This window comes from Scleropages formosus, chromosome 20 (assembly GCF_900964775.1).
Source record: "Scleropages formosus chromosome 20, fSclFor1.1, whole genome shotgun sequence".
NCBI classification, from domain to species: Eukaryota; Metazoa; Chordata; class Actinopteri; order Osteoglossiformes; family Osteoglossidae; genus Scleropages; species Scleropages formosus.
This window is the reverse complement of record NC_041825.1, coordinates 22,888,304-22,946,303: the sequence shown is the minus strand read 5'-3', so window position 1 is coordinate 22,946,303 and position 58,000 is coordinate 22,888,304. Positions and strand designations below refer to the sequence as shown.

General features: G+C 43.5%; 4 protein-coding genes and 1 non-coding gene across 8 annotated transcripts; 4 read left to right on the top strand and 1 right to left on the bottom strand.

The window, feature by feature from the left end:
- The first annotated feature begins 6,350 nt into the window (after window positions 1-6,350).
- LOC108939822 (TRIO and F-actin-binding protein-like) lies at window positions 6,351-18,603 on the top strand. Of its 2 annotated transcripts, XM_018761453.2 has the most exons (12): window positions 6,351-6,935; window positions 9,072-9,128; window positions 9,616-9,684; window positions 10,045-10,134; window positions 10,957-11,066; window positions 11,913-12,384; window positions 12,513-12,726; window positions 12,905-13,010; window positions 15,790-15,949; window positions 16,217-16,330; window positions 17,038-17,124; window positions 17,350-18,603. In XM_018761453.2, exons 1-12 carry the CDS (start codon window positions 6,930-6,932, stop codon window positions 17,509-17,511), a joined length of 1,647 nt encoding a protein of 548 aa, XP_018616969.2. In that variant the 5' UTR covers window positions 6,351-6,929; the 3' UTR covers window positions 17,512-18,603. The 2 variants fall into 2 exon arrangements, with proteins under 2 accessions (XP_018616969.2, XP_018616970.2); XM_018761454.2 differs by lacking the exon at window positions 17,350-18,603 and having other exon boundaries at window positions 16,217-16,372; window positions 17,038-17,110.
- Window positions 18,604-28,604: 10,001 nt separating this feature from the next.
- LOC108939752 (putative RNA-binding protein Luc7-like 2) lies at window positions 28,605-36,624 on the top strand. 2 transcript variants are annotated; one of them, XM_018761343.2, is made up of 10 exons: window positions 28,948-29,110; window positions 29,997-30,091; window positions 30,265-30,363; window positions 30,730-30,840; window positions 31,362-31,505; window positions 31,744-31,920; window positions 32,437-32,597; window positions 33,605-33,634; window positions 33,715-33,867; window positions 35,300-36,624. In XM_018761343.2, exons 1-10 carry the CDS (start codon window positions 29,050-29,052, stop codon window positions 35,541-35,543), a joined length of 1,275 nt encoding a protein of 424 aa, XP_018616859.2. In that variant the 5' UTR covers window positions 28,948-29,049; the 3' UTR covers window positions 35,544-36,624. The 2 variants fall into 2 exon arrangements, with proteins under 2 accessions (XP_018616858.2, XP_018616859.2); XM_018761342.2 differs by lacking the exon at window positions 33,605-33,634 and having other exon boundaries at window positions 28,605-29,110; window positions 35,300-36,621.
- Window positions 36,625-37,037: 413 nt separating this feature from the next.
- LOC114909243 (U12 minor spliceosomal RNA) lies at window positions 37,038-37,193 on the bottom strand. Its single transcript, XR_003797184.1, has one exon. It is a non-coding gene; the product is annotated as a U12 minor spliceosomal RNA (small nuclear RNA).
- Window positions 37,194-37,604: 411 nt separating this feature from the next.
- Window positions 37,605-45,491, top strand: LOC108939789 (polymerase delta-interacting protein 3-like). The gene is made up of 10 exons (XM_018761393.2): window positions 37,605-37,734; window positions 38,531-38,631; window positions 40,425-40,783; window positions 41,684-41,743; window positions 42,066-42,143; window positions 42,349-42,588; window positions 43,005-43,082; window positions 43,217-43,346; window positions 43,945-44,011; window positions 44,285-45,491. Exons 1-10 carry the CDS (start codon window positions 37,667-37,669, stop codon window positions 44,478-44,480), a joined length of 1,377 nt encoding a protein of 458 aa, XP_018616909.1. The 5' UTR covers window positions 37,605-37,666; the 3' UTR covers window positions 44,481-45,491.
- Window positions 45,492-46,357: 866 nt separating this feature from the next.
- On the top strand, window positions 46,358-51,882 carry pane1 (proliferation associated nuclear element). 2 transcript variants are annotated; one of them, XM_018761659.2, is made up of 6 exons: window positions 46,358-46,599; window positions 46,794-46,873; window positions 46,984-47,082; window positions 47,301-47,380; window positions 48,000-48,091; window positions 51,083-51,882. In XM_018761659.2, exons 1-6 carry the CDS (start codon window positions 46,543-46,545, stop codon window positions 51,083-51,085), a joined length of 411 nt encoding a protein of 136 aa, XP_018617175.1. In that variant the 5' UTR covers window positions 46,358-46,542; the 3' UTR covers window positions 51,086-51,882. The 2 variants fall into 2 exon arrangements, with proteins under 2 accessions (XP_018617175.1, XP_018617174.1); XM_018761658.2 differs by lacking the exon at window positions 51,083-51,882 and adding an exon at window positions 48,755-49,101.
- The last annotated feature ends 6,118 nt before the right edge of the window (window positions 51,883-58,000 follow it).

The following is a 58,000-nucleotide window of genomic DNA, read 5'->3' as shown; positions in this document are numbered from 1 at the left end:
AGTATAAATCACCACATACATGCAATCCAACGCTCAGATGGATTTTTGTTGTGATAATAAAACTGTCATTAGAGCAGGGCTAGTATAAATCACTTTAAATATTGCTGTTTGTGCCCTTTCTGTATTAGGAAAGCATGAAACTGCCTTCGTTCAGCATTTAGACACTAGTTTTCAGTAAAACAAGGGAAAAAGAACAAGGGAAGACTTCTGGATGAGGTAAGGGCAAAAAATTACAGGAGCATTAAGATAAAGCTGATGAAAGGTTAATAATGCTTCAGTGTTTAATAGTAAGGGAACAGAGTGCTAAATTAACAATGAGCTGAGCCACAATCTGGGTTAAGTTACAGCAGGTAACCCTAATCCAGGACAGACCAGAAGAAGGAGAAGGAGCCAGAGCGAGAGGCGCTGACAACGAGAGACCAGGTGAGCTTCGGCACAGCAGAGCTGTCAGGCTCAGTAACGGATTTACCGCGCAAAATTACGGATTCTACCACACCAGCTAGTCTGGGGTATGTCTGCTCTCATGGATGTGGTAGTGTGTTTAACTGTACAGGACAAAATGTAAATTTACATTTCAGGGTACAATGTAGTTGTCAACATACAGTTGCAAAGATATCATTTGCACATTGTATCAGGACTTATTAAGATACGTGTTTCTCAGTTACATTTGCACATTTGATTTTGTACACTGTTTGTTATATCATTCATAAAAGCTTTTTTCTACCGTTTTTTGCTTTTTAGTGTTTGCTGCAATCCTTTTTTTCTGAAACAGGCACAACACTGAAGGTATACACATAGGGACATTACCAAAAACTGCCGTTGGCCAGATTATTTGCCCGCATTATTGATGAATGAAGACTTTAGAAAATTCTGACAGACTGCAGATAGTAATATGAGACTGTGATGTCATCAAGCACAGGTTGGGCTTGTGGGATCCGCTCATTCATAGGAGATGAGCAAGGCAACAGCACAAATGGTTAAAACTCATTTTGACAATGCAAGTGTTTGAAAAGTTGTAACAGGGACCACTTGCTTGTATGAGGACTACGCCTTTGGTAACAGGAGTATCTAGTGCTCTCTGCAACATCTCTCTCTCTCTCCACACAATGTGTCAACAACTACCCACTCAATGTTTTCTCTCTTCTCTTTGAACATCCACTTACTATCTCATTCCACTAGCTCCATGTTCACCTCTGCATTTATACAAGTACCACAATATCTCTCCACTTATGCTCCCCTCCCACGAGGTCTCAGTCATGGAACTGTCTCACCTCCTCCTGCACCACCCATCTGATCTCGCTTTTTTAGCAGGGTGTCATCCCCAACCTAAGTGACCTTACGAGCCCAGGTGAGGGCTGCTGTCCTTCATTACCCCAGGCAGTGAACGTCACCATGACTCGTTTGGATCCATCTCCCCGTAGACTGTACCCACAGAACTGGATGGAAGATGGCAGGAGAAGAGACAGTTCTGGCAGAAACACAGGTTAAAACACTAGTTGAGTTTTGCTGCCAAATTTCTTATTATGGTACTTTTATCAATGCTTCTTTTTAATTTTGTAAAAGCAATTAACATTAGCATGTCTCCTAAATAACTGTATATTACACACTGAACCAGGGGAAATTATTCAATGCAATGAATGTGTCTATGTAATGTGTTGTCATAATAAAAAAATATGTTTCCGGTGACAAGGTTCTGGAAGAAGAAATCAGCTTTTCTGTGAGTTGCGCTTAGTGCCCCCTGTGGAGTCTGCAGTAAAACAGATGTCACTTGTTATTATGTATGAAACAGAAGTCCTTTGTGGCAATAAATGGGGGAAAAAAGCAAGTTTGGAAGCAGCATAGAATTACAGGAATAGTAATGGGGGGGGAAGGGGGTGCGGTGGCACAGTGGGTTGGACCGCAGTCCTGCTCTCCGGTGGGTCTGGGGTTCAAGTCCCGCTTGGGGTGCCTTGTGACGGACTGGCATCCCGTCCTGGGTGTGTCCCCTCTCCCTCCGGCCTTACGCCCTGAGTTACCGGGTAGGCTCCGGTTTCCCGTGACCCTGTGAGGGACAAGCGGTTCTGAAAATGTGTGTGTGTGTGTGTGTGTGTGTGTGTGTGTGTGTGTGTGTGTGTGTGTTTCCATATGTCAGTTACGCTTTCATACCCATTCTGATTTTGCTTATTTTGTTGTGATAGTGCTTGCAGTTTGCTTCCCTTTTCTCCACTGCAGGCATGGTGGGAGAGAAGGTTTGTGAAAGTGGCATCAATTCCCTCAATAGGGCAAGAAGTAGCCACTCCCTGCGCAGTGACAGTCCCCCACCCCCATTCCGCCACTTGGAAGTGGGCCGTCCTCTTCCTAGCACTCGCATTCCGGAGCCCAAAGCCTCTATTCCCTTCCGGAACCCAGACCTGGGTATTCCCTCCAAAATGCGGGGCCCAGATGCTGGCACGCGGGGGAGAAGCCCCTCTCCACCCAAATACTCACAGCACTCCAATTTCAGGCGGAGTTCTCAGGGGCGAGGGAGCCCCCGCTCGCCAAGCCCTCGCCACACCTTAATCCCCACTCCTTTTAAGCAGGCGGAGCTGAACGCTCTACGGCAGGTGCGTGGCAACTCCCTCTCAAAAAGCCGTTGCTCATCATCTGGGATGTTCAGATCCCCTAGACGCGGTTCCATCTTTTCTCCTTCCTCCTCCCCTTCACGGAGCCCCTCTCCATTCAAACAAAATGAATCCCCGTGCTCAAGTTACGATGCTGTACAGTTTTCTGAAAGACAAAAAGAAGAATTCAGAAGTCCATCCCAGAGCTCCAGCGGGCCAGTACTAGATGCGGAATACTTATATGAAAATCTGAATCTCATTGCTAGGACTGTGGGCTCGGACGCATTCGGTTGCAAAACTGGGGTGGACAGTTCTTCCCATGTCCACAGCCCAGATGGGCGAAGCTGTTCCCACATTCGCAGGAACCACCCACCCAGTCATGCACCCACCCAGTCCCAGCGCAACCCTGGAAGGGGCTTCGACTCCAGATCACTAAGCCAGTCACCGCAGTTCTGCTGTGATGCTTTGGAAACAAACGGTAGACCCATGAGTCGAAGCAGCGCTGAAAGAGACCTGGCAGGATGGAGCCTGTCTCCAGGGTACACAGTGTCTCCTCACCAGACCAGGAGCCCTTCCCCTCGGAGGCGAAGGGACAGCTCTTCTCTGAGTTCCTCAGAATCCGAAAGCAGCCGAATCTCTGGAGGATCGGACAGTGGGGAAATGAACATGAAGGAGTATGTTGTGATGGCTGATCTCCCCAAAGCCAAAATCATATACCCAAGGGAGGGCCTTTGGCAGAGGGGGCGGGGTCAAAACCACAGCCCATTGAGGGAGGAGCTGCGCAGGCTATCAGAGTAAGATGGGATTTCAAGCAGTCTGTTACTTGAGCAACATACATGTAAATGACCAACACCAAAAATTAAACTAATACCTAAAATTCGTATGAAATGTTTCAATGTGAGATTACTTATTAGTAAACTTTTTCACCAGGCAGGCATGCATTTTAATACCTCAAGGCCAAGATAATGTAAGGATGCCTACTTTTATTAATAACAAATTGCTAAAAACCATTTGTTGGCTTATTTAACCAAAGAGGTAAATAATTCATATTTAAATTAATTTTTAACTGTATATGAAATACCTGGGGGTGCGGTGGCGCAATGGGTTGGACCAAGTCCTCCTCTCTGGTGGGTCTGGGGTTCGAGTCCCGCTTGGGGTGCCTTGCGACGGACTGGCGTCCCGTCCTGGGTGTGTCCCCTCCCCTTCCAGCCTTGTGCCCTGAGTTGCCGGGTAGGTTCCGGTTCCCCGCGACCCCGTGTGGGACAAGCGGTTCTGAAAATGTGTGTGTGTAGATGAAATTATTTTAAAAGGTGGGATAAATACTGTGTTTAAAATCAGCTAGTGATTAAAATCAAATAGCATTTATATAATACTTCCTTAATGATATAAATTACAAAATGCCATGTTTTAGCTCCCTAGGCTGAAATTTTTACTGATACATGATAATATAATTGCTAATATATTAACTGCTTATTTGCATAGTGTTTTTCCATGTAACATGTAGGAGGTTTGAGAGCAAGGTCCATTTCTATGCATACTGCTCTGTCCAGTATGTACAACTCTGCTGCCACTCCTCTTTCCCTGTGTCACTCCCCTTCATTTGCCAGGCAAACTCAAGTGGCTGAAGAGCATCAGGAATGGGGTGACTCAGTGGAGCGAGGAAGACAGAAGGAAAGAGGAAGAAAGCGGCACAAGCGCTTGAAGTCCGGGAGGGATAGGACGCCATGTGCTCAGAGCACCACTTCACTCCACTCTCCTCTGGTATGGTACATACACACACACACACACACACACTTTCCGAACCGTTTGTCCCATACGGGGTTGCGGGGAACCGGAGCCTAACCCGGCAACACAGGGCGTAAGGCCGGAGGGGACACACCCAGGACAGGATGCCAGTCCATCGCAAGGCACCCCAAGCAGGACTCGAACCCCAGACCCACTGGAGAGCAGGACCCGGTCCAACCCACTGCACCACCGCGCCCCCATGCTACATACAGTATTACTAAAATTACGAGGTCAAAGGACAAAACTACTTTTAGCAGTGTGCTTGCCCCTCGTATCATCAACACTCAAGTTACAAATAGTCTTCCGGTTTGTTTTTTTTTTTTTTTGCATAATTTACATTTATTTATTTAGCAGACACTTTTCTCTAAAGTGACTTCCAATGAACTCTATGTAGTATTACCAGCCCCTACACCTTATTCACCAAGGTGACTTACACTGCTAGATACACTACTTACACTGGGTCACTCATCCATACATCAGTGGAACACACTCTCTCTGTCACTCACACACTATGGGTGAACCTGAACAGCATGTCTTTGGACTGTGGGAGGAAACCAGAGCACTTGGAGGAAACCCATTCAGACATGGGGAGAACATGCAAACTCCACACAGACTGAGCAGGGATCAAACCCATATCCTCTCACACCACCCAGGCGCTGTGAGACAGCAGTGCTACTTCCTGTGCCACCGTGGCAGCATTATACATAATACATACACATAATCCATAATATTATCATCTCTTTACAAATGTGAACTGTATTTACAAAGTCAGCAGAGGGGTGCCAGTAAATCACACTGCAACAGAACAGAAGCTTGGATTTGGCTTAATTCACCTCACCACCTCATTGTTTACAGCTCATTCTTGGTGTTCCTCAGTGCCAGTGATGAAGAACCATATCATGGTTGCTTATGAGATGAATAGGGTATCTGTATTTAACAGGTGTTTATGGAGACAAAATATTTTATTTTCCATAATTTAAAATTAATATTAGTTACTAATAGTACACTTTAGTACTAATATTAGTATTTCAGATAAGTCATTCTAATGTTAGTGGATGTTTGCATTACTAAGCTTTTGTCAGCTTAGTGATAAAAGTGACTTTGAATTACAAACAAAAGGAATTATGAACAGATGTCCTGAATATATCCCACATCAGTTCTCATTCACATATCCAGCTACTGATATATAACCGGAGGCTTTAAATGACACAGCTTTGAAGACTGAAATAGCCAGTACTGTACACCAAATCGAATGTATGTAACTCTTAGCACGAGGTTCTGATCTCTACATCATTACAGTACACATTCCTGAATCCTGTATTAAGCGCAGGTAGAAATTTCCCATGGAAACACCCCAAACACCTCACTGACTGTATATTTCTGCCTCGTGCATCTTCTCACAAATTATAAAGCGTGTGTTTCTTGTTCAAGACGCCAACTGTTTCTTGCTGTGGTCTCTTGCAGGATGATAGCAAGGATGAGAATCCAGCTGAGATTGGTCAAGAGGAAGGCACACCTGTGGAAAAGGCATGTTTCGCCTTGGCTTCCCTGTGTACTCCACGATTGTGCCACACTGTTCATGACTCCATCTCTTTGCTGAATTTCATTCAGCTTCTCTCAGCTCTTCATGAAACTGCCTGTTTGTCAGTTTGCCAACTGTTACTTCCATAACTCATCTGCAATCATTTTACCTGTTTACCTACGGTAGCAGCAGGGTATGGACTTGAAACCTAGAGTTTGCTAGAACAAGGCCTACTCGCAGCTACTGCTGTAGTGTCCTTGAACAAAGTAATTACCCATTCTGTCTGCTTATCCTCATTGCGCTTTGTCTAAGGGAAAGTAACTTAAAATTGTACATCAAATACTGATGAAAATAGGGAAGAATGGGGAAGAGGCTGCGTGGGCGTGGTTGAACGTAGCCCCGCCCCCTGAACGCGCCTCCATCCCCTGCGGTTGTGTTTGTGCGCATGCGCCGTCAAGGCGCCAGGTATGAGTGTCGGGGCTTGTGGTCGCAATTTGAGGAACCCGTTTAGCTCCGAAAAAACGTGATTTGACAAGATAAGCATAAAAGAAAATTTTGGGGCGGCGTGTGTGAGGGATTTGTTGATCACGGGATCGAATGTTTAGCTCCTTAAACTGAAGCGTGAAGGTCGTGTCACTCACTTTTCTGAGCTGTCATCTTCCCTCAGCGTGTTGCCTCAGTCTCAGTGTCTTCGGCGCTTTTATCAGGCGAGAGTGAAACGCGCGCGCGGTTTAGCTCGTGGAACCCCGTCCACGAGCGGCGCTTTAACTACCGCTCACGGGCAGCGCGGGGCGCCGAGGGCCAAGCGGCGGCTATCTGATCTCGACACATGTGTTCTGTCAGCTAACACCTCGCTCTCAGCGGGAGAATAATAGTGGTTTACAATTAAACACAGCCGAGGTTTTCGAGAGCAGCTCGCTGGAACTTCTCTGTTAGTCAGTCGTTCACCCTGGAGCCTTGGATCATTGATCTGTTTTCGAGAGATATTAATTATTTTCCTTTCAATTGCGTCTTCCATTGGGCCCCGGGGTTCCAGAGCGGACATGCCGGTGAGTTTTTACCGTTTCGGTACTGTGTTTACCTAACTCACTGTTACTCTGATTGATCATGTGCACTGAATCATCAGTCGGTTTTCACCAACACGTAGGTCTTGTAGTTTTACTGCTCATTTATTACAGTTTTTTTTTTATTATAGTTTAATAATGACATGCCAGTTTTATTTTGATTATCTGATGTTAAATTAGCTGTCATGTTTACGTTCCATCGGGTGCCCTAAACTGATGCTTCTTTACGTTATTACAACATTATTAGTAAATTGGGGCTAAATCTCGAGAAGGTTCATTTCCGTGAGCTTCCTGCAAGCGGAGATGAGGGTGAACCTTTTTTGATGGTCACATTAATTGCTGCCACTTCGTGTTATCTTCTCCTAAATGCGTTTGACTGTGAAAATAAATCTTATATGAGATTTAAAAAAATCTAAACAGTTTAATCTACCTCTGTGGTCCATTTCAGTTGCATTATTTAGGTGTGTTTTCTATAAGACCTGATCTCCTTTCTCTCATTGATACCTCATTGAATGACCTCTCAGTCACTTTTCAGCTATAACCTTTCTTTCCTCTTTTTCCTTCACCGAAGTCTCTTTCCATATCTATTGGCACACATGTTAATTCTTTATATTCCGTCCTCTCCATGGATAAGAAATCTGCTTTGCTTATTACCATGAGAGTTAGAAAACTAGAAATACAGTATGAGATCCAAATATTTTTAGATATTTTACAAAATTATTGGACTGGGGATTTGTTTGCAGTTCTAGTGAAATTGACAGCTTGTTTCCAGCAGCTGGCAATGTGCTTAAACTGTCACAGAAAAGTACTTAATACTTGTTGGTCCCAGCAATACAGTGCGGTGGTGTTTAGATCCACCAGCATGAATCTGTGTAACGTTTTCAGCTTTTGTTATATGCAGCTGTACTACTGTTCTGTGCTACTGACCCCTTTAAAGAACATTATAGTTTACAATGAAAAGCTTGGAGATGAAGGAGACTTGATGTGATGGCTGATTTTCACATTTTTTTCACTGGAGAATGGGTCATCTGAGTGTTTTGCGTGAAGTACGGACAATGCAGGTCAACCAGAAACATGAGATCTCTTAATTTCTGGATTTTTTTTTTTTTAAAATTTAAAAACCATGTCTTTAAATGTTTTACCCAACAACCTTTTACATTCCTACTGAATTCGTACTCAGTTTTCAAAGTGACCAGATTGCTTTAGAGCGCAGTTATCGAATGAGCACAAGAGATGGAAAATAGAAAAAAATGCCTAAAGTAACAGAATTCTTGTGATTCTTTACAATCATGGTTTCATCTCTTCTGTCAGGGTGTTTCCTTGTCTCGTCAGCTTTACATTTCTGTTCAGTCAGCTGCATATTAACACTCTTAACCACACACATCCTCCTTAAGCAGGGTTTCCTTTTTTCATATTTTGTCAGTCTGTGTGTAAAATGTCACAACCCCCCCCCAAGAGATGGTTGTCTGTTTCTCCCCCAGCACCAGAGATGAGTCTAGTGCTTCCTGTTGGCTTCACACACCAGCCTCCTTTTCTTTCTTACATACTGTATATATGAATCAATAGAGTGAGAAGGCATTGTTACTAATGGGAGTTTTCAAAGCATACCCGACTTGCATCTCAACCCATTTATTCAGCTCTATATTTTTAGACCCACGAGTCAGTTTAGTTTTGATACCTTATTCAAACTCTACTACTTTGGTACACTTGCCTGGACATGAATATGCAACCTTTTGAGTGTTTAAACAATGTTTTTCTTAAGTGCAACTCTGCTTATGCTATAACACTTAATGCATATGTATTTATGAGCACAGTGTGTGTGTTTGTGTGTGAGTTAGAGCAAGAGTGCATGCCCTATACAGGGCCAGCACGTAACAGTGGTTAGAACTGCTGCCATTGGACTTGAGAGGTTGAAGGTTGTAATCCTATCCCTAGCTATAGTAGCCCTGATCATAGTGTTTACCCTGAATTGCTCTGGTAAAAAAAAATGAGAGCCAGCTGTATAATGGGTAAATAATAGGAAGTAACTTGGCATTGAGTCACTTAGGATAAGATGGTCAACTTAATAAATATATTATTGATAGACTGGTCATGAAGTTCAATCTTGTGTTTTGCCTGCAGCCTGACATCCTCAATTTCAAGAAGGGATGGATGTCAAAACTGGATGAAGATGGAGAGGTACTGAGAACGGCCCTTTTCCCTCTGTTTACGTCTCCTGCTGAGGGTTTTAGTATTTGTCGCCCCCATTATGTGCAAATTGTATTCTAGGCACAGGATTGTGAAGTGCAGTTACACTCAGGTGTGAAAGGTTGCAGTTTCTTACCCATGTGGATTTGTTGCATTCAGTTCCTGTCTGTTCAGGGCTGCTGACTAAATGCCTGGTATGCAGAGGGCACATCTGAAACACGTTTAGAGATCACTGTGTTTGTTTTAACAAAGCACTTTATGACAGTGATTTCAGAGCAGTTACTAGGAGGTAAATGTTTTCTGCATGTGAATATTGTTCTACCTCCAGCAGCAGACATGGGAGAGCAGCAGAGAAACTGAAAGTCAAAGTTGTGATAGAAATCCTGCTCTGATTAGACTGGTCTGTCTGCGATCTGACTGGGGAGGGGGGTTCTGGTGTGACCTGCTCTGTAATCGTGTGTCCTTCCTGTCTCGACAGTGGAGGAAGCACTGGTTTGTGCTGACGGATGATGGCCTCAGGTATTATCGGGACGCCAAGGCTGAGGAGGTGAGGTTGCCTGCAGGTTGTACTCGGCAATAAGTGCACTGTTGACGACGTGCTACTGTTGGCACTTGCAGTGGTTCCGCATTGAGCCTGTCAGCTGTCCATCATCCCCGCTCTGTTGCAGTGTATCTTTTCATAAAGGATCTATGTTTGTCACTTTTCTTGTTGTTTCCTAAAGATTTTATCCGCTAACATTTATATTGTTTGAAATATGCCAAAAGAGTGATGGGGATGGTTGCGACAACTAGAATAATTTTATTTTTCTCAAATGATTGCCTTTTCCAACTTGTCACTTGACATGCATCACGATGCTCAGGTTAGTCGGTCAAAACAGATGATCTCCCACCCCCTTCTCCTCTGCAGAAGGATGACCTGGATGGAGAGATTGACCTGACAACCTGTGTTGGGGTGTCTGAGTTTGACGTGGAGAAAAACTATGGCTTTCAGATACAGGTGAATCACCTTTTTGACCAGAGTAGTAAAGTGGCAAAATTTGCACCGGACTTTGTCCCGGGTCCCAGTACTTCTCTGTGCATTGATAAAATGCTGGACCAAAGAGAGACTGAGACACTTAATGAAAAATACACAGACACACACACTGGCTGAAACCGCTTGTCCTGAGTGGGGTCGCGGCGAACCAGAGCCTAACCTGGTAACACAGGGCGTGAGGCTGGAGGGGGAGCAATGGACTTTAGACACACCTGTAGTGCGTCCACTGTTCTCAGTCTTATGCAAGGCCTTTGAAGCAAAGGCGGCATGGCATGATAATTGACTACACACACACACACACACAGTCTGAAACTGCTTGTTCCAAGCAGGGTCGCGACAAACTGGAGCCTAACCCGGCAACACAGGGTGTAAGGCTGGAGGGGGAGGGGACACACCCAGGACAGGATGCCAGTCTGTTGCAAGGCACCCCAAGCAGGACTTGAACCCCAGACCCACCAGAGAGCAGAACCCAGCCAAGCCCGCTGCGCCACCGCGACCCCCCCGTTAATGAAAAATTGACTGGATTTATTATCAAAACTCAGAGAACACATCACTAAGCAAACCAAACAGGTTTCATCAGTTGCCTTTGAATGTTGTCTAACTGAATAATTAATATGAATTATTTAATTGAATAGTTAATAATTTAGGTTCAAATGCGTACTCAGTTTCCCTTCTCATGAGACTGAAAATGTCTATGGCTCAGTCAGTACACTAGGTACTACTAATGGCTGCCTGCTCTCACTCTCATCCTGATTGTCTTCCACCTTTCTTTCTCACCCTGCTCAGACGCTGGAAGCCGTGTTCACCCTGTCGGCCATGACCTCAGGCATCAGGAGGAACTGGGTGGAGGTGCTGAGTAAGAGCGTGCTTCCCAGCAGGGCCCCAGATGTCCCACAGTAAGTCCTGCACCGCTCCGCTCTGACCATTCACCTTCAGCATCGTTCAGTGGCGTGGTTCACACATTTGCATTTATTCATTTTGTGGATTCTTTTCTGCACGTGATGTAGATCTCAGAGAAACCAAGTGCAGACAGAAGGAGAGATGTGGATGCAGACACGTGATTCTTGAGTACAGTCTGTTTGTCACATACCACTGTATAAACCAGTCCACAATACATGAGTGGCTGCATGTTGGTTTTCAGTTATTAAACAAATTGTTAAAAATATTAAACACATATTTATATGTATATCATGCACTTAAGAGATCAGGGGAAACGAGAATTCGAAAGAGGTGAGTTTTGAGACCCTTCTTAAATGTAGACAGAAATTTAGCAGTTCTGAGTGAGAGGGGGAGGTCAGTCCACCACATCAGAGCAAGAACTGAAAACCTTTGTGTTTTTTATTTTGGACCTTTCGTGTGGGGGACCACCAAGTGGGCAGAGGTGGAGGTGTGTAGCAGTCTGAGGGATATGCTAGTGTTTTTATGAGCAAATGTAAGTGTGGAACATCTATCCTCAAACAACATATACTTGTATAACAATTGTCTCACTGTTACTGTGATGTACACCTGTGTTCTGTATATACTGATATATTAACAGTGCATCAACTACTATGGGTTATTTAGCCATAGAAAATCGTGTGTGTGTGTGTGTGTGTGTGTGTGTGTGTGTGTGTGTGTGTGTGTGTGTGTGTGCGCGCGCGCATCAGAAATTTGGTATTGTCATGCATAAATTGGCAGAAACCTTTGTTTGGCAAATCGTATCGTAATGTACCACTTTTGTTCCCTGTTTTCTCCTGTCTTAGAGTGTTAGAGAGCGGAAGCAGCAAAGAGAGCTGTCTGTCCTCTGAAGCTGCACCACATCGCCCCTCCCCCCAACGTGGCCACAATGACTCAGGATCGGAAGCTGTAATCTCCACTTCCACCCAACGTGAACTGGACTATGTGGAGCTTACCCTAGTGGCAGCCGCACCCATTGAAGCGCAGCTTGCTCAAACCCGAGATGCTGAAGAGGATGCCGGCAGGGAGCATGTGAGGCGGCTCGAGGACAGGACTCGCTGGTTTGAGGCAGGGCTCTCAACGAAAGAACCTCCACTGGGCAGCAGCCCATGGGATGCTGTGCTGCTGAAGAAGGGGGTTGACCCTGCCTCACTGATGGAGGCGGAGCTTGATAGGAAGTGGGCGGAGTTTGAGAGACTGCCCTTACAGGAGACGAGATCGTTGCGTCTGATGGGTGTCCGAGCAGGCCAGCCAGCCAGTGAGGCACTACAGAGGGAGGTAGTGGAATTAAGCTTTAAAATTCAGCTAAATTTGAGCGAAACAAGTCAACGGTTTTATTTATGAAGGCTGATTTTAAAAATATGGTCCTTGGAGACCTGATTCTGTTACTTTGCCTGCTCTGTCAGATGGCATCCCTGAGAGTACAAGTAGAACAGCTGCAACGAGGAAGTGGAGCTCATTGTGGCCCCGAGGCCCCCTGTGGCCGCAGCCTGGAGGCGATGGAGAAGGCCCATAGGGAGGCGTTGGAGGAGCTTCAAAGGCAGCATGTGAGGGAGGTCAGGGAGCTGCAGGGAGAGAGAGACCGACTACTACGTGAAGAGAGCCAGGCCACTGTACAGGGTGAGCGAGGAGCGGCATGCAAGTGTCCAATGAACGAGTGTGTCATTGTCCGTACTGTATTGATCTCTTTCTATATTCAAGTGAGTGTTTTATAGCTGTGATGCGTGTTCCTCCTCTTCACATGCCCGACCCACCTCTGTGCCTGGCCCTCCTGCCACCCTGCGTGTTCCTTCTGTAGCCATGGAGGTGCTAAAGAAGGCTCTTAAGGAGGAGCTGGAGGAGGAGGTGGCAAGAGCCAAGAGGCTGTGTGGAGGGATGACTGACCCACAGGCCTTGCAGACGCAGTAAGTTCCTGCTCTGTGCTTTCCAGAGGTCAGTGCAGATGTAGGTGGCGTCACACACTTAACCTTGGCTTTCATCTCAGGCCTGTGCTTTGTCTCACGGTTTTGCCCTTCTTGCTGTGCCGAGGATACCATAGACTGCAGATGATGATTTGTCATTTCCATAAACATGTTGGTTCAGTTCTGTGGAAGGCTCACAACATTTCCCTGCACAGTGCCGCATACAGTGGAGAGTGCAGTTAAAGTTCTGTCTTCTCAAAAGACCTTAGGTGATGTGCAAGGCATCCCAGGAATGCAGGCACTAGGGAGGGCATGCTGTGGCTTTGTCCGGATGCCCAGATCCGTTGCTGATGAGGCAATTGCTGCCTCCGTGGGCCGGACTCATCCCTCCCCCTGCCTTGCTGACAAAGGGTTCAGTCCCATATGACCCAGTGGTTCCTGTCTCTTCAGGGGTCTTGATTCACTCAGTTGCTCTGTGCCGTCTCGCCGTGCCTTGCCCCACATCTCCGCACTTTACTCTGCCTTCTCGTGTGTAAATACACTTGCTTATTAAACAAGTGAAGTGAGGTGCAGTGGCGCAGCAGGTTTGGCTGGGTCCTGCTCTCTGGTGGGTCTGGGGTTTGAGTCCCCCTTCGAGTGCCTTGCGACGGACTGGTTTCCTGCCTTGGGTGTGTCCCCCCCCTCCAGCCTTGTGCCCGTGTTGCCGGTTTAGGCTTCAGCTCTCTGTGACACCACTCGGAACAAGCGGCTTCAGCCTGTGTGTGTGTGTGTGTGTGTGTGTGTGTGTGTGTTAAACAAGCGAATCATTTAGGTCAATAATATACTCATTTATCCCTATAAGTTTCTTTTTCTGTCGCCAATGATGTTAAGTGGCTCTTTTGCCTGAGATTTTGATGAGAACTGGTCCTGTTAACTGTGTATGTGAACAACCTGCATTATTTGTTTTTTTTTTTTTTTAAATCAATGGAGGTGCATTGATTTTGTTTCAGTTTAAAAAAAAAAAAAAAAAAAAAAAAACTGGTCAAAAGTAACCTCGCAGGCGGCACAGTGGTGCTGCAGGTAGCGCTGGTGCCTCGCAACACTTTGAGCTGTGGGTTTGGACATTGGCTCGAAATGCAACTCAGTCTGTGTGTTCACTCCGTGTTGGTGTGGGTTCCTTACAACAGTCCAGAGATGCGTGTTTGTCAAATTGCTAGGTTGTGTGGATGAATAGAAGGGGGGTGTGGTGCTGCAGTGGGTTTGGCTGGTGCCTGCTGTGTGGTTGGTCTGGGGTTCAAGGCCTGCTTGGGGTGCCTTGTGGTGGACTGGTGTCCCATCCAGAGTGTTTCCTCTCCCCCTTCGGCCTTGTGCCCTGTGCTTCTGGGATAGGCTCCGGGTTGCCACGACCCCACTTGAGACAAGCGATTGACATTGCTTGGCTGGTGTATGAACAGATATTTGTAAGTAGTTTCCCATAAAAATGTAAATGTAATTTAGCTGACGCTTTTCTCCAAAGCGACTTACAATGTTAATCTGGTTACATTTATTTACCCATTTATACAGCTGGGTAATTTTTACTGGAGTTTATGGTAAGTACCTTGCTTGAGTACTACAACTGGAGGTGAGATTCAAACCTGTGACCTTTGCATCCAAAGGCAGCAGCTCTACCAGCTGTCCTCGGTTTTGTGTGGTGTATCTGGTATTGTAAGTCACCTTGGGCTAAGGCATCAGTTAGATACCTAATAATATTATCATTATTTTATAAGAGATCTGAAACAGGAGCATGTTAATAGTTTGCATTAAAAACAGTCTCTCTGGGTTTTTTTTAAGCACCTCATTTGGCTGAGGTCACTCTTTTTTTGCAGACTCCTTCTTATAGCCCAGACTAAAGCTTGACTTTGGACAGTGACCACAACAAACAGTCACTTTATTGTGCAGAAGGATTTGGGAAGAACCCGCAGGACCCTGTACCTCAGCTCTGTGCCCAGATGTCTGTGGATTGCTCGTAGGAATGGCATGTGAAAAACTTGAGCAGCACTCGCAGAGCTGTGTGTCAGAGACACAAATGTCAGTGCCACCTTTGGGCCTAATGTGAGGCCACTGCCTTCAGCCGTGTGCAAGAACCAGCCAGCTGGAGATGACTAAATTACAGAGGAAATTGGCAAATAGAAAAATGTGCTTTAGACATTCCTTTTGTGTAAGAGAACTTTCATTTTTTTCATGAATAAATTAATAATTCTAACAATTTTAATGCAGCCATGTGTAATTTGTGATTGCAGTACCAGCAACATATTAAAAAAATTCATCTTATAATTTTTCAGGCAACTCCAAAAATGCCCTGGTCTTTTTTTCCTTAAAATTCCAAGCTTAGAAGTGTTTGAGTTTAATTAAAATGACTTTTTTTTTTTAGTAAATTCAGGATTTCAACACTGCCTTTCTCATAAATGTGCTGCACACACGTTGTTATATTTTGTTAAAACTATTTTTCCACTGTGTACTTTGTCAGTTTGTATAACATTTCAGTGTAACCTGGTGGTTTGTATTAATGCAAATATTTAATTTTTAGTGTTGAAATACTACAGTTAGTAGACTAGTCAGAAATCTTCAGTCTGAGTCTATAATCATTATCAATAATCATATGTCAGTGTGTAATCTGATGTTATACTGTACTGCCTAACTGGTCACACCACTGTTTATATTGGGCATATCTAATTGTACTACTATACTGGCACACCCCTCTTTTTTTTTTTTTAAAAAAAAAAAATATTTTCTTAATTATCATGGTCATCTCCATGTGTCCCAGCTGTGAGACGCAGACCCTACAGAGGGAGTTGGACCGCCTGTCAGAACAGTACTCTCAGAAATGTCTGGAGCTGAGCAGGGCCCAGAAAAGCATTGAGGAGCGGGAACAGGAGATCAGCAGCAGAGTGATGGAAGTGGAGCAGCTGAAGAAGGAGAACCAGGTTAATCAGAAGTAGGGGTGGGGAAGTGGATGGACACAGTGTTAGTGCTGAATTTTCTATCAAAACCTTTCTTCACTGTAAAAGTATGAACACAACTGTGTTTGTACCTGTTCGAATCAGTTTGAAGAATATCTCTATTTAGGACTCTTCTCTGCTTCCACCAAACTGATACTTTTACTTTTGTCTATGTCTGACTTCCTTTTGTTTGTTTTGGAGTGGGTTGCCCTGCACCATTAGTGATCCATTTCCTTGGACCTCCTGTTACAGGAACTGCAGACTCGTCTGGTGGAGGAGATCAGTCACATGCGCTCCTTTATCACAGGTGAAGGGTCAGAAGATGGCCACCATGGCAACCGTGAACGCAGTTCCTGTGAACTGGAGGTATGAGAGAGATGGGAACCAGGGAACTTGGATGATGTGAAAGTGAGCATTATTGCTTCCATCTGCCCACTGCGTGTTAAATAGCGCTCACCTCTGATGGTCTGATTGCATAGGAAAAACATATTCAAAAGTGTTTCACCTTAAATATCAACCGTGTTTCATTTGTGATTGACACAGCATAACTGGTGACGAGTATGGGACTGATTCATCCCATAAACGTTCAACATTTATCACTATCTGCATGTTTAGTTTATCTATACAGTCAAAAGTGTAATAGACACATACAATTACTTTTCCCACTTGGTAGTTTCTGTAAAAAAAATTTGTGTGTAGTAGCTAATAAAAAATGCACTGAAGGAAACTGGACAGCTCTGTGAAAGGGCCCCCCTAAACACAGCACTTTTGTGTTTTTTGTTCAATGTGAGTGTGTTTAGCTGCCAATGGCCCCAAAAACACATTGTTTTTCCTTCTCAGCAGAGAAATGTTATATAGTGGAAGGGTGAAGAAAATACAGCTTTAAATAAACAAACTGGGGAGAAATTTCATCTTCAAAAATCTGTAACACGAATGTTTGTATCATGAGGCACTTGTGTATTGCCCAGGTTGCCCAAGCGTACTCGCACTTCTCACTGAATCTGTATTCGTCAGTTTGATACTCCTGCTATGTATCAATGCGTTGCTTTAACCTAGATTGTATTGGCTGGCAGGTGCTGCTGCGAGTTAAGGAGAATGAAGTGCAGTATTTACACAAGGAGATTGGCTGCCTGAGGGATGAGCTGCATTCTCTCAACAAGGTACTGAGGCTCCAGTGTGTGGACCGGAGTGAGCTTACTGTCTGCCTTGGAGTGCAAAGAGATTCTCTCCCCACACCTGTGCATCACTTTGCTGAACTCTGGATAGGTCTGTAGAGTGCTGAGGATGCTTTCTAGTCGGGCCCAGAACAGTGTGTGCATATGTGTCTGCATCCATGTGAGTTGGGGGAAGCAGAATTTCTTCACACACTACTTACACCCTGGCAGGAGAAGCGGCTGGCCTGCGAGCGCTTCAAGGAGCTGTCCGTGGAGCTGAGCGTGGTGAAGAGCCGCAACGAGCAGGAGATCAAGGCCCTTCGGGAGCACCTGAAGCTCACTACAGCTGCCCTGAAGGAGGCGCAGCAGCTGAGGAACATCCTGCCCCACTGAGATACAGATTGGTCCCAATTCTTCTCCTGGTTCTCCTTGAAAAGCAGAAAGTTCAGATGTCTGCATGTTCCTCATGACGGCGGCACCGCTTATATGGTCTCAGTGCCTTTGGTGCTGTTGGAACAGACGTACCTCAAGATCCACTTAGGCGGCTCAAATATGTCAAGGACTGGTTTTGCGCACACTCGTTGCAGAAAACTGGTTTCTGCTCCATTTTTCCACTATGGGGGAGTTCAGTTTTTATTTCACTAAGCTTGTGGCAAGACATGAGTATACTGAGATCTGTTTAAAGTAGACTTCGAGTTGGTGTGAAAATGTGGAAAATGTGACTGGATGCTTTAGCGGTGGGAGAACACCACGACCACAAATAAGTGTGCGTAAGCGATTCTGGTGCCTCCAGTGCTACGTCTTGTGTCATTGTTTTGTGGTGTCTTTCCAATTTGGATTTCCCAGTATTCACGTTTGAGGTATGCATGTCTTGTGTTTGCTATGCAGGACTAATATAGTTGATCACAAGTGGATTCACTCAGTCCCTGTAAGAGGGTGAATTTTGGATTAACATTCCATTTGCCTTAAAGTTTAAAACACAATTTTGTCAATGGAAACTAACAATTTAAGGGCTGACTTTTTGTTACGCAAGTTATTTAAATTAACTTTCCAAAGCTAAATAGGTTGCAGTTATTGTGTATATTGTATGGTTAATCTTTTCTCATTTCAGGCTGATGTACAGTACTGTGCAAAAGTTTTAGGCAACTGGGGGGAAAAAAGCTGTAAAGTATGAATGATTCCAAAAATTATGCTCTTAATTAATAAACTTCCTACAAAGCTTAGCAACCGCCCATCGTCAACAACCACTTTCAATATTTAAGTGCCTAAGACTTTTGCACATTACTGTAAATGCATAAGATGTACAAATTTTAGTGCTCGCTTCATTCGATAATGACAGTAAGTTCAGTTCATAGATATTCACACATACTGCAGTTCAAGTTTGGCCAACAATTAGTTCAGTTTTTAATTCAGTTATTTATATTTTATACAAATACTTTTTTAATGTTGGAAGTTTGAATTCTTTGATTTTAACCAATAAGGGATTTGGGCACATCTTATTTTGGATTTATCATTTAAAGTTGTCCCTAGTTTAAACTTTTCTGTACTCTCAGAAGTGTCTGCAGAGCAAATTGTTTATATGTTTGCGTTTCTGTTTTCAAATTACATGTTACATTTCTGTATTTGTTCATGGTGCTAACTTTTTTTTTTCAATGAGCAATTAAAAATGACTTGGGCAGTTTCCGTTTCAGGGAAAAAAAATTGAAATTTAGTGATAAACATCAGTTGTGTTTGCATTTTGTCAGTTGTTTCTATAATGGGTCATGAGAAAGACCCACTTGTTGCTGGTTAAGGAATTCATAAAGCCCTTTAATTTACATTTCATTTTTTAAAAATGTGACCACAAGTGAATTTATTATGGGAGCATGCAGCATTCCTTTTGTGGAATGACAATGTAGTACCATGATTTTGTTATTTAATGTGCTGGTTTACATTTAGTAAGTGAGCCTTTTACGTGAATAAATGCTGGGGTTGTCAAGTGTGTTGGGTAAGAAGTGTTTGGCAGTAATTTGCTGCCTGGTTGTGAGTCATTTTGTTATAGGCCTCTGGGGTCCTATGGTCCCTTGTTTAGGGTTCTTAGAATCCATAGCTTTGAATCTTTGAAGACTGAGAATTAGTTATATAAAGGATGATTGGATTACTTCTCCATATCTTGTGTAATGCCCTGCTGTTATCAGTGGCAGGCCTTTGATCAGAATACTGTAGTTTTTTCATGTCTTTTGGATGGAGTTTGATTTTCAGACATGTAATTAATATATTTACATCTGTTGATTTGGTTGATTCTTCAGCACCACTTGCAGTGTTAAGATACGGATACTGATTTACCCATTTGTACAGTGGGATAATTTTTACTGGAGCATTTTAGGCTGAGTACCTTGCTCAAGACTACTACAGCAGGTGTGGGATTTGAACCTGCAACCTGTCACATGTTCTCCACATTAATACGGTCTTAACTTTTTTTTTTTTTTCTCCCCCCTTATTTTCACCTGGAATACCTCACTATATGCTAAATTCTGATTCTGAAATTAGTACAGGGTACCCATTGTGACAGAGCAGGGGGGAAATAATTAAAATAAAAAATGGGAAAGTATGACCATATACAGGAAAGTTTACTGATGTTTGTTTGGGTATGTTTATTAAAAAAAAGAGGAACTGGCCATTATACTGTGAATCATTTTATATTTTAAATATCTTTTGTTATATAAATAAATTCACTACAAATAAATTGATTAAAATGCCACATTTAGGTTTTTAGGATTATTTTGCACCTGATCCACAGAAGGGATGTAAATGTAATGGTCTCAAGGTTAAGATGTGACCTTTTTAATTTATGCAATTACAGCTTCAATACCACATGCTTTTATTGGCAATGGAGTAACAGGTAAAAGTCATGTAAAGGAAATATCCTGATTTAAAATAACGTGAGAACAAATCTCATCCCACAGAGAAAGATACACAGGAAGGTGGCCTGCACTCCCCTGGGTTGCTGAAACTGCCCACAAATAATACCTTAGCTACTTGTTGCCAGGGGGGCGCAGTGGGTTGGACCACAGTCCTGCTCTCCGGTGGGTCTGGGGTTCAAGTCCTGCTTGGGGTGCCTTGCAACGGACTGGCGTCCTGTCCTGGGTGTGTTCCCTCCCCCTCCGGCCTTATGCCCTGTGTTACCGGGTAGGCTCCTGTGACCCTGTATGGGACAGGCGGTTCTGAAAATGTGTGTGTGTGTGTGTGTGTGTGTGTGTGTATATATATGTACTTGTTGCCATCTGTCAACATTATAATGACCTCTTCCTACTTTTTTGGTAACTACATTTATTCATTTAGCAGATGCATTTATCCAAAGCGATGTACATCTCAGAATACAGTTTGCATTACGTGAGGAGAGAGACATGGTTGCGGGCATGTGATTCTTAGTTTTTCTTTCCACTATAAACCAATGTTCATCACAGGAGTAACTGCATAAAAGTCAGTAGACTATTCTTGATCACCTTCTGACAACTTTTTTTTAGATATATTTATGTACAGTACAGGAGTAGCTGCATAAAGGCTTATCTGGGCATGATTGTAAAGTTATGGTGCATGAACATTTACACCATACGTGAGCTTAAGAGATGGTGGATGAATTGAGTCCGGAAGAGGTGAGTTGTCAGACCCTTCTTAAATGTGGACAGAGTTTCAACAGTTCCAAGTGAGAGTCTAAGGTCATTCCACTACAACGGAGGCAAAACCGCGAACCTTCGTGCTTTACCTTTGGTGCGTGGGACCACCAAGCAGGCAGAAGTAGAAGAGCGAAGGGGTCTGGCTTGGGTGTAGCAATTGACTGACATCAAGCCCCTATAAAACTCTTCATTGCATGATTCATAAGCACTTTAGATTCTAATCGATGGTGTTTGTGGCAAACCTTTGTGCCTTATACCCAAGAGGTCAATTCAGCATGACTGGAATGCTGGCCCTGCCCTGCTATTAGTTAATCGGGACAACAGTTGGCATATACAGTGTACACATAATTTAGAGAATGTTGTAAAATGAGTCAGGTGTGTGTGTGTGATTACACTACTACAATAACAGGTTGGCAAAATATTGTGTGTTAAAGGCAATAAATAACATAAGACACTGGAAGGCTACAGTGTTGCACATAGTGAAGAAGCAGAAATTTAAGCCACAGTTCAGAGACAAGAACAAAAATGCAACAGGCAGAAAAAGCACAAGTAACTACAAAATAAATACCAAGCTGAATTGCTGGTGAAAGATGTATCTTAGCCACAGTAGAGAAAGGAGTAAATCAAGGTACAAGCTCTTTCTTGTTCCAAGGTGTCTGGCTGACTACTCCCCCCTTTTTAATACAGAGCTGTATTTGTAATTATATAATTGTATCTATATATAATTATACATATATATGTAATTATACAAACAACTGATACTGAAATTACTTTGACAGCAGACTTTATTTTTTTTTTTTTAAAAAAAACCCACCCTGTGTATAAAAGGAAATCGAAGAAGAGGTAGCCCCAGGTTGGTATATTTGAGAAACAACGCTATCAAAATGACTTTGTAAGAAAAATTATGGCGAAGGCAACAGGAGTCATCTTCAGCACCTTTGAATAAAGGTGGAGTGTCATTCACACCTCTGTTCTCATTCTCTTCCCGACTCTCATTGTCTGCACTCACTAAAACAAAGCAAAATACAGAGGGACATCACTTTCACAAACTCGCAAGCATGCTACAGAACACACATGACGGCATTCTTTTTGCTCTAGATCATCACCAAGAGCAATGTGAGCTGTGAAGATATTGAAAACAGTACACACACTGTATACACCTGTACTACGGTGCTCACACAAAACTTGAGTTCACCAGCTCCTCATCTTATGAGCACAGGTTAATGGAATCAGATATCTGTTCATAATCTGATTCATCCGGTAAATCGAAAGTCACTTTTACAACTAAGTTAAAAGCATTCAATTCTTAAGAACACAGAAGCCTCTTGGTTTCTTTATGGATTAGGTTCCCTAAAAGTCTTGGATATAGCTAATAAATACACACACACACATATTTTCAGAACCGCTTGTCCCTTACGGGGTCACGGGGAACCGGAGCCTACCCGGCAACACAGGGCGTAAGGCCAGAGGGGGAAGGGGACACACCCAGGACAGGACGCCAGTCCGCCACAAGGCACCCCAAGTGGGACTCGAACCCCAGACCCACCGGACAGCAGGACTGCGGTCCAACCCACTGCGCCACCGCACCCCTAGCTAATAAATAAGATAATAAAAAATGAACATTTTAAAAATTAACTTCAGTCTACATTAAAATGAAAGGTAAAAAAAAAAAAACTTCCTCCACAAACTCCTATTCAGTACCGATTACTGACCCATTCTTGACATGAAAACATGCATCTGTTCATTTAGCTTTTATCCAAAGAGACTTACAGATGCAAAGATTTATGCAGCCAGGTAATTTTAGGGTAAGTACTTTGCTCAAGAGTACTACACCCAGAGGTGGGGATCGAACCCGCACCCTTTGAAGCTGAAGGCAGCAACTGTAACCACAAAGCTAGCAGCTGTCCTTACGGTAATTTACTCTGTTTGGGCTCATTTTACTGACATCTACTGGCTGATTTGTCACTGCCCAGAGATTTTAAAAATTCTAAGAGAAGAAAATACAGCTGAAAATAAACACACACACACACACACACACACACACACACACACACATTTTCTGAACCGCCTGTCCCATACAGGGTCGCGGGGAAATTCATAAACTGACCAAATGTAACACAAGGAGCCAAAGTGATATGATTCATTTAAATCTACAAAAATAAAGTACAACATTTTTTTGTGATATGTATTTAAAGATGGCATATTATGTATAATTCTTACTTCTGGGTACTTCTAACAACCACTGCCACATTTTTACATTAATTAATTTGTACATACCGGGGTCCTGGCATCAATCATCGTCATCATTGTCGGGAACAAAGATGTCATGTTCTTCAAGCATGGCAGCAAATTTCTTGCTGAACAGAGTTCCCACGTACAGGAAAGGGACGACCACAATCATGATGCGTGTCAGGCCAAAGGACACCTGAAAAATTCAAACAACACTGGTTTACAGCGAACACCACACCCCACTGTATAGTCCAACAGCAGCTGATGTTTGCTTCTTCAAAGAGTGGAGAGAGCCCCTTGCCCTGCAATCTAAAAATCTCAATTCCCACTCCTCCTGTAGTACCCTTGAGGAGGTACTCACCCTAAACTGCTCCAGTAAAAATGACCCAGCTGTTTAAACGGGCAAATCATCATAAGTTTCTGACATTTATTCATACTTTTCTCCAAAGTTAACTTGCAGTGTTAAGGTATTTATAATTACTTACCCATTTATACAGCTGGGTAACTTTTTTTTTTTACTAGAGCAATTTAGGGTAAGTATCTTGCCCAAGGGTACTATATCCAGAGGTAGGAACTGACCCTACAACCTTCTGGTTTAAAGGCTAACCCACTAACCACTATGCTACCAGAATCTTGACACCATATGTCCCTTTGGATAAAAGTGTCATCTGAATAAATGTATTAATGAGCAAACAAGTGTGTGTGTGTGTGATGGACAGGAGTCGCATCCAGAGTATCCTGTCTCACACCCTGAATTTTGAAGATCCGCAACCCAGCCCATCGCAACCGGACCAGCAGCTATAGACAATCTATAGATAAATGGATAGATGGAAACGTTTTGACTGATGTAAGTATGTGATGAGAACACTTTGCGGCTGTGAACAGCACAGACTGTACTCTGCTCTTTCACTTAATGCGTATAACATACTGTACTTGTTGTAGTGCTCAAATGTAAACATCCTTGAATAATATTCCCTGCTGCAGAAATAAACAAGTGCCAGCTCTCAATTCCGTTTCAGTTTGGCAGAATTCGGGGCCAAAACGATCACACGACTTCATCAATCGAGTTTATTAACGAGTTATTAAAAACAGGTGCAGGGAGTATTTTCAAAACCACTTTAAATCACTTCCTGGTGGTGATATATGAAAGCCCAGCTCAGCTGTCATAGGTCCTCCGCTCCCTCTACTCGCCCCTATCGTCCGTTCCCTACGATCGAAACCATCTCGCACACATAATATATTTCATAATATTCCCACTGAAGCTCGTCACTCTTTGATCATCATCACGTACACGATGATCTCGGTGTAGGAACAGCGCGCCTACTTCTTAGTTTACACTTACTTTCACCGGCTTTGGCAGAACAGCACCCGTCGACGTGGACACGGCGGTTCGACTCTGAGTGAGACCCGCTGTAGCCGAGCCTCCGATTCTGGTGTTATGAGTTAGAAGCCCTGTGTTTTTAACTGCACACAGTCGCCAAAAGCGAGCCGCCGATGCCATCATCTTCGCCAATCGCTGCCTGGCGCCTGCCTGACTGCCGCTCGCCGACTGGGCGAGTCTCTGACGTCACAAAGTCTCTGACGTCACGCGGCTCTCGCATTCCGATCAGCCTTTTTTTTTTTTTTTTTTTTTTGTTCTTAACGAACAGTTGAGGAACAAGATGTAAGAACTTTCACACAGAACCAAACCTAGCCAGGGAGTAAATAAGAACAAATAAACAAGCCAGAATGGGTTACAAGTCACCCCGCTGACCAAGTATAACATGAAAACCTGAAAAATGTAACAGCGAGGTACCTTTGTGCTCTGTGGGTGAAAACGCCTCACGGATGACTCATCATCCGCAACGTTAACACAACGCCCAACTTCCAGTCTTTCCTTTACGACAAGAAAAAAACGTCAGTTAAAAAAATAAATAAATGCATGCTGGTTCTCGTTTTTACTCCCCATAAGCTTTACTATAGACTGAATTGTCCAGTGACGCAAAAGAAAGTTCTCTGAATCGCTTTAAAATATATCTAAAAAATATATGTAATGATTGGAATTTGAAGTAGCCCTAATGCTTTCTAATGCTGTGAAAATGAACGACTGAAATGTCACATTTCTTGCTAATGGAGGAGACTGGAGAGTGAGGAGGAAGAGGAGGAGGAGGAGGAGAGGGGACGCACACCTTGGTCAAGACCACTGAGTAGACCGTGCAGCGGCCGGCTTGTTCTCCAGTACGGTCTCCACCTGGAGCGGTGCATCCGTAGGTGTGTTGGTGTGCGAAGCCCACCCTGCACTCCGTGGCGACACGGGCTGCCTTCAGCCATCACAAAAGTGTCAACTGATAGTGTAGTGGTTAGAACAAGTGCATCTGGACCCAAGAGTTGCAGGTTCAAGCCTTACCTCTAGCTGTAGTACCCTTGAGCAAGGTACTTACCCTGAATCACACACACATTTTCAGAACCGCTTGTCCCTCACGGGGTCACGGGAAACCGGAGCCTACCCGGCAACACAGGGCGTAAGGCCGGAGGGGGAAGGGGACACACCCAGGACGGGACACCAGTCCGTCGCAAGGCACCCCAAGCGGGACTCGAACCCCAGACCCACCAAAGAGCAGGACTGCGGTCCAACCCACTGCGCCACCGCATCCCCTTACCCTGAATCACTCCTGTTAAAAAAAATAAAAAATTACCCAGCTGTAAATAATTGTAACCTTAACATTGTAAGTTGCTTTGGAAAAAAGCATCAGCTAAAGGGATTAATGTAAATGTGTCATTCATTCCATGTACTGTGGCTGTACCAAATGCCTTCTGTTGGAATGTACAGGACTTCAGTGGCAGCACCTGCCAAAGCCTAAGAGGAGCAGAGAACCCTGTCAATGGAGAAAATATTTTCAGACTGTTGTTTCTAAAATCTTTCATTTTACCTGGTGATTTTTTTTTTTTAACAAGAACATTGGCAAGGTGGGTAGCCCGTTGGTACGGTGAGTAGCGCTACTGTCTCACAGCGCCTGGGTGGTGCGAGAGGACATGGGTTCGATCCCCGCTCAGTCTGGGTGGAGTTTGCATGTTCTCTCCCTGTTTGCGTGGATGGGCTTTGGTTTCCTCCACAGTCCAAAAACATGCTCTCTAAGTTCACCCATTGTTTGTTTTTTTTTTTTTTTTTTCTGTGTGTGTGTGTGTGTGTGTGTGTGTGTGTGTGTGTGTTTCACTTATGTATGGATGAGTGACCCATTCGAAGTAGTGTATCTAGCAGTGTAAGTCACCTTGGTGAATAAGGTGTGTGGGCTGATAACACTACATAGAGTTCATTGGAACTCGCTTTGGAGAAAAATGTCTTACATTACTTAATTTACCAGTTTTGCAACACGAAAAATAGTTCCCTTGTGTCCAAGCAGCTGAAGACAAGCTCTTTCATATTGCATCCATCGAATATCTATAATCACTTGTCCTGAGCAGGGTCAGGGTGAACCGGAACTTATCTGGGAAAGACTGGGTGCAAGGCTGGGAATGCACCCTGGACAGGATGCCAGTCCATTGCAGGGTAGTCACACTTACACATGGGCAATTTAGTGTCACCAATCCACTTTGGACTGTGGGAGGGAACCAGAGCACCTGGAGGAAACCCGTGCAGACACAAGGAGAACATGCAAACTCCACACAGATTAGCAAAACCACATTCTCTTGCATCGCCAGTGCACTATGAAGCAGCAGCACTACTCGCTGCACAACCGTTCCATATTAGTTACCAGATTTAATAATTTCACCTTAATAATGCATTTTATGTAAAACATAAAAAGAAAAAATACAATTCATTGCACTTTTTTAAAAGGTAAAAGGAACAATTAACAGTATGAATCCCCAAAGAATTTCTATTATGAAATTACTGTATTTGTTATAAAATTAAAGCCATGTTTCATGTGAAATGTCTTTTAAGACAATAGACTATAGATTCATTACTGTACATTCTAAACAAACCAAATGTACAGTATTTGAATCACACCCAGCACCATGCTGGCACAGAATGGCTAGTACTGCGAGAGAGATGATCGTCCAACACATGCTGGGCACAGAGGCTTGGGCCTACATGATCCCTGACCAGGTGGCCAACCTCCAAACACCTTTGGTACCTCATGTTGTTACAGTTCTTGCTCGTACGTCCCCTGCTCAAACACAGATGGCAACAGGGAGGCTGACCTTGATAAAACAGGTAGCCTCTGGACTCAACAATGGGGTCAGGAGGCAGAAATACCTGAAATTGCCTGTGTCCATTCCACATGCCCAGTTCGTCCCTCTGATCCTTGTGTCCTTGTGTCCCATGACATCTGCCAACACAAAGAGGTTAAAGACATACACAGTCACAGTTCTCCTGCCAATTCTCTACAGTCCTTCAACAGAGTAGGGGAACAGCAGTGGAAGGTCTGCACTCATCCTACATGCCCCCAGATGCTTTCAGTAGCACTCCTCACGTCATCATGTTGATGTCAAACAATGACTGCCTGTTCTACTGGATGCAGATGATGTCCTTGACTGGAAGTTCTGGGAGTCCAAGGATGACCTCCAGAATGAATGGAATAGAACCCACTAAGGAAATCCATTGACCTCCTCCAGGTTCCTCCAGCAAAAACAGATGGTTTTCTTCAACATCTCTATCCCTAAAGCTGATGTTCTTGCTGTGGTTCTCCTGTCTTGTCTTCCCAGTGAGTTGTTGACATCTTCACAAGGAACCCTATGCTGCACTATCTGGAATAAAACCACAAAAAATAAAATCTCTGCATCACCCTGTGGGGACGGTGGACAAGCCACTCAAAACCCTGCGCCTTAATCTTAGCAGACTCACACAAACACAATGTCTACAACCACTTGTCCCAAGGGGAACCGGAGCCTAACCCAGCAACATATGGCACAAGGCTGGAGGTGGAGGGGACACACCCCGGACGGGATACCAGTCTGTCGCAAGGCAGCCCAAGCAGGACTTGAACCCCAGACCCACCACACAGCAGGCCCCGGCCCGCACCCCTGACGCAACCTTAGCAAACTCCCCAAAATAAAATAAGAGTTTCCCCAAGATTGCTGCAGTCATCCAACACAAAATCCTGGTTAGGTGTCGCTCTGCCCCCAGCTAAAATCTCCGGTACTGCATGAGATCTTAGCCAAAAGGCCAAGAAGGAATCCAACACACAATTATATCATACAGATTAATCAGAGATTCCTAAACATTTATTCTTAATTCAAACAATTTAAACTTTGTCTGTTTTGACTAAACCGTATCCTATTAGTTAAACACTGGGTCAAAGGTCAGACTTGACTGCCAAAAATAAATCTATATTTAAATACATTTAATTTAATCTAATATAATTCTGAATAGAGCTACTCTTCGTTTATTCAAAATTCCGTAACATAGATCCTTAAAGAGGAAATATAATTATCAATATTTTATAAACAGATTTTTGCCATTCATAACATGCCCATACCAAACACAGTTGACACACATGAATTTCAACAGCAGCATCGCGCGCAAATGCTGTTTCTAATGGCGGAAAACGATGATGACGCAGGATGCGAACCAGCCAATCATTGCGAAGGACGGTGATCACTTCCTCAAGTCGCGAAAAAGCAGAGCGCACTCGTGAGGAGAAGGAAGTGTCCGACTTTAAGCCTGAACGGGAGGCATTTAAAACATTCTGTTGCCAGTTATATAGAGTGTAAAAATTGAGTTGGCAGAGAGTGAAGTGTATTTTAGTTGTCGCAAACTAAATGTACATTTTACTTTGAAATACATGTATCCTGGCTAACTTTCGGCAGCAGTGTAGCTAGTGAGTTAGCCGGCGAAGCGACAAGTTCGGGAAGGGAGGACGCCCCGGACTGAATTTGAAACGCTTGGTTACAAAAAGCTGTTGTTAAGGGGAGGCTGGTGGTCGTGGTGAACGGTGACAAAAGCCGCGTGCTGAATCATTGGTGACCGAACCAGGGGCTTTCAAACTGTGGAAAAGTTAGTAGGCGCGCGGGGCCTCTGCGGAGGGAGCCGGCGCGAGTCAGCGAGCAAGCGGCGAACATCATCATCATGTCTGCTCACGCGCAGATGCGCGCCATGCTGGACCAGCTCATGGGCACCAGCCGAGACGGTGAGATATCCTTCACAGAACGGAACAGAGCAGATAATCATGGCCACATCGCGCCGTGGTAACGTGGTAACGGGCGGCTTCTGCAGAGTAAAGTCGCCCCCACCCCTGCCCTGGTGCGTTAACTGGCGGGTTACTGTAAGGGTATAGGTCTGCTCCGTCGTGTTCTACCCTAAGCGCACGTGATCAGACTTTCCAAATGTATTCTGCATTTTTTTTTTTTAAATGTAATGATTAAATTGAGATTGTTTAGTAACGCTTAACACCAGCAAACCAAAAAAACCAATGAATGTACCACATGATACAGCAGGTGGCGTTGTGGTTACACACAGGTGCAGCCTTTTGGTTGAGGGTGAATCTCACTTCCCTCTGTTGTACTTTGAGCAGAGTTCTTACCCTAAAACTGCTCCAGTGAAACTTACTCTCTTGTATAAACGGATAAGTATTTTAAAGTAACAACGTAAGTCACTTTGCAGAAAAGCACCAGCTAAATGTGTTAATGTAAATGTTAGCTTTGCTTCAAATCCGTCATGAAGTCTGTTGATTGTGATACTATGAATTGCATATGTCTATGGTTTGTCAGTTATCCATGCAAGAACTAATTTTAAAGTGGCAACGGCTGCTATTCAGCCATCGCGTGTGGTGAATCATTTTTCCATGTTAGTGCAGTAGATATTTTTATATTGTTGTTTCTGCAGTTGTTGCTGAATATTGTTTCCATTAGTTTTCAACTCACTTATTAGCATTGAAAATTGAGTAGGATTGCAAATGTATACGAAGGTGTACATTTGCATTACTTTGTATAATCAGTGATGTCCAGGTTTTGCATTGTGTGTCAATTCACTGCAGTAATTGAACTGTTTGTGAAAACTTGAGCTTGTCTTCCTAGGGGACAGCATGCGACAGAGGATCAAGTTTACAGACGAAAGGGTGTGTAGAAGTCACCTGTTGAACTCCTGTCCTCATGATATACTATCTGGCACGGTTAGTATACAGTACATTCCACTGGGGTGGGGGGACTGCTAACATTTCTTAGTAGTTATATGTTTACTCTGCATGTGGTGGTTGTAACATCAGCTTGTGACTTACTTGTAGTTCTAAAATATCTGTGCAACAACAGAACCTGTATTTTTATCTATATTGTTTTGGCATTTCAGCGTATGGATCTTGGGGAGTGTGTGAAGGTTCATGACCTGGCACTCAGAGCCGATTATGAGATCGCCTCCAAACAGCACGAGTACTTCTTTGAGCTTGACGTGAGTAGTAGTGCCTCTTCCCTTATAAATGTGGTCCATTTCTTTTTGTGCTAGGTTTCAGCTGTATGGTGGTAAGTGGGGGCAGCTGATGGTATAGTAGTTAGAGCTGCTGCTTGTGGATGCAAAGGTTGATGGTTTGAATGTCACCTACTACTGTAATACCTTTGAGCAAGGTACTTACCCTACAATTCTTCAGTAAAATTACCCAGCTGTGTGAATGGGTAAATAATTGTAAGGAGCTTAAAATTGTAACTCTGTTTGGAGAAAAGAGTCAGCTAAATGAATAAATATAAATGTGTCTGTGTCTATGTGCTTTGGTATGCTGACAGTCATAATCTTCCTAATTTCTTATTGCTTATACCCCAGGCTGCAGAGCACCTGCAGTCCTTCATTGCCGACTGTGACCGAAGGACAGAGCTGGCCAAGAAGCGACTGGCAGAGACTCAGGAGGAGATCAGTGCGGAGGTGGCTGCAAAGGTATTTTGGTTTCATGTCACATTATATAATGAAATATTGAAAGTACATTAATCTTGCATCACAGTGTATGTCAGCTTCTGTCTTGGAATGGTTTTCTGATATGCCCTGGTGAGGTGACATATTGGTGTCAAAGCTTTATCTTTTCGAAGTCTAAGACAAGGTCTGTGTTTCACCAGGTGTGTGTCTTTGAAGTGAAATAAAAATTAAGGAGTAAAATGAAAATAAGTATATTAAGTACTTTTTAACTATAATTTCTGTATGATGAGCCTTTCTGTCACTCACCTGCAGAAGTAACCCTTCTGTTATAGTCAAGAGAAGTTTGTCTCATCGAAGTTTGTCAAGTCTAATCAAAGAGAAGCTTGCAATCTATTTGGAGAGAACATTTGATTTGATAGAGTTTTGTCAACAACATTCTGTTTAACATGCTCATCTAAAGTTAAGTGAATGCTGGTCTAAGGTTGAAAAATCCTTTTGTTCCAGTTGTGAATGTGAAGGTTGTGTGACGTACTTCCTGTTTCTAGGCAGAGCGGGTGCATGAGCTGAATGAGGAGATTGGGAAGTTACTGGCACGGGCGGAGCAGCTTGGGGGTGAAGGAAATGTGGAAAAGGCCCAGCAAGTGCTGGAGAAGGTGGAGAAAACACGAGCCTTGAAGAGGGAGGCAGAGGTGAGAACATTTGCTGACCAGAGCCCAGGGAAAATAAGTTGTCAGAAATTTTGGAAGTGGGTAATTTTGAGGACTTAGCTAGAAAACACTAGGTTTGGTAGAAAAGTTATCGCAAGCTTATTGGGAGTGAAGATACTGAATGAATGATTTTGAAAATGGGAGACCTACAGAGACTTTGCCAAACTGTTTAAGGAGGCTATTGTTTGTAAATGTATACATTGAATTCAATTGTCAACAGGATATCTACAGGAACTCAATGCCAGCTTCCAGCTTCCAGCAGCAGAAACTCAGGGTCTGTGAAGTTTGCGCTGCGTACCTCGGTCTGCATGACAATGACCGACGCCTGGCTGATCACTTCGGTGGGAAACTGCACCTAGGCTTCATCGAAATTCGGGAGAAGCTGGAGAAGCTGATGGTGAGGGCTCTAATAAGCAGCACATTCATTGGCCACTTTTTACACTGCTATTGCATCAGCATAGCAGCTTGTAGAGAAGTGATTGAATAAGATCACTCTTTGCTTTTGTCAGTGGCAAATGTATGTAGATGTATAATGGGTTGACATGCATTGTCATACAGAATGCATAGTAAACAAAACATAGTATAAAGGATTTTAACAGCACTTGTTGCTGGCATGCTTGTAAATGGGTAGAAACTTATTTTAATAGCTGTCTGAGGGTTGAATGTCTGAAAAATTGAATGCTGCTATAGAAGCTGAAGTCTACTTAATTTTTATTATAGCACCTATTTGATGTGGAATATATGTATATAAAATGATACCAGCAATTAATTCAGACATGGGTCTTTTACATTTGTTTACATTTTTGGCTGAACAATGTTTTTGTCAAAACATAACCTTGCTTGCTCCCTAGGCTAACATAATTTAGGCCCTTTCTTCATGATTCTTCCTGTTCTTTTTCTTCTTTTTCCAAAGAAAACAGTAGCTGAGAAACAGGAGCGAATGCAAACGCGCAGGAGAGACGAAAGAGACCGGGAAGAGGAGCGAGAGAGGGGGTGGGAATTAGACAGAGAGAGAGAGTGGGAGCGAGAGCGCGAAAGGGAAAGAGAGAGAGAACACGAAAGGAACAGGAGGAGGTGAGAGGCTGAACTACTTTTTGTTGCACCCTTATTTGCTTTGGTGAACTGTGACCCATTCCAAAGTTTTACCAAGAGACTTACAAGAAGGAAGCTACAATCACTCTAACCTTTAGGCTTTCAAATACTTAAGCCACTATGGTAACATTACTCTTTTACAAGACTTTTAGTCTAAAGTAACTTTTTTTTTTTTTTTTTTAGAAGACTTCTAGTCTAAGGTAAATTTTTGTTGAATCTCATCAGAATTGCACTAATTCCACTGTTAATACTGGAAAACTGGAAGACAGTTGGCTTCCCCTTTTGTTCACAAGTCACACTTTTTGAATCGGTAATTTATAACCCTTTCTCTGCTTAATGTCTCGAGGATATACTGTGCTTTCTAAGACAAGCTTTAAAACATTTTTGAAACATTTTGTATTAGACACAAGCTTGAAATAAGGGCATAAACATATTCTGTCTCTCTCTAGTATGAGAGAGAATATATTTTCCAATTGTTGAATGAGCTTTCAAATTTATTTCTTTTGCCAAACCAAAGTTACACCAGCAAACTGGGAATTGAACACATTTCCTAACAGTCAGTCCTTATGATTGACTGTTAGTCTGTGCGATATTTCAGTTATATTTAACTGCTAAATGAATGACTGATTACAAACTGACCAGGTCAGCCAAGTCAAATATAGAATTTTTATTTTACTTTGTTTGAGCTTTGAACTTTTAGTATATGTAACATTAAGAAAATTGTTGCGTTAATTCATTCAAGGTTAAAAACAAAGGAGGCATACGCATGCATTTTTCATAACCAGAGTTGAAAACCCCCGGTTGGAAAAAAGCCAATTTTTCAAAATTTAATGCATCATAGTAGCATCCAAAAATGCAATAGTTTAGAAAATACGAAAAATGTTTTTTTCATTACTCACATTTTTTGTGAAAACTTTTTTCATTACCAATCGAATGTAACTTTGTGAACTGATTTTGTGTGTGTATATAATATATATAATTTTTTTCAGGACCAGGTCAAGAAGTGGGGAAAGGTACAGGTATGGATGGTGTCTTGGATTATGTTTATTCTTTTTCTAATAAATGTCCACCTTGGTATACACGTGCGATTTTTCTCCAGGGATGGAGGAAGCTCCTCCTTGCATCGCTCCCGGCGCCGTCGCTCCTCCCGTTCACGCGAAGAAGGTGGAGAGAAGAAGGAGAGGGAGAGGAGACACAAGCATAAAGACAGACATCGCTCCCGTTCTCACACTCATCGCTCAAAGAAAAAGAGGTACTCATTGCAGAATGTCCTCACTGTACCTTGTTTTGCTGCACATTGTTTATTTAATTGATTTTGTGTGCTACACATCAATGAGAATGTATTAATAGGACTTATTGTTGTGAGTTTTTCTGGAAAATGACTGAAAGGAGTGAGAAAGACCTGGTTTAATACATTTAGATCTGTTCATTTAGCTGACACTTTTCTTCAAAGCAAGTTACAATGTTAACCTACCTACAGGTATTTACCCAATGATACAGCTGGGTAATTTACTGGAGCAATTTACAGTAAGTACCTTGCTCAAAGGTACTACAGTTAGAGGTGGGATTCGCACCTTCTGTCTTTTAGTGTTAAAGTAGCAGCTGCCCAACATGTTTCATGAGGGGTAATAATTTCTTGTAGCTAGTTCTGAAAGAGTGTGTGTGTGTTTGTGTGTGTGTTTGTGTGGTGGTCTAGCTTTGGAGGTGTGCTGCTAGTTGTGTACCTGAGCAGTGCACCATAAGCACAAGATGTCTTTGATTGTGGTTTGTAAGTGCTAGGGCAGCTTTCTCCCTGGAAACATACTACTTCGCTGCATAGGTTTTCCATTTCCTGTATACAGATTATTTTGGATCATTATAGTTTACATTGGGGGGCGTGGTGGCGCAGCAAGTTTGGCCTGTGCCTACTCTCTGGTGGGTCTGGGGTTCAAATCCTGCTTTGGGTGCCTTGCGACGGACTGGCGTCCCGTCCTGGGTGTGTCCCCTCCCCCTTCAACCTTACGCCCTGTGTTGCCAGGTTAGGCTCCAGTTTGTCGTGACCCTGCTTGGAACAAGCGGTTTCAGACTGCGTGCGTGCGTGCGTACTGAGTCAATTATCATGCCATGCCGCCTTTGCTTCAAAGGCCTTGCATAAGACTGAGAACAGTGTACGCACTACAGGTGTGTCTAAATAAAGTCCATTGCTTACAGACAACTTCACATAAAGCCATCTGTACTATAAGTAGAAACTATAATGACAATCTCATCTATATATATTATATATACACACACACACACACACACACACACACACTGGTGTCGTAATTTTATTTCTTGCAGTGCCTTTGTTGTGGCACCACTTCATAGGTCTGTAAACACATTATTAGTTTTCCATAAGAAATAATTGTAGTTTGAATCCTGAACGATAAGTCACCTAACAGGAAGATATGATGGAACATCTGTGTACCGTCAATTACTTTTTTCCTGTCCTTTATGTATAAACTAAATTGTAGTTGAAGTTTTCAAAATTTGTGCTTTGTGTGCCATTGCCAAAATACCTGTGTTCACCCTTGTTTTTTACCCACCTTGTCTTATTCACCAAATATGACCAGAGCCCATCCTGGCCCTTGAATGAGAAGCCTTTTAGTCTTAGCCTCTCTAGTACCTGCATTTCTCACCACTCACACTAACTCCTTACTTTTTAGGTCCTCCAGAGACAGATCCTCTCACCCCAGGGAGCATGATCATGCCCAGCACCGGGAAAGAGTGAGAGATACAGGGCTGCGAGGAGGAGAAGGCTTGGATGACAATCAACTGGAGAAGGAACGGTCTGCTTCTTCTCCAGAAATGACCAGAGAGAGAGTGACTGCTCTGGAAAGGGAGAGATCAGTGTCGTTGGAGAGAGACCAGCGCTCAAGCTCATCGGAGAAGGAATCGGGGGAGATATAGATACTGGATGGGGAGTTTTGTGTACATACAATATATATAAATAGGACAAGGAGTATACATTTAAAGAGGTGTGTGTTGGGGAAGGAGATGACAGGGGAGCCCAAGTAAGAAAAAAAACAGACCAGCTACAGTTTGATGGAATACTGTGGACCAGTCAGTGTAGAGAGAAATTATCTCACTGACACTGATTAGACTGAGAATTAGTTCAAGAAAATGAAGGATTGACATTTTAAGGGGGAAAAAAAAAAAAAATTCTACCCAATAGATGTTTTAGTATTGTTGGATTTTTTTATAATTAGTTTTTCATATTTCCTTAGATATGACATAATGGTTATTTCAGCACATTTAAATTCAACAGCAAAATCTGTGCTACGCTTCCTCCGATGCAAACATATACTGAAAACACCTGTGATGCATAAGTATGTACACTGGCTTTTGATAAGCTCATACTTAAATAGCTGATGTCCACTGAGTGAAAAAATCTGTGCTACGGGGGATGTAAAAATTATTCTTACATTCGTATCATGTTTGAGCCTTCAGCACAGAATCTTTGTGTAGCTTGGAAATTTTCAAGTGACTTGCACGCCTTTTAGTGCAAGCAACATTAAAGGCGGAGTTCTCAGCCTTTGTTACCTCTTAGCTGATATGGCTTTGTGTCTAAAGGGGCTCATGGGACCTCTACAAGTGTCAGAAGTTTTATACGTAGTGAAGGAACAAATTTCTGGAAAAAAATGTGACAATTGTATTATTTTTGGGAGGAAGCGCTGTGCATGCGTTCATGGATTTCGACTCCTCTGGGGGGGCAAGTTCCAGTGTCAAACGACTACCAATAAAAGTTCTGAACTGTGTGCCGCTGCCGCCGCCTTGTGCTGGAAACCAGAATCTGCTCTCAAGTACCGCGCACAGCCGCGTGTTTACGACTTATTTAATACTATTCGTATGAACACCCATCTAATGCAATTTGCCTTTTTCTCTGGCATGAAACATCTACAACGGACAAAATCCTAAGGGCGAGAGCAACATATTAACAATAGAAACATTTGTTTTATGAATCAGCGCATCAGAAAAAATCGCAGCAACTTGTAAAATGAAGAGTCATTGTCACTGCAGAAGTCCACACAGATTGATATTTACATTTGTTCACATAGTTGTCGCTTTTCCCTTGATCGACTTAGAGCTTTAAGTTACCTACAACACTCTACACGTTTTTACAGCTAGGCGATATTACTGGAGTAGTTTAGAGTAAGTACCTTATGCAAGGGACGACAGTTGGAGAGACTTAAACTTGCGACCTTATGACCGAAACAACGAAACTACTACCTGTCATTGGTATCATTTAGAGGACAATATTCCGCATTGTAGAAAGGTGATAACAGTTATGCAAAACCTGGCTGTACTCAGCACCACTATTCTACCTTGCATTGTTAGTTTTCACGGAAGGATTATAATAAAATGTGCTCGCTTTTTTTTTTTTTTATTACATAATTGGGGTACGGGGCAGATCTGCAACCTACGAGGCATCTCGCAAAGTAGGCGAGTCACCTCAGCCAGAGCGACCTGTACCCGTTCAAAAATTCGTCTCGCATAAATGAGCGAGGACACGGGCGTCACCCCGCGTCGTTATTTTCCTTACTCATCAGTTTAAGGCATACAGAGTTTAGCGCGAGCAGCGGACGTGGTGTTGCCTCTGAGGGGACAACACCATGGTGGGAACCTTTATACACTCAAATATAGTCTTTTATAACGCTAATATTGTTTTTGTTGTGAGTTAGCAATATTATAATACAAACTTTTTACATTTGTACAATAAAAAGACGTTAATAGATATAAAATTAACGAAACCTCCTACCGCAATGCATGATGGTAAACTAGCCATGCCGGGAGATGCAGTTTTATACGTGTTTCAGAATTTTTGTATGATTTCATGTCAGCCTCAAACTTTGTTTCAAATAACTGATAACATATCCTATTCGTGTCACATATAACACGCTTCTCTTATTTAACCGTATTCGTCCGTTTTTATTTAATTTGACTCGATTAGATTAAGTTTGGTCATTCGTAGCCACCGTCGCTCGTCTCTTTGGAACATCTCGCGTCACACGCGCAACACTCTCAGAAACAAGATGGCGGACATCTCCCTGGACGAGCTCATCCGGCGCCGCGGCTTAAACGCTCGAGGGATCAGCAGCAGGTATAGGAATCGATATCGCTCATGGTGATTGAGATGAAGATGTGTAGAACTTGATGGACTCTATCAGTTCTGCGTATCTTTACTGTTGAAAATGGCGAGCTCCATTAGTTTTGCGGCACTACGTCTCGCGAACAGCGGGCCCAGTGCAGTGGTGTCCCTCGTCGGCCACACTCCTCACTTTGTCTCACACTTTTCGTTTGGGTAAATATACGAGCGATACTTCCAGAAGTTCTCAGACAAACCCGACCACAAAGAACGTGCTGTGTGCTCCAAGTCAGCACCAGCAACGGATTATCTCGCAAGAAACTGCACCTGTGTGGTAAACCGTGGAGTTCTGAGGAGGGGTGGGTTGGCACGGCAACAGTTTTTAATGAAATCGTGCTTATCATTAATGATTGTTACGATTTTCTTCTACCCCCCTCCTCAGTTTGTTTTGTTTTCTTTCTCTTCTTTGTGATTATTTCACTTTTTCTGGGGAAAACGAAATCTAGGTAATGAATTCTGCTTTTTTATTGAAAAAAGCAGTGCAGTGACTGAGAACATGACGTGTAGCCCATATGGAGTAATGTGTAAAAGACTGAAATTTTATTGTCATTTTTGTTTTTATTCCATTGTGACAGTGCTACAAATCAATATTTGTAACTTCCCTTTTCGCCAAACCTAATTTTGTGCTCTTAACTGTGTTGGTGTCTCAACCTTTCAAACTCTTACAGCGAATCAATAAGTTTGAGAACACGAAACAAGAGCGGCTGAAGGTGTCCAACATATTGACTGGAATGTAAAATTGTTTGTCCAGACCTGTGTTCCGGAGGGGAGCTGGAGCTGTGGGCAGGACGTTTGACGCCAGGCAGAAGATCGGCGTGTCCGACGTGAGGGAGAGGATCGGAGGAGCTGGATGTAAGAACTGACCCCTATCCCCGGGCCTTGCTGGGAATCTCGCGCTGCATCGTGAAATCGTCACGTTTAAAAGCTGTCAACATTGGACTATAGTAAACTTTAGAGCACTGTTGCCCTTAGCTTTGCGATAGAGGGCCTCCACCTTCGTGCCATAAGGCATTCTGTCAAAGCAGGTTTGTTAATGGGTGGTATCGCCTATAACTGGAGTTTGTGTTTGATCAGCCTTTGCCGCACCCGGCCCTCAAGCCTAAACAGCTCAGTTAGTCCACCGGCTTCCCTTGCATAAGTAGTGCTACTTTTTTGTTGAGATCTGCTCATGAAGTAGATTCTCGTAAATGAACTCATTATTAGATTACTATCACTCTAAATGGGGGGGAGAAAGTCGTGTGTTCCTGAGCCGCAAAAGCTTTGTTTCTTCCAACATGCAAAGTTTTTACGTTATCTTTTAAACCCAGGGAAACTGTAATTGAAAGCGAAGTCCATAATATGAGAGCTGCCCTGGACGCAGCTAAATATAGCTTTTAAACCCATAAATCCAAAATTCTCCTGTTTGTTGATGCCTTTTGCTCCTTTTCCTGTCATCCCTTGTCTTAGTATTTATTTTATTTTAGTTGTATTCTGTTTGTCTTAGTGCAGATGTTCTTTGCACACTTTAGCACTGTTGCCTTACAGCTCTGTGTTCAGACACAGGTTTGAACCCGGTGCAGTCTGTGGAATCTGCGAGTTCACAAAGGTGTCAGATGAATAAATTCACTCAGCAACTATAGTATGTTTTCAGAATTTGATTATTATACACGAATATAACTAACGTAGTGTTATAACATGGGGGGGAGATCTGGGCCAAATGCACTGCTCACCTAGAGAAAGTGCGCACGTAATATGTCACTTCTCCTTTCCGGTGTAGTGATCGTCGCGTGGCCACTGTCCGGCTCGCCAGGCAGGAGGTCACTGCAAATGGCCTCTCCTACACTACTGTGTTCATGACAACACCTTCTTGTCGGTCCCCCTATTTTCACAGAGCAGTCATGGCATGACTGAGTGTCCTGCAGTATAATTGGATGGGTAGGCCGGACTCGTTAGCCTTGGTTGGTAGCTAGCCTAAGAGATGGACAACTCGAGTCTCTGACTCCAGAACCGGGCAGATGAAGCTCGTTAGCTCTGTTAGGCCATCCATCTAGGAGGACACTCCGATGTAACACCTACGACCCGGGGACCTCGCTGTCGCCGTCCCAGCTTGCTAGGCCATGGCAGATGAACCCCAGGTATAAAGGGTGGGGCCAGTACTGCGCACACTCCACTCCACCTAAAAACTCCACTGCGGAAGCTCGAAGGGCACGTCCATGTCCACGAGCAACATTGACCACCGCCAGTGCTCTGCGCTAGCCTCTGACCGCGAGGACTGGAGAGACACCATTCACCAGGCTGTCTCCTCCTTCAAGAACGCACACAAAACGAGTCTTGAGGACAGAAGGAGATGGAGGAAGAAATGTGACACTGCAGCACTAAACCCAGAACAGACTTTCCCTTGCAGCCGCTGTGGCCAGACCTGTCTGTCCCACATTGGCCTCGTCAGCCATCAGTGAGCTGCAGCAGACGTGGGCAGCCCCCTTCCTAAATCTTGTTTGCGAAGCCAAGCCATGATTTCATAAATGCACATTAGGGGATATTATGGAGGATGTTGTAAATGCTGTAATGTGTGCAAATGTACAACACAAAGTTTTGTCCTCAGCTGACCATGGATCATTGACAACATCATTGATGAGTGTTGCTGACGTTTTCCTTTTCGTCTGTAGCGTTCCCCTTGAAAGATGCCAGAGAGAAGTTGGTTCAGAAGGATGCCCGCTTTCGAATCCGAGGAAGAGGGGCTGGAGGAGCTGTTCAGGATGCCAGACAGATGATCAACTCCCGCAAGCAGCAGGCGCAGAGTGCACCTCAGCTGCAGACGCATAACGCATCACATTCTCAGCAGTTGCAGGGCAGCAGTACCAGTACAGACGGACAGAACACCCGAGGGGGGCTCACGCTGCAGCAAGGCCTGGGGCCTAAGAAGCTGGTGGATGCACGTGAGCGGCTTAGTCTGAAGAGAAGCATTGCCGTTGCCTTACCAACTCTTGGTTCACCTTTACCCATCAAGATCACAAAGACCATACAGGTAGGTGGGGAGTTGTTATAGTTTGCAAGTGTATATATTGCAAAGGAAACTTTTGGATTCAGCCTGGTAATGCATATAATGATGTGTTAAAATTGATCCATAGTGTTTTAATGATAGTCTCAGTCCTTAGGCATTCAGTGTACAATGGGTCCCCTAGTAACAGACTTATTTTTTTTAGGAGTGATCAGTATTTTTTCTCACAAATAGAGCCAGTGTGCAGTTCAAATTGTGTGCTAAAGCATCACCTGATTTCATAACAGCTATCTGTCAGCAAAGTAAGCGATCCCTTAAGTCTGTTAACACCCGGCTGTAGTTCTGGACACGGTTTGTTTTGCTTTCTTACTCGCAAAAAGTCATAAATACTCAGCCAGGGGACTGAGAACAAGCATTGTGGTGAGAGAGAGATTCTGCTGCTTTGTTCCTGTCCGAAACACGGACGCGAATGTGTTGCTCATATTTACATTTATTCATTTTGCACTTTTCTCTGATTCGGTGTACAACTCAGAGTAAACATAAGTGCATTTCACAAACAGAGTTACAGGTACAGAACTGCATTTCTCAAAAAATAGTCAGTCAAATACCAGTTTTTGCACGTGCACATTGCATGAGTAGGTCTGTATCGAATTGGTGGTGGGGCTTTTGCCTGATCTGTGCCACATTTAAGTAACTGACCAACTCTTGGTCCCAGTTAAATTCATGAGTACAAGACTCAGTTATAAGGTTTCATAGATAATGGTAGCAGTATTAAGACTTTGAGTCCTCAAGGGTTCTGCGAAAAACACGACAACATTGTACTTTAAGCACTAATAAATTGTATCAGATCTAACATGGCCTTGAACAGTTATTAACTAAACACAGAATAATTACAATGAGATGACAGTTTCTTTTTCTCTCCTACAGCAGAGGCCTGTGGGGATGACGAGTGGGGTCCGTGTCAATGTCCCCAACAGGAGTGCCCAGGTAATACTGCCACGTGCTTTTGTACCTTGTCACTGTGTTCTGATGCACAAATAGATGAATAATTTTGGCCACTTAGCCTTTGTAAACTTTCTCATGTAATGTTAAATCTTGATTTAATTTGATTATCCAGATATGTCTGTATATTTACATTTATTAATTTAGCAGATGCCTTTTTCCAACATCTCAGAGCAAAAGGTACGCTTATATTTATAAAGTGAGACTGCATTCCGATGGGTATTTACAGCAGCTGTGACCTTTTAGTTGTAAATCTGTTTCTAGATCTCTCAAGCTTTGTGCCGCTTACATATTTGTTTGATCTCAGACTCTCTCACCGGAGGATGATGACATCCCTGGGAAACAGATGAAGATCACAACAGCCAACAGTTTTGTTCAGACAAAGGTCAGTGTTCTTATGCAAAACTCCCTCAGGGATAATGGGTCTGTGTCCTGCAAAACTCCTGGTAGCATTACTCACAGGTGAAGAGCATTTATGTATCCTGTTATTTTCCAGCTTTTGCAGATATATTACTCAGACCTAGACTACAGTTGTCGTTGACACGACTGTTTGACATATTTCCCACTTTCACTTTCTTGTTTTTTGGCAGCCTGGGCTTATTAGTTCACCATTCTCCATGTCTACTCCAATCACCAAAGTTGTCCAAAATGACAGCTACACGGCTCCGCCTCCAGCCACACCCAGTGCGCCCCCCAGGTCTGGCCCTGCCCAGCCAGTAACACGTACTGCACCTGCTGCCATTCAGCCTGTGTCTCGAACCCTGGTAACTGGCCAGGTGCAGCAGGGAGCAGCTAGCGGAAGCCCTAGTACACAGCCGGCCACTGCACAGGTGAGCCTGCATCTCCACAGTGGATCTGTCTTATGTTCTTGTTTCTGAAAATATCCTTGTCCAGTTAAATGTCAGTGTCCTTTACTGTGCAGATTTAATTTTAACCATAAACAGAATAGTCACAATGAAGATGTTTGGCACAGTGTCTTAGTCTTTACTGTGAGGTACAGGTGTTACGCTTGTGGCATGAGGGCATTCTGAAGCTGGCAGATTTCCATGAGGTGAAGAATCCTTTTTGCTGAGAGAGACATGCTAATCTGTTCTTTAAAATAACCAAAAAAAGTCCATTAATTTTTCTTGCAAATCCTAGTAAAGATGCTCTCTGTATGACTGATTTGTGTCTTTGTTCGATTCTTTGTTGATGACCCTGTGAGAGTATGTTATCGCTAACCAGGTAATAATTTTACCCCACTTAGCCAGCATTTAGTCCTTTGGAGGGAACCAAGATGACGGTGAATAATCTTCACCCCCGGGTCACAGAGGAGGACATTGTGGTGAGCATTTCTCGAACTTTCATCTACAGTCTATTTGATTGTACATAAATGTGCTTGGGCAGGGCATGGTCACTTCTGACATTTGCCTGTGTTGGCTTTTGTATGTATGTATTAAGACCGATTTGTCCATACAGGAACTGTTCTGCGTGTGTGGTGCTCTGAAGCGAGCCCGTCTTCTCAAAGTGGGTGTGGCAGAGGTTGTGTTTGTGCGGAAGGAGGATGCCATCACCGCATACAGGAAATACAATAACCGCTGCTTGGATGGTAAGGCTTTGTGATGGAGGAGGGCACTAGGGATGGACATATTCCACCCACCCACAGTAGCAGATGAAACACTGCTCAGCTGGGTCAGATTTAATCTACTGCACTGAGTACAGTTTGGCTTTCAGAAGCATTTTTCTGTAAGGTTTAAGGGTAATGATGCAATGCATTGCTGTTGCAGGAATCCAGAAAAAATTTTTTACCTCTATTGTTTTCCAAAAATTTTCATTAACAGAATGAAAGTGTTCCAAACATACTTTGGGCTTTCCTGCTTCTCATTAGGGAAAAAATGTGGTTAAATGGTAATGGCCAGTTTATTTGTTGAAAACGCTTACAATTGATGGGTTTTTCTATATTTTAAATAGCACTATTGAGTGAAAATGAGTTTTTCTGTCAATGGTTCAAATATGTGATCGTTTGTCATTTATCTCAGGTTATGTAATCGATAAGGCAAATGCCATATTCATCATTAATTGAGAAATGTTATAGGTAGAGTTTTAGCTGGTAAGTTATTGTAATGTATTCATTTAATAGTGGCAAATAGTTTAATTTCTGAGTAGAACAGAGAATTAATTGCCGCCTTTCCTTTTGTATTACTTAGGTCAGCCAATGAAGTGTAATCTTCACATACAGGGAAGTGTCATCACCTCAGACCAGCCAATTCTGCTGTGAGTCTCTCTTGCACTGTAATGTTGTCAGGCTATGCAACTGTATTTGACTTTTATTTCTTTGCTGTGTATTTTTCAGGCAGTGTTTTTGCCAATTTGATTGGGATATTGTTTCTGTGCAGTTTCTTGATTCTTATTTTTGATCTGTAACTGACTGTACAGTAACTGATCATGCTTTTGAGGCCCTTGTCTAAACTCCCTGAACTGAACACGGCCAACATACTGGTAAGTTTTTGAAAGTGCTTAGATGTAATGTTCATTTCTCCATCCCAGGAGGCTGAGTGATACTCCTGGGGCAGCCGGAGGGAGCCGTAAAGAGGGTCTGCGCTCATCTCTCCCCCGCTCTGGTAGTCGATCCAGCTCGTCTCAGCCCACGCTGGAGGTTGATCCCCAGACTATACTGAAGGCCTTATTCAAGTCATCCCCTCAGGTCCCCTCATCTACTGAAAGCACCAGCGTGAAGATGTAACACAAGAGGCAATGTGGCACAATGGCATACAGCATGAGGGACATACACACATATATGATACAACATACGAGTTATGGTCCACCTTTTCAGAAAATGGAGGGCAATTTCTCAGTGTAATGCACATCATGTACAAGCAAACACTTCCAGCATAATACTACAATATTCATACATTATGATGTCCACACATTCTTCTGGATACATGTAGAATTTAAGAAATCAGTGACAGAGTAAGCATTCATAACTTCAGCATTGTTTCTGTGAAAGTACAGAGACCTTCCCCCTTTTAAAACTTCATACTTTGTACTACTTTTTGTGATGTAACATCCCCTACCACTATGCTGAAGAAAAATTTAAAACGGAACAATAAAGGAATTGCTAGAAATGTACAAATACAGCTCCTGACCACTTTTGTATATGAGTTGTGAAGGGAAGTTAGATGAGTTGTTTCTCTCCTGTGGTTCACTTACACACATGTTCAGGTTGTTCATATTGAACATCTACCTTCTGTGAGCCTCCAGGTATCATCTCCAGCCATACAGTCATGGACAAATCTTCATTCATGAGCATACTGAAGGAGAACTATTTCATTTTTATCACACAATGGATATTTTTAAGCAAATGTGTGCAAGACCTTTGTCCCTATAGGTGTAATTTTAGAAATAATTTCCTTTGATTCTTTAACAGTGTTGGATTATATATGGTTTACCTGCCAGTCTTCATTGTTTTGTACCTGTGAAATTTGCAGCCTGTAAATGACATTAGTTACTGTTGCCCCTCCTGCCGTCTTTACACGGTTTAGCATCTGGAAGACCAGGGCAATTCAGTCAGCAAAGTTTTTCGCTGTGGCAATATGGAAAAGGCCAATTAGGAGCATTGTTGTTTAAGTTACACATCTTTGTTGTATTTTTTTTTTCCTTCAAAGTTACATTCACTGGTAGGTAATGTCATGTTGATTGACTGATTTATTGCTCTTTGCTCAGTCTCCCAGACATGCAGTGTGTTCAGGTCTGTTTCACTGGTTTCTCTGTAATAAATGTTGTTTATAGAGAAACTTGTGTTTTTGTGGTGCTTCTGCAGTCTTTTCCCCCTATAGGTAAAGTTGCCTTTCTTTGCAAATGGGGAGAAACACACACAGCCCAAAACTGCTTGTCCTGAGCGGGGTTGCGGCGAGGCGGAGCCTAACCCGGCAACACAGGGCACAACGCTGGAGGGGGAGGCAACACACCCAGGATGGGACGCCAGTCCATCGCAAGGCGCCCCAAGCAGGACTCGAACCCCAGACCCACCAAAGAGCAGGACCCGACCAAACCCTTGTGCCCCCATGGGGAGGAACAATTCATAGTAATTGCTGGTACAAGTTCCAGTCCAGAGGATCCCTGCTCCCATTATATCATGTTATTGTGAAAGTTCATTGGCTTAAAACATGATGGGCTAAATATGATACTGGCTAACTGCTTTTCCGAATACATAGTTTACATACATGGTCTTTTAAGATTTTGGCTTCTGTAGTACTGGTGTCTAAGAGGGCAATGTTTTTCTATGCATCTGCAAGTCATATTTAAATATATTTCAGCAGTCAGTGTGTCCAAAAACGTCATAACCTAACGATGTTCCTAACGTCTACAATGGAAAAACAGTGGTTTATGTAAAATATGTACCTTGTACACTAGTAGCCTACGGATAACACTAAAATCAGTATATATTTTTATGCTAAGTTATGCGGTAAGCAAATTAATCTATTATCGAACTACAAGATCGCTATTTAACGTTTCTCTCTCCAGCAGCAACCTTTCTCTTCCTCCTGGGACGGTTACTGCAGCCTATTAATTTCAAACGGAGGCACGTCCGCAGTTACGTCATGACGCAGCACGCTGAAACGCACGTTCGAACGTATTTGGCGCGAACTACGGACAGATGGTTGCGTGAGGACACTCGTTACATATTTTACAATGCATTTACTAAGCCATGTCCGTGGTGACTAATTTTTTCCTCGTTCGACTGATGCGCAGTATAACTGCCATGCTCTAAATTTTGATCTGTAACTGACTACACATTACCGATCATGTCTTTATTGAGGCCCTTTTCTAAACTCCCTGAACTGAACATGGCTAACGTACTGGTAAGTATTGACACCAGCAATTTTTTAATTATTATTATTATTATTATTATTATTATTATTCGCTTCACCACGCTGCAAGATTGTGTTATAAAATGAAACAAACGTTAGTTACGCTACTACGCTAGTGCTAGAGAAAACGTTTGTTGGTGTTGTCCGGTGTAACAATAATACTCCCTCGGCTACGGCGACCGCAGCTCGTGGGCAACGACGACACGTTTCAGCACGTTTTGGCCGATGCTATTGTTAAGCAGGAAAACAATGTCAACGTTAACGTGTGAGTACCATCCCTCACCGCTGATACTCAGACGCCTCATTGTAGTGACGTCACCTGGTGTGACGTCAGAGGTGCGTTAACGTGCCCTTACGTTGTCCTGTGTCCGTCAGGCGTCTCGCCCGCACTCTGCCCCTGCCCGCCGAGAACGAAGACAGCCGCCCCCGCATCGACCTCGTGGTCTTGATCGTGAATCTCCGTTCAGAACTCAGGTGCGGTGGTCGCGCGCCTCCAGTGTGCTGGTTAACCGTTTGACGCAGGAGTTGCGTGTCTGTGACGTCATATGCTTCGAATGTAAATCCCAGTAGTATACCACAGTTTAACAATTCTTACCGTATGTAGGCTGTTGTGTTTTTCATGTTCTTGCGAGTTTAATGTTGAGCAAATGTGGCATGTTTTTGTCTAAGGGTGAAATATTTCTCTGCCCCAGCCTTTCATCAACAGAAACCTCTTTGAAGCACCTGGACACGGGTTTCTTCTTGGGCAAAGTCTGCTTTCTTGTAACTGGGGGTGAGGATACTGTTTTATGTACTTTCACTGAAAAGCAAATCCAACCATCCCTGCCCCTTTATTAATTTCCCAGACAATTTTTGCCAAAGTGGTTTACAGTTTGAAGGTGCTTAAAGCTACATATTTACCCATTTATACAGCTGGGTAATTTTATTGGAGCAATTTAGCATGAGTACCTTGCACAAGGGTACTACAGCTGGAGGTGGGGATCAAACCTGCAACCTTTGGATCCAGAGGCAGCAGCTCTAACCACTACACTTCCAGCTGTCATCTGACCAGACATGTGCTGTAAGATTTGTGAAAACCCTTTAATTTACATTTATTTATTTGGTGCTTTTTTTCCAAAGTGACTTGCAGTGTTAACATACTTACAATTATTTACACATGTATGCAGCTGGGTAATTATACTGGAGCAACTTAGGGTAAGTTCCTTGCTCAAAGGTACTACAGCTGGAGGTAGGGATCAATCCTGCGACCTTTGGGTCCAAAGGCAGTTGCTCTAACTACTACACTACTGGCTGTCACCTGAAGCCATTCAAACATGAACTGACTGTGGGTCACCTGGCACGTGCACTGAAGTGGAGTGTTTCTAGGTACATACTGGTGTTTTTCTCCACAGCTCGATGCACATCAGTCCCCCATGAGCGCCTGGCGTCCCTGAGGAAGATCGCTGTCTCCCTGCATTGTCCCCTGCTATTCACAGAGGATCAGGTCTGTGTCTCTTCCTGTAGATAAACTTACAAAGGTGCCGTCTCCAGGTGTGGCTCTTGCACATTGAATGAGTGTCATTTTAAAAGATAATTTAGTCCGATTTTGTTGATTAGCACAGGCTTTCGACCGGTGCAGTTAGCACATATTGCATCTTTGTAAACATTCGTCCACCTGTTCTGTAGAGGTACAGTCTTCCCCTGCTTTATGAAGGTAATGTTTTCCTGAAAAACCCTTTCTAAGGTGAATTCTTAAAGATGGTAGTTACCAGGAGTTTCCATGCTGAAAATGTTTGTTCCAGAACTGCAAAGCTGACACCCATTTATGCTAAAATATCACAAAATAAAGGTGAAATGGCACAATTGCTCTAGTATTTAACATTAGATGTTATAACAGTGGCACAGCAAGTAGCGTTGTGAATTTGGTCCTTTTAAATGAAGAGCAGTGCTGGGTACACCCAAGTAGGGGTATTAAATGAAACTTGTTGTAAAGAGTGTCTTGGGTTATGGGTATTTATGCAGCATTCATGCATCTTATTTTATTGAATCATTTTGCTCCTCCAAGGACTTGGGGCAGGAACCTTTTTTACACGTCTAAATCTTTAACCGTGCTTGACAGCATGATGTCTACCCTTCCTCCCTATGTCTCCCTGGTGTCCTCGTGCAGACAGCGAAGGGGATCAGTGCTGCCGCTGGGAGAGTGCTGAACATACTAAGGGTGTCTGCAGGGCTGGTCCCTTTGGCCACCGGCCTTGGCCTCTCCACCCTGATCCGCTGCAGCCTCCCTCCTGACTTGGACTGTCAGGATTGACTGTAACTCGATGTGTGTCTGGTGACGCTGTGCTTGATGATTCTGACTAGACCAGTTGCTGTGTAGCTCAGTGAGCAGCAAATTTATTATACATGTTTTCACTCACTTTCAAACTCCAAACTTACTCAGACATTAGATTCCATTTGATCTTATGTGTTTCCTCATGTTAAATAAAAGCATTGACCAGATTATTCAAAGTATAATTATTTTGGTTATGTTTCTGATGACCAGATTTAGACTGGGATTCTTTAAGTGTTTTTGTGTTTACATGAATTGATGTTCCGCCTTGCTCAGATTTGTTTTTTGGTTTTGAACAAATGATTCAGCTTTGTACGTGTTTTGTTGCACATGAGTGTTTTTATATCACTTAATTATTTTAGATTTACATGTTTTTCACTTTCAGCTTCATTTCTTTGTGATGATGATGGCCAGACCCTTTTAGTTAATCGCTAATAAATCATGGCTCTAATGCCTGTTTATCCTTTTGACAACACCAGAGGGGGCCCTTTGTCGCTCTTTGCACTTGCCTTGTTTCCTTCACTCTCTACGCTGCCATGGACTGGCATCCCATGCAGGGTGTACTCTGCTAAATACCCTGTGCTTCCAGGATAGGCTTTGGACATTTAATTGAGTGATTGATGGATGGATTTTGCGATCAAGAAATCATTGCCATTAAAGTTATTATTGCTTCTATTTTTACCTTAAAGCCCATTAGTTGTCACATGTATTCAGCTATTGCAAGCGTACAGCAATAGTTACTCGGCTGAGGTTTTAGCTGAAAACCGTTTGCAGTGTTTGCATGATCAGGCAGCCATGAAATGGAAATGCACTGGAGGGAATTACACCACCAACCTCTGGCCTCAGCAGAGCTTTCTACAAACATGTATCTGTTGCTTGAACACTTACGTGCTTTTTATAAAGTCCTCAGCTTATATATTTTTTGTTTTCTCCTGAGTGTAAATGGGGTACTGTACCAAAAAAGCTAAAGAAGGATTTGTCTAAACAGCACATAAGCATGAGGACACCTTATGTTAAGCATGCATGACAACTGAGTAATGTAACCTCTTGACTTTTTAAAGAACTCCTCTTGAGGTCAGAGGTTAAGTTCCCTATCCACTTTGACACCTGCTGCCTTAACGCTGTACTGCAAGACTCTCCTTTTTAGTCCCTTGAGGGTAGCGGAACCTGAAACAAAACCCATCCCTTTCCTTTTTCATTATAAGAGCTCACTGCCTGTTTCCTGCTACCCATCTGTCGGCTCCTCATCGTTTATTGCAGCATGTATTTTAATGATCGCAAAGGCTCCCCAGTGGCTTGTTGAGCTATAAATACCAGTAGAGGTCCCTGTGAGCATGCCCTTGGCCTTTCTTCCAGCCTCTGAAATGGCTCCCGTTGGCCCACCCACCTCTGACTCTACCTGTCCTTGTGACTGATGCAAGCTCCTGGTTGACCTCTGAGATGTTGGCTGCTGGAATGGCTTTGGGGCAACTGTCCAAGTCTGCCGGATACTGTGAAATGCACGCAATAGCAGGTGTGGGGTCTGGCTGGGGGGGGGTCTCACTGTCACAAGGAGACCTAGAAACACACAGGAGCTAATGTCTGATTCACATCTGTGATCTATTTTGTCCACACCACATGGACTAACGTTTCTTCACAGCAATAAGGCATCATGTGGTTAGTTCATATAAATGTTTCCTCACTTACCGGTGTATTTCAAGAAGTAATTAAGGAACTCATTTATTCTGTTATTTTGTCTTTTCACACTTTTATAAAATGTTTTCTATGCATTGATTTCCATTGGCTTTTCCAAAGCATGTTAGAATGTTATCCATTTACCCAGTAGGGTATTTCTCTAATTTTTTTTTTAGGTATAACAGCAGTGGTCATCCTTGAATTTCAAATGACAACATTTTGTGCCAAAGTCAAATAATTATTCTTTTGTTACTTAACTTTCTTGGTATACAGGTTTTACTTTTTTATGTTAATAGAAAGAAGAAGCCTATTAATATTTTAACTTGGCAGACACTTCTGTTTTACTGCTTCTCCTGATTTTACAACAGGAGCCGTTTGCTGTGACTGTTAAGGTGTCTCAAGGTCACAACAGCAGTTTCCCATCCTCGTTTTCAGTCAGCAACTTTGTGGTCACAAGTCCAGAGGCATGTGTTGACTTGGACTCCATTTCAGTGAACGCCAACGTGCCGTGTGAGAGGCTGAAATCCGCCACGCAGCTGAGTGGAACAGGCACGTACCCCCTTGGCGCCAGTGCTATCAACCGGCTGACCGACCCACAGGGCACCCAGGCAGCATGTGGAAGGTGTGCTTGTTGACGAAACCAACCATTGTACATGCGGCTGCGGACAAACACTGCCGTGGCAGAAATGGACTTCAGACCAGTCCTCTGGAAACTGGAAAGACTGGAATCTAAGGAAATGTTATGAACATTACAGTCATGCCCATGTGGCACATTTTTAAGTCAGATGCAGATTATGCATGTTTAACTGTTGTGTTTTGGCTTAGGTGAAGGACATACTGCATACTTTCAGACTGAGTTTTTCATTAAATCCCAGGGTGAGCTGCATCTTGCATGACAAATGCCTAGCAGAGTTGTCACAGCGAAAAAAGGTCTCCACGGTTCTCTGTGTATTTGCTGGACAGACTGTTGACTTAGGAACCAAGGTGGCACAGCAGGTAGTGCTGGTGCCTCACAGCTTCCGGCCTCTGTGTGAAGTTTGTACATTCTCCTCATGTTTGAGTGAATTTCTTCCGGGTGTTCTGATTTCCTCTCGCAGTTGCTGCTGTTTCAGCTGACCTGTGAACCAAAGTTGCCTGCATTGTGTGTGTATATCTCTCACTTGGACTGGTGTCCTGTCCAGAGTGTACCCTACTTAGCCTTGCACCCTCAATTTCTGGAATACGCTCCACACCGCTGTGACCTTGACTTGGATAAGCGGTTAAGGAAAGTCAGTGAGTGTTGTTCCAATGCATGAGAGATTTTACAGAATTTACCATGGTATATCTGGCACTGAAAGTCGTCTTGCACAAAGGTGTCAATGTGTCACAATGGCGTTACCAGTAACTGTCATTAGAGGAAAGTATGTGCTAAATGAATACATCTAAACACTTTGATGGTCCTGTGCTCCGATTTGCAGGTTGTAAATGATGTTACTCTTGCTTTTCATAAAGAGTTGATCCCTGTGCAGAAAACAATGTGACCTTTAAGGTCAAGCAAAACAACGTGTTTATCAGTTCCCCCGGACATGGCTGCATTCCAGGAGAAACTGCCTGCTCTTCTTTCTTCCTGTTTCTGGAAGGCTCTCCCTAAACATTTCTGAGCTCCTACACTGGTTCCAGTGCCTGTCCTTAAAACACATTGACATTAGTTGGCTATCAAGTAGAGGCGTCATGTTATCATTACCTTTACACCTCACCGGAGAAGCCTGTAGATTCTATCCAGTAGGTGGAGTAGTGGTTAGAACTGCTGTATTTGGATCTGAAGGTTGCAGGTTTAAATCCAACCGCCAGTTGTAGTATGACTGAGCAAGGTACTTACCCTGAACTACTACTCTTAAAATTTCCCAGCCCTTTAAGTGGTAAGTAATTGTAAGTCAGTGAACCTTAGTTGATGAATAAAGATCTAATACATGTTGTATAGTAGTATAAACATATACTGGACACGTTAAACATGTAGAAAGGAACTGCGGGGAAGCCATTATGTGATCATACCAACAGATTTTTAACTCTGTTCTTGTAAATTGCTATATTATTCAGTGTGCAGCGTGTGGTTTAATTTTTCAGCTCCTGCAAAAAACTCTTCACTGGTGTGATGTGTTTTGCTTCTTTGGCGTGAAGCGTTTTCTTACAGAAGAAGATCTTCAGCTTTTCAGTATGTGGTCACCTTTGGTTTAGTTTATGATCAGGATGGCGTCAGTAGATGGTGACACTAATGTTCATGCAAACAACCCGCACCGTGCAATGCGTGTAGGAGTAAACAACCATGAAAATATTCTGGTGTGTTTTGTTGATTTTTTTACGCTCGCTCTCTTCCTCTGTCTCCTTCTGTCTCTGTGTAAGTCTCTTTCTCTCTTCACACCCATCTGCCTCTCTCTCCATCGCTCTCTGAGGGAAAACAGACCGAACTGGTGTTCATCAAGGGTGTGTCGCTATGCTTTTGCACGCACAGCAGTGGCCTACAGGGAGCCTTCGAGTTCCATGGCTTCCTGCAGCTCTGCCCTGGACACGTCCTGGGTTATTTCAAGAAACGAGACAGGCTCAACAATTTTCAGATTATCTTATTCTGTCCCAGTTCAGTTATCCTGATTATGAAATCAAATGTAAATCTGTTTCACTGCAGTTGATTCTGTTTAAAATTTATCCTGCAATTTCAAATCAAATTTGAGTAACTGGGAGACACAGCAAGTAGCGCTGCCACGTCACAGCGCAAGAGGATGTGGGTTTGATCCCTGCTTACCCTGTGTGGGGTTTGCGTGTTCTCACTGTGTCTCCATGGGTTCCTCTGGGGGCTCGGGTTTCCTCCCACAGTCCAAAGATGTGCAGTTCAGGTACATTAGTGACTCTAAATTGCTTGTAGTATGAGTGACTGTGTGTGTGTCGCTATCCTGTGATGAACTGGTGTCTCATCCAGGGTGTACCTCCCTCAGCCTTGAGCCCAAAGTTTCCGGGATATGCTCCGGTTCACCGCTACCCTGCTCAGGACAAGCAGTTACTGGAACTGCATGGATTGTATGATGTGGAAGAGACTGCAGAAGAGGACAGATGCTTCCTCGTGTATGTTGCTTCACTCATATGTCAGCCTCCTATAAGACTTTTAACTTTCCAGATGTGTCACTAGACAGGCAGCAGGATGTGTTTTAAGTAGTGTAAAATTTTAATAATTCTTAAAATAAAATCAATTAGTTTAAAAATGATCTTTCATATTCTTGAAGGAAATAACAGAGGTGCACAGCTTTAAAGTACAGTGGCGGAAGCATTTCCTATAGCAATTATCTTGCTACCGTAATGCACCCATACTGTCCTCAGATTTTTACCCAAATGTAGAACCTGCCTGATATGATCTTGCTGGAATCTGTAATGTAGCTAAGAATAATGCAGAGGAACTATCAAATATAGTAATTATTAAATAGCAGGGGGAAATATAGATGTAAAATGTGGCTGATGGTTCATCTCCATTCCACAGCCGCAATGCAGCATCAGTTCTGCACAAAGTGGATGAGGATTCATGCCGTGCTCCCCTGCTTCTTGTGTCTCATCTGTTTATTCCACCCAAATGTCTTGAAAAGTCCACCAGCCAGAGTGTCATGTGCCCTCAGCAAAAGGAGCAAAATTTCGGCGGGTCTGTATGTTTAAAGTGCTCTGATTTTGATGCGTGGCTCCGCGTCAATGATGCTTCTCGTTATTTCTCACGGGAAGAACAGACCTGTTTTACGCTCTTTGAACATGCTACACTTTCCCGGTCCATATTCGCGTTGTAGAGCTGAACCATGTCTGCAGCAGCTCATCATCATTTTTCTTCGCACCCCTAATAGGAATGTAAGACTTAACTCAGTATTAAAGTCTACTTTTTGAAAATTTTATTAAATTAGCATGAATGAATATTACCATGCCATATATTCTGTTTAGGGGGCGCATTGGCGCAGTGGGTTGCACCAGGTCCTGCTCTCTGGTGGGTCTGGCATTCGAGTCCTGCTTGGGGTGCATTGCAATGGACTGGCGTCCTGTCCTGGGTGTGTCCCCTCCACCTTATGCCCTGTGTTGCTGGGTTAGACTCCCCGCAATGCCGTATGGGACAAGCAGTTCAGACAATGCGTGTGTATGTATATCCTGTTTAGATCCAAGCCAATCCTGTATGTACTACTATGCACACACACACACACACACACACACACACACACACACACACACACACACACACACACATTTTCAGAACCGCTTGTCCCTTACGGGGTCACGGGGAACCGGAGCCTACCCGGTAACACAGGGCGTAAGGCCAGAGGGGGAGGGGACACACCCAGGACGGGACGCCAGTCCGCCGCAAGGCACCCCAAGCGGGACTCGAACCCCAGACCCACCGGAGAGCAGGACTGCGGTCCAACCCACTGCGCCACTGCACCCCCCTGCTACTACTATGCAATGAAAAGTAAATATTTACTTGTAACACGGAGTATGGCTTGAGAGTATGTGAAGCTCTTAGTTTTACCACAAAATGGTTATTTAATGAGATACAGTCTTCATCATCTGACATAATACATGTGTGATGGCCAGTTCCGTGTGTTAGTTAGAGAAACACGGAAGTAGTCCAGGTGCAAAAATAAGTGAACCATAAGTTGCCTTGGTTAAATCAAGTAGGTAAGTAGAATCAGGGGTGTCAATCAACAATTTCTTAATTTTATAAGTTTGTTTTATATATTTTTTTAATATTTCATGCAAGAATAATGACCATCTCTGTAGGGTTCACATGCTTTCAAGCATAACTGCATGCGTCAGTACATGACTTCCTTGGGAAAAAAAACAGGTTAGTCTGAAAAAGTACTTTTCTGTGATAAATTAATCCTGAAGTCAATAGTTTCTTTTTCATAACAATTACTTTATCTCCATTTAGTCTTTCTACATCTAAAAGCATGTTCCTTGAATACTTGCCATGGTGGGTTTGAGTATCATTGTTATTAAAGTGAATTTTAATTTCAGTTAAGACCTAAATATTTTGCATTTCAACATAAGAGGAATATTCAAAACAAGCTGAAAAACCAGTTTTTATTGTTTCCCTGCATTATTTGTATTGCAAAAACCTGCAGTGGTTTCTCTCATGAAATCCTCCAAAACACAAACCAACTGGTATAAAAAGAACTTTTTCCATACATACTGTATATATAATATGCTGTATATTTCTTTTACCATGTGATTTTGTTTCAAAGGATGCCGACAAATAGATAACTCAAATAGATTATTTTATGATCACTTAAGGGATGCAGACTTATGTGTTTCACGGGTGTTTGTGAAATATTTCACGGGCAGCTGACAAACCCCTGATCGCAATGGAAACAAAGCCCCTCGTGATTTTCACGTGTTCCATGTGTTTGTGTGGGTTTCAAGTGAATTGCTGAATAGAAATTGCCCTTTGTGTGTTTGCATACCTGTATGTTTGAATGCAGGTTTTATGAACCAAGTTTTTTGGAGAAAGTTTTCAAATTTTATGTCTGTGTAGTTATTGCAAGTAAATACATTGTAATCATCTGCATCTCTCCGCTGGAAAGTTAATAGTTGAGCAATCATGTATTGCTGTACACTGTATAGTGTATACTCTCACTTTCTCATGTCCTGGTCAGGGTCACGGTGGTATGAAGCCCATCCTGGGACCACGAGGCAAAAGGCTGGATGCTGCAGAGATGCTTTTCTCCAAAGCAAATTCTACTAAGTACTATGTAGGAGTATTTACCACACCTTTCCCCCTAAGGTAATTTATAATGCATGACATACTATGTACAGTGAGTCTACACACCAGCGAAACACACACAATGGACAATTTAGACTGAGCGGGATCGAAACTATCTCCAGAGCTATATCATCGGGAGCAGTATGCTCCTGGTAGGGTCTCCCAAGGCAAACAGGTCTGAAGTGAAGATCCAGACTAACATGATCCAAAAACCCCTATGAAAAAAGTAAACAGGAGAATGTTTACCCTGCCCGGAATAGGGTCACCAGGACCTACTCCTGGAGCCAGGCCTGGGGGTAGTGTTCCTAGGCGAGCACCTGGTGGCTGGGCAGCCCACGTAACCTGACTGGGTTCAGCCCGAAAAGGCAATGTTGGGGGGCCATGAGGGCTCACCACCTGCAAAGTCCAACATGAAGGTTGGGTGCGATGCTTTTCAGGCAGCAGGAGTGGGTAGGGTGGCACGTGACGTTGCGGCCCCTTGTGACAGAAACTAGCTCTTAGCACGTGGAATGTAACTTCACTGGGGGGGAAGGAGCCGGAACTGGTGTGGGAGGTTAAGAGATACCAACTAGATATAGCTGGGCTCACGTCCACTCACAATGTTGGCTCTTGAACCAAGCTCCTTGTTAGGGTGTGTTCTCTCTCCTACTCAGGAGTTGCACAGGGTGAGAGGCAATAGGCAGGTGTGGGAATACTCACAGGCCCCCGGCTGGCTGCCATACAGTTGGAGTTGATCCCAGTGGACGAGACGGTTGCCTCAATGCCACTTAAGGTTGCAGAGAAGAATACTTTGACTGTTGTCTGTGCTTATGCACCAAACAGGAGTTCAGAGTATTCAGCCTTCTTGGAGAGAGTGGGTGGGGTTCTGTACAGAGCCCCACCTACAGACTCCATAGTCCTGCTGGGGGACTTCAAAGCTCATGTTGACAATGACTGGGAAATCTGGAGTGGGGTGATTGGGAAGAATGGCTTGTCTGAACTTGCCGAATGGTGAAATGTTATTGGACTTCTGTGCTAGTCATGGTTTGTCCGTAACAAACACCATGTTCGAACACAAGGATGCTCATAAGTGTACTTGGTACCAGAGCTCCTTGGGCCAAAGGTCAATGATTGACTTTGTAGTTGTTTCATCTGACTTGAGGTCACATGTTCTGGACACTCGGGTGAAGAGAGGTGCTGAGCTGTCAACCAATCATCATCTGGTGGTGAGTTGGATCAGATGGCGGGGAAAACTGATGGACAGACCCGGTAGACTCAAGCGCTTAGTGAGGGTGTGCTGGGAACGACTGTCTGAGGACCCTGCCCAGAATGATTTTAACTCACACCTCCTGGAGAGCTTCTTCCATGTCCTGGAGGAGGTAGGGAACCTGGAGTCTGAATGGACTCTGTTCAAAACCTCCATTGTGGAAGCAGCCAGGCACAGCTGTGTCCAAAAGTTTGTGGGTGCCAGTCATGGTGGCAACCCAAGTACCCACTGATGGACACCGATAATGAGGGAAGCCGTCAAGCTAAAGAGGAAGGCCTTCCGGGCCTGGTTGGCTCTGGGAGCTCCTGACTCAGCAGGCGAAAAAGGCAGCAGCAGCTGCGGTTGCAGAAGCAAAATCCAGAGCATAGGAGGAGTTTGGAGAGGCTATGGAAAATGATCGGTTAGCCGC

Coding starts and splice junctions, on each gene's coding strand:
- LOC108939822 (XM_018761453.2), top strand. Junction 11,067..11,912: donor AGGGCCCCAGATGTCCCACA/GTAAGTCCTGCA, acceptor CTCCTGTCTTAG/AGTGTTAGAGAGCGGAAGCA. Junction 15,950..16,216: donor AGCTGAAGAAGGAGAACCAG/GTTAATCAGAAG, acceptor CTCCTGTTACAG/GAACTGCAGACTCGTCTGGT.
- LOC108939752 (XM_018761343.2), top strand. CDS start 29,050: ATGTCTGCTCACGCGCAGATGCGCGCCATGCTGGACCAGCTCATGGGC. Junction 31,506..31,743: donor CCTTGAAGAGGGAGGCAGAG/GTGAGAACATTT, acceptor AATTGTCAACAG/GATATCTACAGGAACTCAAT. Junction 31,921..32,436: donor AGAAGCTGGAGAAGCTGATG/GTGAGGGCTCTA, acceptor CTTTTTCCAAAG/AAAACAGTAGCTGAGAAACA.
- LOC108939789 (XM_018761393.2), top strand. CDS start 37,667: ATGGCGGACATCTCCCTGGACGAGCTCATCCGGCGCCGCGGCTTAAAC. Junction 37,735..38,530: donor GCTCGAGGGATCAGCAGCAG/GTATAGGAATCG, acceptor TTGTTTGTCCAG/ACCTGTGTTCCGGAGGGGAG. Junction 40,784..41,683: donor AGATCACAAAGACCATACAG/GTAGGTGGGGAG, acceptor TCTCTCCTACAG/CAGAGGCCTGTGGGGATGAC.
- pane1 (XM_018761658.2), top strand. CDS start 46,543: ATGTCTTTATTGAGGCCCTTTTCTAAACTCCCTGAACTGAACATGGCT. Junction 46,874..46,983: donor AACAATGTCAACGTTAACGT/GTGAGTACCATC, acceptor TGTGTCCGTCAG/GCGTCTCGCCCGCACTCTGC. Junction 47,381..47,999: donor CTGCTTTCTTGTAACTGGGG/GTGAGGATACTG, acceptor TTTTCTCCACAG/CTCGATGCACATCAGTCCCC.